This window comes from Pelodiscus sinensis, chromosome 3 (genome assembly GCF_052426305.1).
Source record: "Pelodiscus sinensis isolate ZL-2025 chromosome 3, ASM5242630v1, whole genome shotgun sequence".
In the NCBI taxonomy this organism is placed as follows: Eukaryota; Metazoa; Chordata; order Testudines; family Trionychidae; genus Pelodiscus; species Pelodiscus sinensis.
This window is the reverse complement of record NC_143054.1, coordinates 60567316-60639404: the sequence shown is the minus strand read 5'-3', so window position 1 is coordinate 60639404 and position 72089 is coordinate 60567316. Positions and strand designations below refer to the sequence as shown.

At 42.2% G+C, this 72089-nt stretch overlaps 1 long non-coding RNA gene across 1 annotated transcript; it reads right to left on the bottom strand.

The window, feature by feature from the left end:
* Nucleotides 1-29628: 29628 nt before the first annotated feature.
* On the bottom strand, nt 29629-45069 carry LOC142827595 (uncharacterized). The gene is made up of 4 exons (XR_012902279.2): nt 44722-45069; nt 32252-32396; nt 30793-30924; nt 29629-30142 (listed from the first exon to the last, which is right to left on the bottom strand). It is a non-coding gene; the product is annotated as an uncharacterized LOC142827595 (long non-coding RNA).
* Between the last annotated feature and the right edge of the window lie 27020 nt (nt 45070-72089).

Below are 72089 nucleotides of genomic sequence, written 5' to 3'. Positions count from 1 at the left end.
GCCACCAAGTTATTCACTGGCAACATTTCATATACAACAGTAGTACAATTCTTACATTAGCCAGGCTCTCTTCACTACCAGACAGTCTAAAAAATTATTTTGGGGTATAGATTTTACAAAAAGCTAATACTACAATACCATATTTTTTTTTCTGTAAAGGCAATGATTCATTGTGTAGCCCTCCCAAAGAAGGACCTGCGACACTTGATATGGATTTAATGAGGCAGTAACTTTATTAGTAGATGTCTGGGACTACCTGGCAGATAACATTGTGCAGTGCAGGTAAAAACCCTATTCATTCTGTAATTACCCTGGGGGTTCCCCCAGCTTCCTCTATTTTCCAACCAGATCCCTCCAGCAAATTCATTCCCTCCTAGGATGGTAGTATGGGCAATAGGAAAGGGAGGTTGGCTCCTGCTGCTACAACCTTTGAAGCCCCAAATCTCATACTCTTCTGTTCCTTTAACCAAAACATCCTTCTTTTTAAGTCCTTCTCCAGACCATTTATCTGGTCACTGGAAACCTTTCATGTGGAATACCTAAATTGGACATCTGCCACAAGGAGGCACCAGCAAAGAGCTTGCTTACCTGCCCCCCACACACATGGCAAAAAGGGTTTCCAATGATAGGGCTTCAAGTATCCGAGGGGTAGCTGTGTTAGTCTGAATCTGAAAAAGCGGCGAGGAGTCTTGTGGCACCTTATAGATTAACCAAAGTGTTGGAGCATAAGCTTTTGTGGACAAAGACCTACTTCGTCAGATGCATGTGATAGGGCTTGTAACTTTGAAGCCTTCCTCCCTTGCATTCCTAGCAGGTGAGTCAGTGCTGAAAAACTGACAACCACTCAACTTTTTGCAGAAGGTTCTGCCTCTGCTTCCCCTCCTTTCCTTCACCCCTACAAAACACCATTGCCTTCTTCGAGCAAGCCTGGACAATGCTTCCCCCTCCCCATTTTCAGTGAACTGCTGTCATTACCCCTGCCAAAGTTGGTGATGACAATTCATGTCAGGCTGACCCATTTGGCCATTTTGCACTATTTCTCCTGGAATGGGTCCATTGGTAGGTGAGCAAAAAAGATTAACAATACAAATGAATGTGCAACTTTTTTACTGATATATTTATTTTGTGCTTGTGTAATACAAAAATCCTCAAAACTGGTTGATCAAAACATTATTTTAGTAAATGTTTCGAACTTGAAGTACAGCATAAATCCCACCACTGAAATCAAGGCTAAAACATCTCATTGGTAAATCCTTTTAGTTTCCTCATAAAACTTCTTTTATCCTCTCTTTAAATCAGGATGTTTTTCACAAATTAATCTAAACTCAAAATGTTTAACTGTGTTAGAACTTGTGAAAAAAGGTGCTTCATACCTCACCATCTCAACAGCATAGAAATAACACACCAACAGGGTTTTTTTGCACCCTGTCCTACAGGTAAATAAAAATTATCATATTTTTATCTAGAATTCTGAATTATTACAAGGGGAAGCTAACATATTCTTCTAAAATAAATTCATGCAAATCAAGTGACAGGGTGCTCTGGAGCACCGACTTAGGGGTTAGGCACAGAGCTGATAAAAAAATAGAATTTATATGCCATGGGAAATTCCAATTTTCAGCAATAGTTTTCATCTTGAATTATTGAAAGTACAAAATATTGTCTCAGTGCAAATAAAATAATATTCCCAAAACATAACATTTCAATTTGAGTTTACATTAGTCTCTGCATATGCCTCAACATCTGTGTTGTCTCATGGTGACACATTTTATTTCTGATTTACAAATAAAATCAAGATATTTTGGTGTGTCTCACACAATATTTAGTATTAGCTTTTGATTTATCTAAATCCATATTTTAGTAACTAAATCAGTACTACAGTGCCTACATGTGAAAATAGGAGACCCCATAAATTATTATCTGGAAGCACAGTCAGATGAGTTGGAACTCTGATTTTTCTCAGCTGTGTAAACAAAAGAGATTTTAACATTTAAACTGTATTCTACTATACATTGAATCTCTCTAGTCCAGCACTTTCTGGTCCAGCATGATTTTAGGTAGCCTGATGTCCACTTATCGTGGGTGTGGCAGTTTCCTGCAGCCCCGTAAAGTTTGCATCCAGCCACCAGTCCTGACTCTCAGTGTTCTATGTTGTTATTCAGTTCTGATTTACCCCTAAATGTCTTTTAGGAGCCCATTAAGCAGTGGAAGTGCTGGCAATGCTGCTAGACAATGCTGACCTCCCAGAGTTCAGCAAATTCTCTGGTTTGGCACTGATCAGCTCCCAAGGGTGTGGGACTAGAAAGGTTCAACTTATATTTAATTTTAATGCTAACGGTATCAACACATCATGCAATTTAAAATAAAAACTTTTAAATGGAATCACTTTACTTATTTATTACTTCATCTTTTGCAGACTTTTACTTCCATTGCTGGTTAATCAAGTCAAGTTTTCCTTTAAGAAAGAATAAGCACTTGTTCATTTCTTCTTTCATGCTAATTTTAATGTCCTCTTTGACAATAATAAAAACTTTACAGGAGTTCAAAACCTCAATAATCTCTATCAGGTTTTCATGAGCCACTGAAACACACTGATGAATTTCATTCCCCCTCATTCAGAATAAGAGTGGTAACTGCAGCAGTAAAGCAAGGTATGGGACCAGAGGCAATCCAGCAATCAGGCACTGATATTATGATGCATACCAAATGCATCTAAGACCTCAGGTCATGAGCCAATGTTAATTTATTGTAATCTCATTATGGATGTTGGATAACCAGTGGTGTGGATCTGTGGGCACAATGTTGTCTTTTGGGTGCATAGGTATGTGTCCAGGTTGCCCAAGGGTTTGCAGCTGGGCTTTGGTGATGAAGAAGTATTCAGCTGGCATTCAAGAAGTGGCATGTTAGATGCTCAGCTAGTGCTGTATGCTGTGTGAGCCCATCAGTGCCCCCAGATATAACTGGGATTCTTCTTGAGGAAAATGATTTAGGGTTCAGGGAAAGGAGGGATTTGGGGCTGACCCTTGAACTTTTTTCCAGGATTTAACATTCTTTAGTTAGACATGCTTCAGTGGCTAGTTTGATGGAATACTGTGACCCCTCTCCCCTATATTGGACAAGGGAAGGAAGTATGTGAAGAAAAAGGTGGATAAATTCCTTGGGAGCATAGGAGGGGCAGTAGTTTCACACATGAGCATAACGTAAGAGTTGTTTTGAGTGGATGGGGTTCACCTATCCAACACAGATGCTGTCATGTTTTTAACCAATATAAAAAATGGGCATTAGAAGATGTCTGGGAACCCAGCTGGGTATGGGGAGGAGGCATTCAAACTTATTGGTGGTACCTCCTCGTGGCAGCTGTCCAGTGCATGTACTCCATGGAAAAGGGATACAGTGATCGGGTAAATGGCTTGGAAAAGGACGCAGAAAGAGGTGTTCGTTAAAGGAACAAATGGGAGTAGAGAGGGTTTGGGGACTCCTATGACTAGTAGGGCAGGGAGCCAACCCCCACATTCCTATAGCCCATCTTACCCCCTTCTACAAGGCATCAGTGTATGGTAAGGTCCTTACAACAGATTTGCTGGAGGGACCAGGTTGGAAAAAGAGGCAGAGTGGGTGGTAGCCCCTCACCCAGTTTCTGACAAGGTCCTAGCAATGGATTTTCTAGAGGGAGAGGGATGGAGAAAGCCCCTCACCCCCAGGTGATTACAGAATAAGCATGGGGATTACCTGCATGTACACTGTTATCTGCCAGCTAGTCCCAGACATCTAATAATAAAGTTGTGGCCTGATTAACACAAGTCAATGTCTCCTGTTCTTCTTTTAGCATAGCCATACAATGAAAAGGTGAGCTCAAGGACTAGCCACAGGTTTCAACAACATTTTTTTAAAAGGAGTGTCCTTTCCAATGTACTGGGATAATACTTCTACAACGAAGTGCAATGATGAATTCTAATAAAATATCTCTTTAGTTGTCAACCTCCCAGTGCTCAACATCCAACAGTCCAAAAGAGCAGAACCCAATAACACAACAAGAATGATAGGGGGTAATGAATTCATAAATCTCTCCACTTTGCTCCATTAGCTAGATTACTCCTGTACTATGCATCATTGGAACAAATTCTGTGCTGAGAAAATTAATATAGATGGGTGAGTCAGCATCACTAAAAATTATAATCTTAGGTCTCATCTATACAAGAGAAGTTGTACCAATTTAACTAAACTAATTTTAAACTGATCTCATTAAACCCATGCAAGCCTCCTATTCAGCAAACCTCCACTCATAATTTTTTACTGGCACAAGCAAAACTGATACAAGCAAAGGCTAAATTATCAAATTAAACTGACCTGATGCAGCAAAACAAAAATTAAGAAGGTTTAAATGATTTAGTTAAACTAGTGACACTTTTCTTGCATTGACGAGATTGCATCACCCAAACTGAATCTTTTTGAACATTAGAAAGTCCAAAAGTCTTCTGTTTTTGTTTGTTTGTTTGTTTTTGAGTGGGAGGTGTCAAGAGGTCATATGTACACAGGAAGACCCAGAAGCACTGAGCATTCGGAGAAAAACTACCAGTATTTCCAATCTATGCAGAACCAGAAAATGTCAAAACTCATGGGAAAGCTTTGAGTCTCAAGGATTTTCACAGCAATCTCTGAAGCACAGAGATTCAGGTAGAATGTTTCCTAAACATGCTGTGAGGTGGAAGTTACTGAGGTGAGATAATTCTTATTTAATTACCCTGCTTGTGTGGTATGAAACAAAATTTAAAAAAACAATAGCTAATTTTCTTTTTATAATCTGGAGGTTTACCACACCAAAATGAACATTGAAGCCCTTTGAAAAGAGACCCCAGCTAATAAAAAAAAGAGACTGGCATTATAAAGGAATGTTCTCTGGTGGTTTGATGCCATAACAGCCTTTCCAGTAGTTTCAGAAGGGGATCCGTGTTAGTCTGTAACTGGAAAAACTTAAAAAACAACAAATAGTCTTGCAGTACCTTAGGGTGCATCTAGACAGCACCCTTCTGTTGAAATAAGGTACGCAATATGCCTTACGCAAATTATATAGCTTACTCCGAGTCTAGTTTGAAAGAGCTTATTTTGACATTTGGCACTGTATAAACAATGCCAAATTTCAAAATAAGGCACTATTCCGACAAATCCCTCAACCCTTGTGTAACGAGGGTTACAGAGATGACAGAATAGCACGTTCACTATTTTGGGAAATAGCGGGAGCGTTTAAAGATGCAGTGTTACTATTTTGGATTCTTTTCATTTTGAAATGGTTTCATATTTGCATTTTGCCAAATTTATTTCAAGGAACAAAACAAAATAAAAAGATTTAAAATAGCCAAAGCCAAACAATAATAAAAATATTTTGGATGGAATAAAACATTTCATTCAACCTGAAATTATTTTTTCTGATTATTTTGGTAAAGTCACTAAACCGTTAGTTAACCAGCTATAAATAATGGTTCTGCACAGACCAGTAGGGGGCTCCAAATTAGAAGCAGCATTAAATAAAAAGTTCAGTGAAGGACAAAAGTAATGTCCAAAGTGCTCTTGAGCCATGTCTACACTAGGAAAGTATTCCAAAATTAATAAATTTGACTTAATAACTCCCGATTTAACAAATTCAAACTAGCATGTCCACACTATGGGTGTGTCTAGACTACTGAGTTTTGTCGACAAAAGTGGACTTTTGTCGACAAAACTATACCTGCGTCTACACTACCGCTGAGTTCTGTCAACATAACATCGACAGAACTCAGCAGTTTTGTCGACGCTGGTACACCTCATTTTACGAGGCATAACACCTTCTGTCGACTGAGTTCTGTCGACAGAAGGTGTTACTGCCTGTAGGGTTGCGTCTAGACTACAGGGTTTTGTCAACAAAGCAGCTTGCTTTGTTGACAGAAGTGAATATGTCTAGATGCTCTATGTCGACAGAAGTTTTGTCGACAGTATCTGTCGACAAAACTTCCATCGACAAAACCCTGTAGTCTAGACGTACCCTATGGGGAATCCTTGAAATTAGTCCAAGGCAAGCTCCTTACATGTGAATGCGCTACCTCAGACATAGAGCCCCAGGAAGCACTGCGGAGTATTTATTTCAAAATAGAAGCAGAAGAGTATCCACACTTCTGTTATTTCAAAATAACTATTTTGGAATTAGTGTAATTCCTGATGAAAAGCAGGAGTACAGATTTTGAATTCCACAGCTCCTTATTTAGAAATAATGGGCTTGGTAATATGGATGCTCCACTTATAAATTTGATCTGGAGAGGCTATTTTGAAATAAAGTCCTCGTGTAGACCAGGGCCACAAGAGCTCATGTGCAGCCAAGTTAAGGCACAGTTTCCCATCCAAAATGGTAATTTAGGGCCACCACTTCTTCAACGCTTCTTAAAAATCTAGAATCCTAGTGTCACCCTCTTCAAATCTTTGGCAAATACTAATCTCCCCAAGTGTTTTGCTTTCACCAACGGAACCAGCTGAAGTAAACAAAATCATACTTTTAAAAAAATAGTAACATTGTAAACATGTTATTAAAGTCACTCTCCAAAAAAGAAAAAAGAATCAGTTTAGACAATTTATGCCATAACCAACAGTGCTTCTTAGAAATAGAATTACTTTAAATTTCAGCAAATTACCCAAGTGCCACAGCTACTGAATGATAACTTATGAAAATTGTTGGAAGGAAGGAAGGAAGGAAGGAAGGAAGGAACTATATTTCTCTTTTTCCAAAATTAACATGTTAAGCTAATGACAGAGAAGTGGTTTGTTATTATGATTTGTTATTAGTCACAATAATTCTCATTACTTTTACATGACTGATACCAGAAATATCACTCTCCATTTCGGATTTATATAGAGTAGAGCCAGCCTGCTCATATAGGCAAACTAGGCCATAAGGCTTCAAGGGGTGCCAAATTAGATGGAAGTGGGTTTTTTTCTATTAAAAATACATTGATACTTTATCTCTTACAAACAAAAGTATCAAATATTGTACTTGTAAAACAGGGCAGTTATATTTCACATGGTGGAGCATGTGGAGCTGTGCATGTAAATATAGTTAAAATGTGTGACAGCCTCGCTTCAAAAGAGCGCCACCTGGGTTTGCTGCCTAGGACAGGGTTTGGCAGTTCATTCATTCTTAGCCCAGTGTTGGCCAGTCATACAGCTGAGTCAGTGTTACTCACTTCTTAGTGAAAGCTGGTTAGCAACTCACAACAGCTGTTCTGCCGTGTTATAAGCCATGATCCCGAAAACACTGTGCCCACAAAGAATTTGTACTATGCTGGACTTGAAAAATTTGGTAACAGGTTTTAACTAGATCATAAAAGGAAAGTTACAAGTACTTGTAAGATTAAGATTGTATATTTATTGTAGTCTGTTATTGTTGATATATTATTCATTTAGAATGCCATCTAAATAAAAATAAAACTTCATTCTAGACTTCTCATTTTTCTTTAAATGAATGTGTAGGGAGACAAGGAGGGGATGCCAAAAACCCAGGGGCCAGCCCTGATACAGAATTTGCTCGTTTTGGTTTATACTGTTTTATTGTAATTATATTTATTAATAGACTTCTTGAAACTATTAATTTATAGACTCAGTTAAAATAAATATTCACTATCTAGATAAATGAATTTTGTAGTTAGGGGAGAAAGATACCACAGTAACATCTGAGGAGAGTCAGTGATCTGCTCTAATCCCTCAGATAGAGACAAATAACTATAAGATTTTTACCAAGAATTCTTAAAGCTAAATTATCCATCTGGGGAAGTGAGGAAATATTTTGACCAAACTAGATGAGTACCCAGAAGTCACCTGCTTCAGGATAGGCCCAACATGGAAAACAACAGAACACCACTGGCTATCACCTACAGTCCCCAGATAAAACCCTCCAGTACACCATTGACAATCTACAACCAAGCCTGGAAAAAGATCATTCACTCTCACAGACATTCGGAAGCAGGTCAGTCCCGGCCTACAGACAGCTCCAACCTGAAGTAAATACCAGCAGCCACATACCACACCACAGAAACACTAACTCAGACATCTACCCCTGCAACAAACCCTTTTGCCAACTCTGTTCACATATCTATACAAGTGACACCATTACAGGATCTAATTACATCAGCCACAACATCAGGTGTTCATACTCCTAAACATCCACTAGTGTGATATATGCCATCAAGTGCCAGCAATGCCCCTCTGCCATGTATATTGGCCAAGCAGGACTGTCTCTGTCACAAGAGGATAAACGAACACCAATCAGATATCAAGAAAGGTAACGTACAAAAACCAGTGGGAGGACACTTTAACCTTCCTGGACACTCAGTAACAGATTTAAAAGTAGCCATCTTTCTACAAAAAAACTTCACAAAACAAGATTACAAAGAGAAACAGCACAGCTGAAATTTGTTTGCATATTTAATAAGATCCAATTAGGACTGAATATGGACTCAGAATGGTTATCTCATTACAAAGACAATTTTCCCTCTTGATATTCACAACTCAGCATCAACTGCTGGGAGCGAACCACATCCACTCTTACTGAATTGTCTTTATTAACACTGGGCCTAAACTTGATAAGTAACTCCCTTCTTTTGATATGATATGATATGATATGATATGATATGATATGATATGATATGATATGATATGATATGATATCCCAACCATGCATCTGATCAAGTGGCTTTTACCCATGAAAGTTTATACCCAAATCAATCTGTTAATCTTTATGGTGCCACAGAACTTCTTGTTATTTTTACATATGTACTATAATATTGATGAATTTCCCTACTTTTGTTTTCAGGTGTTCTGGCTCTCAATACTAAGACAGTATATACTGAATGAAGTACCCTCATTAACAATATCAAAAACTTTTCAGATCATAGTAGGACTATGCAGAGAGTGCACAAAATGCACCAGATCATATATCACCTGGAAACAGAATGCCCCACTCTTCATATCCCAGCATGCACATATAACAGAGACTTGAGCAGGTGGTGCATGTCTCTGCAGCTGGCTGACAACTCAAAATGTTGCCAGAGCAGAAGCCCTACCACCAATGTATTTTTCTGCAATAGCTTCATTTGATTAAAGTGTTTATCTTTGTCCTACCCCTTCTCCGAGGACCTGCCCTGCTCTCTCTAGCCCTGCTCCTGCCATTGCTTGTTCTCCCCCACCCTCACTCATTTGCTCATTTTCATCAGGCTAGGGAGGTTTGGGGATCTCTTTCCTTTTTTGAGTAGGTGTTTGGTTGAAGTCTGGACACCTGACAAGTGGCAACACTCTGGAAGGGTACGTCTACACTACAACGTTAATTCGAACTAACTTAGTTTGAATTAGTTAATTCGAACTAAGCTAATTCGAACTAACGGATACAGACTAAAAAACTAGTTCGAATTAGCGTTTTGCTAATTCGAACTAGCATGTCCACATTAAGTGGACCCTGAACCAGGCTTAAGGCCAGCCGGAAGCAGTGCCGGCAGGGCATCAGAGGAGGACTTAGAGCGTGGAGATGCTGTGTCAGGCTAGCCGAGGGCTGTGCTTAAAGGGACCCGACCCCCACCCCGGACAGACAGTTCTCAGGGGTGCCCCGCTTGCAAAGCAGTCCTGGCTTGGATTGCCCGGAGTACCCACTCTGGGCACATCACAGCACTCGGCCATCAGACCGGCTGCACTTGCCGCAGGCTACCATCTGGGGAGAGGGGGTAATTGGGGTGCTGCAGGAGAGCTTCCACCCCAAAAGCCCGCAGAGCAAGCCCAGTCCTCCCCATCAGGGGCGCGTACCCCATTCCTCCCTCACCTCCTTCCACTTACCCTTCCCTAGCCCCTCTTCTTGATGTACAAAATAAAGGACAATTGTGTTCAAAAATTGAATCTGTCTTTATTGAACAAAACTGGGGGAGACTGGGAACAGGAGGTGGGAGAGGGGAAGAGAGAGGCTGGGAGAGGGGAGGGCAACTAAAATAAACAGGGGTTGGGAACAGGTCCCATATGAAGAGAGGCTAAAGAGACTGGGACTTTTCAGTTTAGAAAAGAGGAGACGGAGAGGGGACAGGATAGAGGTCTCTAAAAGCAGGAGTTGGGTGGAGACGGTGCATTCAGAAGAGTTCTTCATTAGTTCCCATAAAGAAGGACTAGAGGACACCAAAGGAAAGGAATGGGTAGCAGGCTTCAGACTAATAACAGAAAGTTGTTCTTCACAAAACAGAGTCAACCTGTGGAACTCCTTGCTGCAGGAGGCTGTGAAGGCTAGAACAAGAACAGAGTTTAAAGGGAAGTGATATAAAGTCATGGAGGTTGGGTCCATGGAGTGCTATTAGCCAGGGGGTAGGAGTGGTGTCCCTGGCCAAAGTTTGTGGAAGGCTGGAGAGGGATGGCATGAGACAAATGGCTTGGTCACTGTCTTCGGTCCATCCCCTCCAGAGTCCCTAGGGTTGGTCACTGTCAGCAGACAGGCTACTGGGCTAGATGGACCTTTGATCTGACCCAGGACGGCCATTGTAAGCTCAGGGCTCAGGGTCGGGGGTCTCAGTGGACCACCTTGATTTTCATGCACACCTGCTCCTGGGTGGCCAGGCTGACAGCTCTCCTGCCCTAGACAGCCACTTTCCTGTGCCTAGTGCGGAGGTCGTGTACGAGGTCCACGATGTCCGCACTAGCCAAGGCGGGTGCCTGCCTCTTGCAGTCCCGGGCAAGCTCCCGGGAGCCGCCAGCCTGGTCCCGGGAAGATTGGGAGGGCTGGGGGGCATCGGGTGGGTGGCTCAATCTGTGCCAGGTGCAGGGTCTGCTGGCTGGGTGCTGGCAGGCTTGCACCTGGCACGGGCACCGTAGCCAGCCCGTGCCCCTTTAAGGGGTCCAGGGCTGGGAGGGGGGCAGTAGAGTGTCCCTGGTGTTGGCCAGAGTGGCCACCAGGGAAACCTGGGGAGGGCTAGCCTCCCACTAGTTCGAATTAAGGGTCTACACAGCCCTTAATTCGAACTAGTAAATTTGAACTATGCTTAATCCTCATGGAATGAGGATTACCTAGTTCGAACTAAGCACTCCGTTAGTTCGAATTAAATTCGAACTAACAGAGCGCTAGTGTAGCACCTATGAAAGTTAGTTCGAACTAACGTCTGTTAGTTCGAACTAACTTTGTAGTGTAGACATGCCCGAAGGGAAAAGAGGAAGTGACTGATGGGAAGTGAGAGGATATCAAGTAAAGCAGCCAAACCAGGCATGTTTTTATTGAATTAGTGGAGAAAATAACTCCAGCTCCATCTGTCATGGCCAAACACCTGCACTCACTATGAATATGTCTACACTGCAGTGTTTTTCCAGAATAACAGCTGTTATTCTGGGAAAACAATATTTGCATCCACACTAAGGATGTTAAAATAAAGTTAATAGACTAGTCAACTAGTTGATGAAATTTCCATTGACTTGTTGATAGACACTTCTGCATTCCTCCTTTGAAATGTACAAAAGCCCCAACAGGGGCTCTTGTACATTTCAAAGAAGGAAGGCGGAACTCCACATACAGCCCGGGGCCAGCAGGAAGTCCCGCTGACTCTGGGCTGCATGCAACTGCCTGCTTTGAAATGCACAAGAATCCCCAGCGGGCATGCCTACATGCATAACGCACCACCCACTCCCGCAGACAGCGCTGCCAGGTGCAAGTGTGTTTGCAGCCCCCATGGAAGGCCAGGCTGCTCCGAGTCCCTCTCCCACTCATGGGATCCCATTGTGGCCAGACACTTCCCTTACCTGCTTGACCATGCTCCTGCCCCCACACCCACTGCCATGCATATGCCCTTCCTCCTCCCCCTGACATGCTTGACCCCATTCCTGCCCCCTTCCTGCCTACTCCTCTGTTGTCCCAGACCCCACACCCTGAGGTAGCCGAGGTCCCCAGACCTGAAAAGGCAATTCCAGCTGCATCATGCACCACTCCCAATCCTGAACCCACTCTCCTCCCTTCCTCTATCGAGGTTCTGAGCCCCACTCCTCCCTCCCCTCTATCCAGGTTCTCAGTCTCCATCCTCCACAGTTACTGTTATTGAAAAATAAAATACAAAGTTATGTTTTGAAAACCAAACCACTGTTTTTATTGACTCTACAGGAAAGGGACAGGTTGTTGTGGGAAAGGCATAGGGGGGCAAGGCACAGGCCCCCAGTGGGGAGACCCTGAGGAGAGTTACTGAGGTCTTTCAGAGAAACTCTCCCTCAGGGCCTCCCAGGTGTGTACTTCCACCTGATGGGCCTGCCAGATGGCAACTATGCATGGCTGCTCGAAGGCTCTTCCCTCCCAGCCGGACTCTGCCCCTCCTCCCCTCCCCCACCTGATAGGAAGGCCTCCCTATCGAGAACACAGCGGGCCAAGGTCACCTCGGGGATGTTGTGTTCCCCTATGTTGAGGTGGGTCAGGAGGCATCTGAACTGCACCTTCAGATGCTCGAAGGTGCATTCCAACCCTGCTTAGACGGGCATTGAATCTGTCCCTGCTCAGGTTCAGGTGGCCTGAGTATGGCTTCATGAGCCACTGCATGAGGGGATAGGTCATGTCCCCCATGATGCACAATGTCATCTGCACATCTCCAACCCAAAAGTTATGCTGGGGGAAGAATGTGCCCTTCTCATAGAGCCTAGAATTCCTGAAAATGCAGGCATCATGCACCCTGCCCAACAACCCAACAAAAATGTCCAAAAACTCTCCGCAACGGTGGACCAGCACCTGCATCATCATCGAGAAATAGTCCTTTCAGTTGATGTATTGGGTGGCTCAATGTTGTGGTGCTTGGATAGGAATATGGGTTCTTTCTTTGGCCCATCCGCAGTTAGGGAAACCCAGGACATGAAATCCGGCCACAGTAGGATCCAGGTCTCCCAGGTAGATGACCCTGCACAGCAGGACGGAGTTTATGGCCCTGACCAAAGAAACACACAAAACAGAGAATGAGAGGGAGTGCCTGAGCCCTTGGGAAGTCCCTGAGTTCTCCTCCTTCCCTCCCTCAAGCACCCCAGGAGCCACTTTCAAGACTTTTACTTCTACTTTTCTGAACAGGAAAAAAATTGAAATCTGGAAAGTTTTCCTGGGACAGGAAAATAAATTCCCATCCAGCTGTAGCCTCCATGCCTAAGATTTTAGGGGTAACAAAGCCCCACAAGCCAGTTTAGCTCACTTTTATAAATGTGATCCTTCAGAATGTTCTGTTTTTGTTGTTTTTCCATCCATTGCATCTTAATTAGCTAAATTAGCTAAATGCTTAACATAAATGTTCAGTCTGCCGCAATATGTGACAGCTGGTGCATAGACTAGAACAACTTAACAAATTAGTGGAGTCCTCCACCTTGTGGCTGAACTCTCTGAACATACTTCCTGCACATTATTGCAACCAAGTCTTTAATTGAGATCCTTATTATTCATTAGCAGCATCTCTACCAATGGGATCTTCCTTGGCCCATTCATTGGGAGTTGCAATAAACTTATCTCAGCTGAAAGTCTCTCACTGCTTGAATATTTTGTGCTGTGGTCCTATCTCACATGCATTCAACACCAGTTCAACGAGTTAATTATTGTACTTATATTTGTATATTCCCTACCACAGATTGTTCTAAAGTCTCTCACTCACTCCACATTTACCTTATGCTAAGACAATATGGAGGACTCTGTGTTTAAGAAGAAACACATACAATAAAATTAAATCAAACAGTATTCAGACATTCTTGTGGGCCTGTAGCACCTTAGCCCTGCTCTACACAAGAGAGTTATTTTGAAATAATTCCCCATATTTTGAAATAACAATCAGAGAGTCCACACTATCAAGCCTGTTATTTAGAGATAAAGGGCTGGTTATTTTGAAATAATAACTCCTGCTTTCCAAGATGAATAATTCTAATTTCAAAAGTTATTTTGAAATAGCCGTAGTGTAGATGCTTCATTGTTGTTATTTCGAAATAACTACTTCCCAGAGTCACTCAGAGTAATTACACTCCCAGTGCTTCTAAGTCGAGGTGGCGTGTCCACATTAATGGAGCCTGTCTCAGACTAATTCTGAGGCTTCCCCATAGTATAGACATGCTATTTCAAAATAGTTATTTTGGGAGTCATTATTTCAAAATAAGTTATTTCAAAATAATTTCCTAGTGCAGACATGTCCTCAGAGACTAACAAATATATATATATATATATCAAATATAGAGAGACAGACAGAAAGATAGTATCATGAGCTTTTGTGGGCACAACCCACTTCTTCAGGTGAGTGGATGACTGTGCTTCTTGCTCCACTCATCTAAAGAAGTGGGCTATGCTTAACTAACCAGACAGCTATGAAGTTTTTTTCTAATGTCCAACCTAAACAACCCTTGAAGCAATTTAAACCCATTGCTTCTTGTCCTATTATCAGAGGCCAAGGAGAACAATTTTTCTCCTTCCTCCTTGTTATTCCCTTTTAGGTACTTAAAAACTGCTATCGTGTATTCTCTTCTCCAAACTGAACAAACCCAGTTCTTTCAGTCTTCCCTCATAGCTCATGTTCTCTAGACCTTTAATCATTTTTGTTTTTCTTCTCTGGACCTTCTCCAATTTCTCTACATCTTTCTTGAAATGCGGTGCCCAGAAGTGGACATGATACTCCAACTGAGGCCTAATGAGTGCTGAGTAGAGAGGAAGAATAACTTCTCATGTCCTGCTCACAACAGTCTTGTTAATGTATCCCAGAATTGTTTGCTTTTTTTTGCAACAGTGTCACACTGTTGACTCATACTTAACCTGTCATCCACTATGACCCCTAGAGTCCTTTCTGTAGTACTCTTTCCTATATAGCCACTTCAAAAGTTTATCAGTCTCACCAAAAAAGGAGTCCATTAAAAGTTATTTCCTCACCCACCTTGTCTCTCTACTATCCTGGGACCAATAAATATGTCAGTTACAGTTAATAAACAACCAAATCATGACATAAACTGTTTAAAAAACCAGTGTCCCTTTTAGGAGTTTTATTATTAATTTTTGGTGGATACACATTCAGTGCGTACTTTTGAAAAATGATTATTTACCAGTCACCATGCAGTGTAATCACAGCTTTCAGAATTATTTTCTGTTCCAGGTTAGGTGCCTCCAAATTATTATGATGGATGCACTAGATTTAACTAAACAGAATAATAAAGGGGTATTGTGAGTAGAAAGCAGAGACTCTGATATTTTAAGCTCTGTTCTGATATTGATTTGCTATGTGGCTTTGGTTAAGTAACATAACCTCTCTGCTAACTTCTTTATCTATTTCATAAGGGTTGTAAGAGAACTAATTAGGTAAAGAATCAGATCTGCTAATTCATCTCATATAGTATCTTACCCTGCCAGTAGTCCTGTTTAATTTGGGACTACATGGAGCAAGGTGTTAGTGTAAGTACATGTAACACAATTTGTTCCTTATTTTTTTTGAAAAAAAGTAAAGGTTAAGCATTGTTATATTATTTGCATAGCTAGCTATCATTACCTATTACCATACATTGGTGCATAACATGAATGACCTTGTTAATGCAATGATAGCCAAGGTGACTGTCACTCCGTCTTTGTCTCAACTTTATGGTCCCTTTTCAACACAGAGGGTTTTAAAAAAACAAGTTATCATAACAAGTACAACCCTATTGTTCAGTATCATCTATTGCAACACCTAGACAAAACAATTTGCTTCTGGAAGAGAACAGAACATTGCCAGATAATTATCTGTGGTATAATAAAAGCTACCCTTTCTTACAAGTCTAAACACAATATTGATGTGTGACCTGGAAAGAGTGAATATTGAACACTTTCATTGGATGTAACTCTTTTAGAAAAAATGATTGATCTATGGCTTCTGTTTCGGCAACAATTTAAAGCTGCAATGAAAAAAATATAGATAGATACTTTAAATGCTTTGTTTTAATTGCCTGAGTTGTAATGAGCTTGGTAAACTTTTGCAATCGCTAAAAAACCATGAGCCAACGTAATTTAATTTGTTAGGGCTTTAGTCATCAGAATTTTTTTAATTCCAGTTTTGATAACAGAGTCAGGTTTCAGGTATACACATTTACAAAATACTTATATTGGATTAAAGAGTCATCTGCTGCCATATTAAATATATGGAAAAGCAGCTCCAAGCAGCAATGACATCAAGATCTTTCTATTCCCTATGTTCAAGTATCTATTACTCTGAACAGGTAAACATTGAGCAGAATTACTTGAAGATACAGCTACTTCAAACCAAAGCAGTCAACAAACAGCTGGCTAACAGGCAAACTCTGAGGATATGGCTACACTGTAGCCTTCTTTTGGAAAAGTTTGTGCAAATAAAGCAAGGCATGGAATATTGCCACGCTTCATTTGCATAATTAATTAGCAGCCACTTTTATACAAGAGGCTTTTGTGCAAAAAGGAACTGTGTAGACAGCTCCTTTTTGCACAAAACCCCCCTCTTGCACAAGAGCCGTTCTTCCTGAAAAAAATGAGTATGAATGGCTCTTGCACAAGAAGGGGGTTTTGTGCAAATAGAAGCCATCCTCACAGCTCCTTTTTGTGAAAAAGCCTGTTGCGCAAAAGCGGCTGCTAATTAATTATGCAAATGAAATGCAGCAATATTCCACTCCGTGCTTCATTTGCATAAGCTTTTCCGGAAGAAGGCTACAGTGTAGCTGTAGCCTGAGTGGCAGATCAAATTGAAAAGCCCTGTGGCCCTACGAAATAAGGATCTGTCCTACCCCTACTAATGCTCTATCACGGACAAGCCACTTTTCTCTGGATACCCTTTGTCACTCTTATCAATGTAGAACTTTTTGGGTTAGGGACTGTCTTTTGCTATATATTTGAACATGGCCTAGTATAATGAGGCCCTGGTCTCAGATGAGTTCAGTAGGTGCTACAGCAATACAAATAATAATCTGGTCCCCTCTTTTACTACATGCATTGCCTTTATTCCCTGAGACTTTAGTGGTGATAAATTGGATCCTTCCCTGTCTTTCAATCCAGAAATGTTTTATATTTGAAATACTGAGTCCATTACCCTGCAAAGTTCTTAGCAGTTAATACTGTCTCTTTTCTTTTCTCCTTTTCCAACCTCTTGATATTAGAAAAAGCCTGGTGAAAAGACAAAAGGAGAAATGTCCCCTCTGCTCCAAGGACACTTGGAAGCTTGCTTTCTATAGCAGGTTAGGGCAGGAAAGGCAGCAGAAGTTTCACAAGGAATCTTTAATATTAGAGGAGGGACTCCCCAAGCAAAATACTTGGTCAGTATTTGGAGATTTTCTTGAACTAGCCCTTGTTTGTGAGCTTCCAAGTGTCATTGACCCTACAGAAATATTTCTTTCCTAAATATCTGACACAGAATTTAATTCTGCCTTCTAAGAGTGCTGCCTCCATGTTTACTTTTTTGAAGGTTTTACTAATAGAGATGAATACCCTCCTTTTGTGTTGTATTTCTGGGCTCATGTCCAGGAAGAATACAACTTGATAGGATTTGTACATCATATCATTTGTTTTGCCAGTTCTGGCTAGCGTTCTCTTTTTATCACCCTTATCTCTTCTTATCTTATCACACACAAGCACAGACACAGACATACACACATACCAGTTGAAAATAAAAATTGTATATATGGTCTTCTCTTGTATCCACTTACAAAGCATTTGTGTTCTACTGAAAGCAATGAATTCATTGTTCCATCTTTCTCAGGGAGACCAATTGATGTAATATTATTGGCTCTAATTTGATTTAGTATTATTCACTTTACTGTTTAACAATTCATCTCTTTTGAAGAACACTTACCACCCATGTCAAAGACAAAATTCAGAGAAAACATGTAAACTGGAGTTTAGTGCAAAATAACATAGTACACGTCTACACTGTCAGCCTTTATTTCAAGATAAGGTCAAGCTGGAGGACTTACTCTGATTCCAGTAACTCTTATTTCATGAGGAGTAAAAGAAGTCGAAGGAAGAGTTCTTCCTTCAACTTCCTGCTGTATAGACAGCACCAAAAGCCAAATTAAGCTATTTTGACTTCAGCTACACAAATGACTTAGCTCAAGTTGAATAGCTTAATTTGACTTTAGCCCCACTGTGTAGACATGCCTTAGGAGTGAATCTACACTGCAGCTGTAGAGTGAAATGAGATATGCAATTTGAGCTTCACAAATTTCATATCTTATTTTGAAATTTGGCGCTGTCTACACAGTGCAAATTTTGAAATAAAATGCTATTCCAAAATGTCCCTTAAACCTCATGGAACAAGGGTTACAGGAATAGCGCACCCATTATTTCAAAATCAATTTTGAAATAACAGGTGTGTTTAAAGATGCAGAATAGCTATTTTGGGCTACTTCCAGTATCCCGGAATAGCGCTGCTGTCTAGACATAGCCTAATAGAACTATGCCTGAGGGTTTAGTATGGCTGAGGCAACTTAATTCATCTGCTGATATGTCCCCCTTGAGCAATATCTTCAGCAGTAATCAGGAATAAACTACAAATTACATCTTGAATATAGCTGAAGGTGCCAATATCAGCCTGCCATAAGAACGTGTCTATATAGGAAATAGGTTGTATAAAATATCACCTTGTTTTACTTCACAGAAAAAGGGTTAAAGTTTATACACATTTGGGGGGGGGTTAGTCTATGTCTACACAGCAGTGTTATTTCAGAATAGAATAATAGAATCATAAAATACTAGAACTGTAAGGGACCTCGAGAGATTATTAAGTGAAGTCTCCTGCTCTCACGGCAGAACCAAGCACGAGCTAGATCATCTCTGATAGATGGCCATCTAACCTGCTCTTAAATATGTCCAGTGATGGAGATTCCACAACCTCCCTAGGCAATTTATTCAAGTGTTTAACCACCCTGACAGTTAGGAAGTTTTTCCTAATGTCCAACCTAAACCTCCCTTGCTGCAGTTTAAGGCCATTGCTTCTTGTTCTATCCTCAGAGGCCAGGAAGAACAATTTTTCTTCTTCCTCCTTGTGACACCATTTTAGATACTTGAAAACCACTATCATGTCCCCTCTCAATCTTCCCTTTTCCAAACTAAACAAGCCCAATTCTTTCAGTCTTGCTTCATGGGTCATGTTCTCAAGACCTTTAAACCATTCTTGTTGCTCTTCTCTGGACCTTCTCCCATTTCTCCACTTCTTTCTTGAAATGTGGTACCCAGAACTGGACACAATACTCCAACTGAGGCCTAATCACTGAGGAGTAGAGCGGAAGAATGATTTCTTGTGTCTTGCTCACAATACTCCTGTTAATGCATCCCAGAATTGTTTGCTTTGCAGAATCATGTTTCCTTTTTTTGCAACAGTATCACACTGTTGACTCATATTTAGCTTGTGTTTTACTATGACCCTTAGATCCCTTTCCGCAATACTCCTTCCTAGACAGTCATGTCCATTCTGTATGTGTGAAAATGATTGATCCTTCATGAATGGAGGACTTTACATTTGTCCTTATTAAACTTCATCTTATTTACCTCAGACCAGTTCTCCAGTTTGTCCAGATCATTTTGAATTATGACCCTATCCTCCAAAGCACTTGCAACCCCTCCCAGCTTTGTATCATCTGCAAACTTAATGGCTACGTCTAGACTGGCCACAAATTCTGGAAAAGGGATGCAAATCAGGTAAGTCAGCATAGGGAAATCCGCGGGGGATTTAAATATCCCCCACGGATTTAAATAAACATGTCCGCCGCTTTTTTTCCGGCTTGGAAGTAGGAATAAGAGATCCTCCGGAAAAGGGCTTTATTCCGGAGGATCGCGCCAGTTTAGACGCTTTTTTTCCGGCTTTTCCCCAAGCCGGAAAAAAAGCGGCAGACATGTTTATTTAAATCCGCGGGGGATATTTAAATCCCCCGCGGATTTCCCTATGCTGATTTACCTGATTTGCATCCCTTTTCCAGAATTTGTGGCCAGTCTAGACGTAGCCAACAAATATACTCTCTATGCCATTGTCTAAATTGCTGATGAAGATATTGAACAGAACTGGTCCCAGAACAGACCCCTACAAAGCCCCACTTCTTATGCCCTTCCAGCATGACTGTGAACCATTAATAACTATCTCTGAGAACAGTTATTCAGTCAGTTATGCACCCACCTTATAGTAGCCCTATGTAAGTTGTATTTGGCTAGTCTACTGATAAGAAGACCATGTCAAACTCCTTACTAAAATCTAGGTATACCATGTCCACTGTTTCTCCCTTATCCTCAAGATTTGTTATCCTATCAAAGAAAGCTATCAGATATTCCAAAATAATGTAGTGCATGTCTACACAGCAAGCCTATTGTTTCAAAATAAATTTGAAATGTTGCACTTCTTACTCTGACTCCTGTAACCCTCGTTGTACGAGGAGTAAGCGAAGTCAGGGGAAGAGTGCTTTATTTCGAAATAACTGCTGTGTAGACAGTGCTAAAAGTCAACATAAGTTAATTCAACTTAAGCTACACAATTAGTATAGCTCAAGCTGAGTAGCTTATTTCTAATTTAACCCTGCTGCGCAGAAGTGCTCTTACAGAATAACTAAGGTCCTGATCCAATATTACTGAAGCCAATGGCAAGTTCCTGTTGACTTCAGTTTGCTTTAGGTCTGTTCCCGAGCCTCTAATTTGGGAGAGTATTTAGTAACCGTTACACTTTTGTGATATCTGCACACATTACTCCTATAAGAGGTATTTTTAAAAAAAGAGTACATCTATAATAAGAGCCAAGCAACTATATTAGTACTCCATATTAGAGGGGGAATGCTCAAACTACCATCCCAAATTGTTTTAAGAAAGACCATTCCTCAGTTTTCTATGGAAATATTTATGAGCCAATCTGTCAATGTTGGCAGTACTTTACATGCTCCTCTTCCGTATATTTCAAGGACTTTTATGGAATTAGCGATCCCATGGGAAAATATTTGTTCATAAATGATTAATGTCAGTTTAACAACACAAGCCTGGTTTTCACTGACACAATATAATCCATAGGAATTCAGTGCACACTGGGGCTTAAGATATAAAATTCTGCAAATATGGCCATATTTCTGCACTGCAGTTGCTAGCCCAAATGTTAAAGAGCAGAGATGTACAACTTATTTATTAAATTGCACAGTATAAAAAGATTTTAAAATCTGAAAAATTGTATTTGGTTTGATAGATAGGAAGTGATTTGAGTCAGACAAAGAAGGCTGACCAGTTATATCTTAAACTTCCAATTTTAAAAAGAAAAATCCCAATGGTGTTTTCCATCAACTATGTTTCACAGCTGTTTTAAAGACAGGCGACATCTGGAGCATTATCTATGTACAGTGCAATATATAATCATAAAATGTTTTGCTCAAGACAAAAACCTAGGAAATGTAAAAGAGTTTAATTGCTTTTGGGAGCTTCTATTCCTGAAAAGAAAGGACCAATTTACTAAGAATTGTGCCAAGAATCTCATTTAATCATAGAAATCCCTAAATAAACCTTATATGTGCCTATTTGGGGTTAACAAAATATAATCTCTCTTTGATAACTGTTATTGATTCAAGTTCATATTAAAACACAATATATGATGATTTTACTTCACTCCAAAAGAAAAAACAGCATTCTTCAGCGGTAACTTGTTCATTAAGAAATAAAACATGTTCTGGACTGGAAGCAATTATCCAAAAACACTGTCTATAATTTTTTTTAATTGTTAGATCACAAGTTGAGAAACAATTGTCTCAAAAAATTTAAAAAATAACATGTAAAATAAGATGGGAATAATGTCAGGCTTGTCTCAAAGCCAGGCACAGTTATACAATTAAACACCTGAACTACTACTGAACTTCTCTGTGGTTGACTACTACCTGAAATTTTTATATATCACATTTGCATTAAACACAATTTTGTGATTATTTTCTCTTCATCTCTCCCTTTCATATTACTAGACATGTGTTATATCTTCTTTCTGCATATGCTTTCAGAGCCAAGGAATTCCCATGTTTTGAGAAAAGGCATATTGTGCAAGATAAGTTCATATGAGGTTTGAGGAACTATTTGATTCCACGTGCACTTTTAGCGGAGAGCTTTATTGCAAATGCATTTCATACAGTGGCATGATTACCAGTGCACTTCACAATCATTTATAAACCTGTATTGATTTTCTTATCAGCCCTGAACAAATTAAGAGGGGAGGAATGGCGTATTTCTCCAATAATGAAATTCAATTATATTAAAGTGAATTGTGAAGGAAGAAAAAGTTGATAACTTTTGAGAAGTATTCTGTTATTCATAATGCATGTCAGAAGAATGGCACAGAAGCACTGGTATAATGCTGTAGCTGAAACCCTCTCTCCAAGGAATGATCTTTTTTTCCAGTGAAGACAATGGGAACTGGCCACTTACTTTAATGGGAGGAGGATGAGATTCTATAAAATAATGTTGTTTTTTTCTCGGCTGAGTTTACTTTATTGCACTGGAAGGAGAATAGCCAGTGATGCAGTCAGGGGCTCTGGAAATTGGAGGATGAGATGAAAATGTGGTACTATGCAGGGATCTGGTAGTGCAGACTTAAAGCAAAGACATCCATGCTTGTCATAGACTGCTTTGAAAAAGAAGTATTTGTTGCAGTATGTCCTACCTCCAGTGCCACAAGCAGGTCTACACACTATGGTAGATTTTCAGAGATTCCTTGTATTCACTGCAGAAATTCTCAGGTGGCTCCTGGGAAATTGCCAACATTTCCCAGTGGCTCCTAGGCCAAGGCATGACCCTGAGTTGTTGCGCTGAAAACAGAGTAATTTGAATGTTGCTCTGGACTGTTATATTTACCTTTGAAACAGTGGCAGAGTGTTTAAAAATATTTGCTGTAAAATATTTCAAAGTTAAAAACATACAAACATCTTATTTTAAATGTGACCAGAGTGGAGAATTTAAAATTGTAGGTAAGGTTCTCCTGAGGAGTTTGTAAAAAACATCTTGACCTTGTATGCTTGTCTTATACTAGTGATCTGTCAGAGTTCATTAATCCATTTAAAGAAAAAAATAATTAAGAACATTTCCAAAGCAAAAATATTTGGTTTTAGGCCTGATGGTTAAATGTCAGGACTGTACTTTGACACCTGACAAAAAAGGAACAGTTTTCATAACACTTAACAAAACCGGAAGGTGTATGAGGTTGCTCAGAGGTTTGAAAAGTCAGAAGCCATTCCAGGGCAGGAGAGACTGTGAAAGTACCAAGTAAAATTTTTCAAATAGCTTATGCCATTTTGCAAAATAACTCATTTTTATTCTTATTTTCTCTATTAGGTAGTTATCTGATATTTTTCAATGTCTTTGGGAGAGGAAGAGGGAGATTCTCCTCTACCGTGTAAACTATAACATATTGTATTTTCTCCTGATTTTTCTCAGAATGCTGCCTCAGAATGCACTCCGTGCCCAGCAGATCTGACTCCCCAAAAAGTGTCTCTGGCAGATCCCGCTGCCTCTTAGACTTTCTGCAAGAAATAGACAAACAGGCTATCTTTGGGATATTTCTTCACATTAAAATCTCACTTCATTTGGACCACTGGTCCACTGCTGAAGATCCTGAATAGGTGTAAGGCAGCAAACTCAGCAAACTCAGGTGCTAATTTGTTCATGGCAATATCAGTGCGAGTGGTAATTGGTGACAGAATCTGCAACCAGTAAGTGGACTTGCTAGTTATCAGAAGCATTGCTCTACCAGCATCACAAGTGTTATGTGTCTAGAAATATAGCCAAAGTATGAATACAGTTAAACGAGAAGGAAAAGGGTCCATGATCATACCCTTTGCAGCTAGAGTCTGCACAATGTCAGTGGCAATTAGATAAACCAGATATGGATTTGGCAACAACCCACACAGCTGGATCACTCACATAATATGCAGTTTCCTTGGGTGAATATGATGAGAAAAAATCAGTTGTACTTTGGTACCAGTCAACAATATTAAACACCCTACTCTTTCTAGCACAAAAGTCTCAGGAAACAGCCTGAGTTGAGTGGCACAGAATATTATGTTATATTTTCCTAATTATTCATAAATCCTAGAAGCCCAGTTTCTCCCAGCTCCATAAGTTATCTCCATCTGCCCACTGAGACCCTAATAAGACCTTCTGCTTCTTAGTTGTAGTTATACTCATCATGATTAAGCTGACAAAGCAGAGGCCAAAATAGCTAAATTTACTGAATAAACTAAATCATTATAAATAATTCTGCTAGATCTATACAATAGCTTCCATCCAATGAACTGAAGGTTCTTTATTAAATTTTAGCTCTGCAATGTCTGTGAGATGCGTATTATTTTTTCCATTTTACAGAAGTGGGAATTGAGGAACAAAGAGGTTGAATAATTTGACCAGGGTATTATAATAAGGTTATGAAAACCCAAAATAAAATCCAGGTCTCCAGCTACCCAGGCCTGATCTTTAACCAGAAGGTCAAGCTTCCTTTCTTTAAAAATCCCTTTAAAGTTATATGTAATTTATAACCACCAGGAAAGATTTAACTCTTCTGAGATGTACAATATATGGACCATCCTTAAAGTATGGGACACAAACCATCCGTGATGACTCAAAGGTCTGGATCAAAAAAGAGAAAAACATGAGCCTGAAAGTGAACAGCAGGTGTAAATGTGAAACTTGGCTTTTGTTGGAGAAGGTAAAATCAAACTTGGATGAGCTCAGCATGATCTTTATGATTCTCCAGGTGAGAGAATGAATTTAAGTTATGGGAAAAGCTTCAGAATAAAGAAAACTCTTCAGTAGTTAAATGCTAATGTGTGTCAGTATAAACCAAGAAACAATAAAATATTGTCCATGGCCAAAGAATAAAGTGTATCTTTTGGATCATTGTAGTAAATAAATCAGTTAGAACAAATTATATCAGTAAAAGATGTCTCCTAGAAAAGGGCCTTAAACCAAGCTGATTTAACTTCTTGCCCTTTTCCAGTGAAGCCGACATGACAATTTTAAATAGTATTGCAAGAATTATTGAGTTATATGAGTGTATGTGTGTGTGGCTATGTGTGTGTGTGTGTACATGAGTCTGTGTTTATGAAAACCCATAATGAACTGTGTTTTATAGTCTGCCTAATTACTGAGAAAACTAATTGCACTTTTTTCTAGAAGTATCTCCTTTATTGTAAACTAGCTGGACTTACCCAGCGTTGCCCGGGAAACCGAAGGAACAAAATTTAGAAAACCAGAAGCTGGTCCTAACAGCCTTCAACCACACCGCAGCTGCCAATGCCTGACATCTGGCCATTATGGCAGACCCCCATGCTTTTCTACTGCTGCATAAAGCAAAATCTCTGACTCAAAAAAGAGGCATTGCAATGTAGAGAATCAGAGCTATTTGACTTGGCAAACTTAGATACAAAAGTCACAATAGAAACTATGTCTCTGTTTTCTTCCCATGTCATGAGTCATTAAAAGCATTTGGGGGCTCTCCCTTCCACATTAAAAGCACAGTGGAAGGGAGAGTCCCCAAATCACCATGGCTTGTTTCCTCACCATTTCCTCAGTAGTGCTCTTTTGCTTCCTATCAGATGGTATTTTTGCTAATTATCCTTGTAGAAGCTAATGGTTTTTTGGTAGGAAAGTAGGGGATAGGCATGCTGGGTCTGCAAATTCTCATCCAAGAGTATAGGGATACTTCAGTCAATGGGGCTGGCCCTGCTGAATCTGAGAGATTTCAAGGTGACACGCAGGCCCAGACCAAGCCATTCCGGTGCCCCGGGCAGACAGTTTAATTGCACCCCAGGTTGGGGGAGGGTGCATGCGCGGCCCCGCCCCCGCACTGGTGCATGGGGGAGGGAGCATGCGCAGCCCCGCCTCCACCTGACAGGTGGGGGAGGGCATGTGGAGCTGGCAGTGGCAGGTCGCATGTGCCTGGCCCAGCCCAGTGCAGCTACCGCCGCTGGCGCACAGCCCATCACACTGCTTGGCATGGCTACAGTCTATTTTTAATATGCTAACTCAAAGGCAGCTAAGTGAAAATGTGTCTCAGACCCATCTCATTGACACCAGTACTAGAACTTTAGAAACTAGCATTAGTAGACTAATGCTACTAATTAGTAGACTAATTGCATGCTCTAGTTGAGATAAGAATCCAGCCTTCATGCTTTGTAATTGATGAAATAAGATTCTCAAAAAGAAAAAAATGACAAAACTTAATACTTCATCCACAGTAACTAAGCTTCCTAAACCCCATGCTGTTTCAGTCTTGTTACTTTCTGAAAAATCGTAGCTGTGCAAACAACCACAGCTGCACCTTGAGAATAGACTTGCATTGAAGTGTCCACAATGACACTTACATCCCTTCTCTATAATTTGAAACTGTATAAGCTGAGTAATTTATTTTTTCCCTCCAATATGTATTATTTCGCAGTTGTCAACCCTGACTGTTATTAGCAATCATGATGCTCATTCACTTTGCTTGGTCAGTCATCTCTGATCTTGACTACCTAGATAACTTTGTGCCACCTGCAAATATGTCTACCTCATTAATTAACCTCTTTTCCCAACTCATTAATAAATATATTAAATTATACTTGACCTATTATAGAATCTTGAAGTACCTTGACAATTAAAACTGCCCTACCGTTTTCTATCTTCTAGCCACATTTTCATCAATGACAATACTTTCCCTCCCACCTCATGACTTCTTTGCATCTTTATTAGCACATTCTGAGGGGCCTTGATAAAGTCTTTTTTGTAATCGATTAGCACTTCATGTACCCATTAAAATGTAATACTTGACAAATTCTGACTAGCTCAGGTTCAAGATGACATGATTATTGTTTTAGTGGGAATGATTTTTGCAGCTGTATAAAAGTATCATTGAGCATTCTCAAATTATTAAAAACCTAAGCATCGAAATTGGGGGAGGGAAAGATCTGGAGAGAATGTAGGTTAGTATTTTGATTATCTCACACATGATTTCTTTTTGAGAGCCAGGAATGAAGAGCTAGGAACATTCACCTCAAAAGCAGAACAGTCCCCTGTCTCTGTCTAATAAGACAGAAAGTCACAGAGTAAATATTGGTTTCAAAGACAATACACTAAAGGGTGGGGGGAAAGAGGGCTGGTTAGAGTAATAATTACCAATTATGTAGTTATTCAGATTTTAGCCATTTACATAAGCCAGCAGCTAATGAGGTGGCATTTTTCTTCTTTGTGTAGCATCTCTTGCTTTTTTTAATTAAGTGACCAATGGCAACAATGGGTAGAAATAAAATGCCTCCTCATTATTCTGCAATGACTAATACCTTTTATCTCCGGATAGTAAAGTGCATGATCTTGTTTATTAGTGGAATATATTACCGGTGTTTGCCATCAGATGTCTGCTAATATAATTATGAATCAGTCATTACACAGGTTTTTTTGTTTGATTGTGTACATACAAAAATATTTTGGTTGCCAGAATCTGCCAGCTGCCAGAATCCTTCTCCACACAATCTAAGGGAGAAAGTGTCTGATCTAATCATACCATGCAAAAACACTTGTTAATAGCCCCCTGTTTCTAAGTTTGGAGATATGCTTCCTAGACAAGCTACCAAACTGTCCTGAGTGGTATATCATGAAAAGTAAAATAGATGGTGCTCCACAATGGAAGATTAAGTACTCTTTAGAAGTCAATTGCATTTAACCAGATTAAGGTATACTCTGCATTAACTACTCTGTGTGAACATCCTACTGTACATTAAGGGCATGTCTGCACTGCACACACATTTCAGAATAAGCTATTTTGGAAGAAATACTCCAAAATAGCTTATTTAAAAATAGTGCGTCTACCCAGCAAATGCCAATAGAAGTAGTGCTGAGATATTTTGAAATAGAGTGTCCGTACTCATTGGATGCTGAATCACATTTAAGGCTACCTGGAAGCCCTCCAGGCAGGACATCAGGATAGCAGTTACTTCCAGGAGCTGCTGCCTGAGGCTATCTGAGGCTCAAGCTTAAAGGGACCCCCTGTACAGCTAGGTCCCAAGCTCCTCTCTTTTGTCTACCTGCTTAAGGGTCAGCAAACTCATTCCACTGCCTCCTCTGGTTGCCCTTGCAGACACCTCAGCTCTCTAGCCATGGAGCCAGAGCTGCCTCCAAGCCCTTACAATAGTTCTTATTTGTCATGCTGCAGCTCCCGCAGCAGTTTCTGTAGGCTGCCTTCCTGGCCCTGCAGGAACGCAACCGTGAGCTCATCACAAAGAACCTCATAATCTCTCTGTGGGTGCAGTTCATACAGCTGTACCCCACCATGCCCTGCCACTTCTGGAGTCTGTGCACCAGCTCCAAATGGTGGGACCAGATCATTATGGAGCTGTGAGGTGACCAGCAGTGGCTCCAGAATTTCTGTGAGCAAGAGGACATCTTTCTGAAGCTGTGTGAGTGGCTCACCCCTGCTACCAGGTGACAGGACAGCCATGTGCGACCCATCATCCCACTTGTGAAGCAGGTCTTCATTGATATCTGGAAACTCACCACGACTGACAGCTACCGATCTGGGGGGGGAAACCAGTTTGGTGTGGGGAGATCAACTGTTTAGGCACTAGTCATGCAGGTATGGCACTCTCAGCTATTGTTATATTGTCAGAAGGTTGGTGAAGTGCTAGAAAGGTATTCCCTGGGGGGGAGGGGTTGTTGCTGGTGGTGGAAGCCCCCTCCCCAAGAGATTTATCAGTCTCATATTCACAAATCCCTGCTGGGGAATGGGGTTCGTAGGGGTTTCCTCCTGGTGTGTGGGGTGGAGGGGTGGGGAGTGGAAGGTGGCTCGGGGACCTCCCAGGGGCTCTGGCAACCCTGTGATCTCTGTTTGTCTCCTTCTACAGGTGATGAAGGCCATCAACACCATCCGCCTGTACAGTGTCATCAGCTTAAGCAACACGGACCCTATCGTCGCTGGCTTGGCCGACACGGGCTTCCCCAACTGCAGGGGGCTATTGATGGCACCCACATCCCACCACCAGGCATCTGTCTAGATCAACTGGAAAGGGTACTTTTTTATGGTCCTGCAGGCTGTTGTGGACCACCATGGCCGGTTCATGGATATCTATGTTGGGTGGCCAGGGAAGGTGCATGATGTCCTCTTCTTCTGCAACCTCCAGCATCTTCCAGAAGATGTATGCTATCACTTTTCCCCCCAACAGCACTATCATACACGGGGATGTGGACATGCCAATGTGCATTGTAGGGGATGTGGCCTACTCTCTGTTGCTCTCACTAATGAAATCCTACACTGGATCACACCAAGGAACACTTCAAATGCCAGGCTCAGCAGGGCCTGCATTGTGGTGGAGGGTGCCTTTGGGCATCTGAAGGTGCGGTTCTGTTGCCTCCTCACCTGGCTGGACGTCACGGAGTGGAACATCCCTCGAGTGGTGTGCTGTGTCCTTCACTATTTTTGTCTAGGGTGGGTAGTGGGGTGGAAACTGACAGGATCAGCAGGGCCTTCAAACAGCCATGAATGGCTGCCATCTGGCAGGCCCATCATGGAGCTTTGTGTATCTGGGAGGCCCTCAGGGAGAGTTTCTGAAAAGGACCCCAGTGACACTCTCCCCCGGGCATCCCCACTAGGGGCCTGTGCATTGCCCCTCTTTGCCTTTGCTCTCACACTCCTCCCTTGTCCTCCTCCCTTCTCTCCTGCAGAGACAGTAAACCATACTTTTTGTTTTGGAAAAAATACATTTTTTTTATTTGGAGTAGAAGTAAGTGGGGAGGGACTGGGGAAATAACCTTGGAGATGGGAGGAGACGGCGGAAGGAGGAGAAGAGGCTCACAGGGCTGAGGGTGAGACTGGAGCCTGGCTATGGTAGTCGTACTGCCTCAGGTGCGAGGATCTTTGTAGCCATGGAAGGCAGGTAGAGGGAGAATCAGGAGGGGCAGGAGCACAGGCAGGTGTGGCAGCAGGAGCAGAAGCAGGCACCATGCTGGTGATGAGTGCTTGTACAGCAGTACAGATGGGGTAGCCCTGATCCAGCATCTTCCACCAGGTCTCTCACTGCAACTAGTTGTCCTCAGTCTCTGGTCCATGGTGTGCTGCAGAATTTACAGTGCAGAGATGTGCTCCCACTGGAATTCCTCCTGGGTTCTCTGGCACCAGAGGGTCACTCGGAGTTGGGAGGCTTCCACAGGTGGTGTCAACAGCTGGTCCAGCTGTGGAGAACAGAGAAGAGAGTCAATCATCCCTAGAGACACTGTGCCTGAAGCCTCACCCTCATCTGTGAGCCAAGACCAACAGTTCTTGGGTCAGACAAAGGTGACGTGCTTGGAGAAAGACCATCTGTGGCCTAGACAGTGGTCTTTTTCCTACAGGGACCCAGATGTGCAGAGGAGAGCTTCACTACCCCACATCCTGGGGAGAAGCAGGAATGGGAAGGTGCCAGCCAGACTGGGATCCTGCGGGCAGCAGGGAGGTAATGGGGAGGCTGGGCTTCTGGCAGTGGCAGCATCCCACAGAGAGAGGACTTGTATCTCTGCCTGTGGATGAGAGGGGGCAAGGTGTTGGTGTGGAGGTCTGAATGAGTGGCAGATGCTCCTGCACCTCGCTGCCCCATGCTGTGTGCAGCACGGCTGAGTGTGTGTGTGTGTCCATAACACCAGCCTCCTTCTAATGGTGGCTTGTGGTGGAAGCAATAGAACAAAGGTCCTCTTGTACAATGTCCTGGGGGGGGAGGGTGCCCCAGACTGGCATTCCACATGCACCCATGTGCACAGGCTGCTGGGTGATCCCCAGGAAGTGTGCTCCAGCCCCTCAATGCCCGCCACCTCCACCCTGTGTGCGTAGGGAAAGTAATGGCACTTACCTGATGTGCCTTCCCCAGCCTCGGACGATGCCTGGGAGACATCAAGGGCATGGGGTACCAGCTCCAGAGTGAGCATGGTGATGGCGCTGGTATCATCCACCTCTTCCTCTTCCTCCTCCACATCTCTGTCCCCTGGAAGGGCAACAACAGGTGTCTCCAGCCCTGAGCCCACTATAGCAAAGGGAGGGACTGACCCACCCCACAGGATGTAGTACAGGTCTGAATAGTAGAGGAAGATGTGGGATTCAGCCTTGGAGTAGGAGCTGGACTCCCTGGCCTTAGCATGGGCCTGGCAGAGCTCTTTAACCTTCATCTGCACTTGCTCCTGGGTGTGGACATGGTCCTTGGTGCCCAGGCTCTCAGCCATGTGGCCATAGACTTCAGTGTTCCTGCATCTGGTGTGGAGAGCTTGGAGGTTTGCCTCCTTGTCCCAGACCTCAATGAGGGCCATAATGTCTGCACCAGACACAGAAGGTGTGCATCTCTTCCGTGCTCTGGCAGGGTCCTCAGAGCCTGCTACCTGCTTTGCTAGAGCTGTGGAGGGCTTGGGTGGAGCACAGGAGTGGCCCATGGCAGCAGTGACAGCCAGGTAGGTTGCTTCAGTGTGGCAGAGGAAAAACAGGGCCTGCTGTCTGCCACAAGCCCTTTCCCCTGTGGCTGCAGATTTAAGAGCTGCAGGGGAAGGGGGACTACAATGTTTTGATGAGTGTGAATTAATGGGCTTCTGAGTAGATGCTCACAAAATTATTTTGGAATAATATCAGAGAGTTGAAAGAATGCAGAGGTTTTTCTGACAGTGGTAAACCTCTTTCTATGAGGAAGAAGCCTTTTTCCAAAAGAGATCTTTTGGAAAAAGGCATGTGTGGCTGGGGAAGAGGGTTTGTTTGGTTTTTTTTTTTTTGAAAGAAGAGATCCCCAGGAAAAACCACAAGTGTCCTAGTGGCCACTCCATCCATAATAATCACAACTTAAATGCGAGATAGCGTCAAATCAATGTGGACACTATCTTTCGAAAATGAAGATCGCTTTTTCGGTGTGCTTTTGCTGTATGGACGCTCTCTTTCAAAAGAATTTTTTCCTGAAGTTCTCTTCTGGAAAAGCATCTTCCAAAAGAAGCTTGCAATCTAGATGTAGCCCTAGATAATATCCACAGTGAATCTTGCTATTTGGTCAGCATTCTCATCTTTGCTAAAACTCTACCTGAGCATTATACTGCTCTGGTTAAGGTACTAACCCAGCTCCAACAAGCTGAAAAAATCTGAATGAAGCTAGAAAACGTTTTACAAAATATGCTGTAGAGTTTCAAGGGACTAATACTGTAGGTTACAGCTAGAACTGTGGCTTGGATGGAGAGGCAGATGGAAAGTTTTTGGAGAATGCCGAACAATGCTCTTAGCCACTATTCCTCCTGAAAACCAGTCTGCCACAATATTGAAAAAGCTGGAGTATTTGAACTGACCTTAACTGATAGTAATAGATAAGGAGATATACAGTAATCCATCCTTGAGGTGAATCATGGTTGCAATGTCCTTGTCCTTGGGTTTATGGATGCAGCTTCCTAGCAACATTAAGGTGGTAGAAGGCATTTCTTGCTACTCTGTTACCTGGTTGTCAAAGAGCAGAATTAAATCTATTTAATCTTAAGGTTCTAATTAAACTCTATTTTGACAGCGTGAAGGACTCAGTAATGGATAGTTCATCAAAGTTTTCCTTCTTATAATTAGTATCTATTTTAAAGTCTTTGTTATCTTCGGCTTTGACATTTCTTTCTTTCTGTGGCATGCTCTCTCTTACTACATTTCTCCATTTTCCAAAAAAGGACATCATATATTAAAAAAGGACCAATAGCTTACAGGTTGATGTAAGAGTTTAATGGACAATTTTCCAAAATTTCTTTGAAGATGAAGTATCACATAAATGCTACATATTACTATAATTTTTCAGTTGTGGGGGTAAAATATTCAAAAACACCTAAGGCACTAAACAATCTACATCCGATTTTCAAAATTGTGCCTGAGCTACCAAGAGATTTAGGCATCTTACTCCCACTGTTTTCAATGGAAGGAGCCACCTTATTACTCTTGGAGGATTTGAGCTGATGTAACCTTCAAAAATGGGATGTGGGCTCTTAAGTGAATTGAGCCTTTTAATGGACGATGTATTCCAATACCCTCCACAACTGTAGCATTGCTATCTTAAGTCTCAGGCCAAAAAATATTTTTATGAAAGAATGATTATGTAAATAAGCTTGTTTCACTTGTTTCCAGTGAAAGCTTTGTTATCTGGCACCTGAATATCTGAAAACTTGTTTAACCGGCATTGCTCCCAGCCACAACACCACTGCGTCTTCAGGTGTGCACCTGACTCCCACCATCCAGCCAGCACTGGGTGCGTCTAGACTGCCTCCTCGTTCTGTCGACAATAAATCGACAGAATGAGGCGGTTTTGTTGACAGCGGTAAACCTTGTTTTACGAGGAAGAATGCTTTTGTCAAAAGAGATCTGTCAAAAAAAAAGGTGTGTGTGGACGCAGGGAGCCAGTTTGTAAAAAAAAAAAAAAAAAAAAGGCCGCCAGGAAGAAGCCCTGGTAGACAGTCTAGCCTTTACATGTAGAGCACCTCTGTGGTTCCTGGCCACAGCCTCTTAAAGGCACAGGCACCCAGACAGGCCTTGCTGTCCGGCAGCTAGCCAGAGCACCCATGCCAGCTGTGCTAGCCATGTCCCAGCCTCAAGGTTCCCCTGGCCCTTCTCGGGACAGAGAGGAGGATCCACCCAGGGGCACAAAAAGACACCTGATCAGGGCCAGAAATAAAAAACTTTCTGGAGCTCTGGTCCCAGGAAGAAGCCCTGCAGACACGCCACATGAATGCGGACATCTATGAACACCTGGCCCAGGGACTGACCACCAAAGGGCATCACCCCTGCACCATGGCACAATTAAGGGCCAAGGTCAAAGAGCTGCGGCAGGGATATGCCAAGGCCCAGGACCAGAACTCCTGCTCCAGGGCAACCCCACAGAGCTGCCCTTACTACCAGGAGTTGGAGCAGATCCTGGGAGGTGGGGAAGCCCAGACTCCACTGCATGTGGTGGAGTCCGGGTTACCCCACCACATCGTGGACTGACCCCTGAGGGAGGAAGACGAGGCAGGAAAGATGGGAGAACTGCACCAGGAGGAGGAGGATAAGGAAGAGGAGGCAGCAGGGACCCTCTCCCAGAAGCCAGTCCTCCAGACCCCAGAGGCCTCCCAGGCATCAGTGGACACCGGGGAGGAATCATAAGGTGAGTGCTTTGAGGAGTCAGCACACATGGGCGGGTTGGCAGTGTGGGGGGCCAACTAGTCCCATTGACACTGTGGGGCCCCTGTGAGGCTTTCAGGCCACTGCCCAACTCACACACAGTGTCACATGTAACACCCTGAGTCTCCTGTCCAAAGGAGAGCCCCTGACAGCCACGGCATGCCCTCGGGGACAGCTGGGGTGCACACAGACATTGATTGTCTCCTCCTCTTTTCCTCCACAGCCGGACCCTCTACCCAACAGGGGAGCACCACACCTGCCCCACCACCATCCCAGACCCGTGACATCCGCAGGCACTGGCATGTCTATACGGACCTGCTGAGGGAGCACGTAGTGGCCCTGCAGGACCTCAATAGGACCCTCCAGCAGAGAACAGAGGCAGAGGCTAAGTGGCACACCAGGCTGCTGGATGAGCTGGTCCAGATTTACTTTGTTTAGAAACAGTTGAACAGTAAAAAGAGAACGTTTGTTTAACAGTTCACACATTTTCTTTACTGCTTGGCTGTGTCTACATTGGCATCCCTTTCCGGAAAAGGGATGCTAATGAGACACTTCGGAATTGCAAATCCGCAGGGGATTTAAATATCCCCCGCGGCATTTGCATTTACATGGCTGCCGCTTTTTTCCGGCTCGGGGTTTTGCCAGAGAAAAGCGCCAGTGTAGACGCGATTTTCCAGAAAATAAGCCCTTTTCCGGAAGATCCCTTATTCCTTCATTTGCATAAACGATGACATTTGCCAACTCCCTCAGTACCCTCAGATGCATTAAGTCCGGACCCATGGATTTGTGTACGTTTAGCTTTTCTAAATAGTTCCTAACCTGTTCTTTACCTGCCATGGGCTGTCCATCTTCATCCCATCTTGCGTCACTTAGCGCAGAAGTCCAGGAGCCGAGCTTGTCCATGAATACAGAGGCAAAGAAAGCATTGAGTACTTTAGCTTTCCCCACATCATCTGTCACTAGGTTACCTCCTTCGCCCACACCCTCTCTGATCACCTTCTTCTTGTTAACATGCCTGTAGAAACCTTTCACCTTCCTGATAACCCCCTGGCATTCTCGAGCTATACATTTAAACCCCTCCCTGGTCATTTGTCCAAGTTTCCACTTTTTGTAAGCTTCCTTTTTGTGCTTAAGTTCACCAAGGATTTCCCCTGTAAGTCAATCCGGTCTCCTACCATGTTTGCCTCTCTTGCTACGCGTTGAGATGGTTTCTTTCTGTGCCTTCAATAAGGCTTCTTTATAATACTGCCAGCTGTCCTGGACTCCTTTCCCCTTCATGTTAGCATCCCAGGGGATTCTGCCCATCAGATCTCTGAGGGAGTCAAAATCTGCTTTTTTGAAGTCCAAGGTGTATATTTTACTACTCTCTTTTCTTCCTTTGGTCAAGATCCTGAAATCTACCATCTCATGATCACTGCTTCCCAGGTTGTCACCCACCTCTGCTTCCCCTATTTTCTAACCTGTCTTTTTTAAACCTCTTAACAAACAGTGAGGGTAAATTAAATACTTACGAACTCAGCAACAACTACAGCACAAAGACATACAACGAATCGGAGCATGCTTGAGATTCGTACACCCCTTTTTAGATTCGGTGGGGGGGGGCGGCCTTTGGGTGATCAGTCCTAAGCCAGACTCAGATTCTGTCTTCCAATATTGCGGTGTGATGCCCATATATGGTGTTGAGTGCTGGACTCTGACAAGCTCCTTTTTATTGGTAGATAAGCCTTGTTGCTATCCATGTGATGTGGTGAGGTTTCTGATCTCGTGGTAGATCTCGGCTATGTGCACGAGGCCTGGCCAAGAGAACCCATACTTGACATCCACCAGGTTATGGAGGGCGCCACTTGTGGCCACCACCTCTGGGATGTTGCATTCGCCCATCTTCAGACGTGTGAGGAGGCAACGGAACCTCCCTTTCAGCCGGCTGAAGGTGCATTCCTCCTGGATGCGAGCCTGGCTAAGATGCGTGTTGAAAAGCCAGTCCCACCAGTCCGAACTTGTCTCGTGCCTCCAAATCTGCCTGTCCCCAAAAAAGTTTTGGGGCAAGGACAGAGCTCCTGCATCCTGGAGGAGGGTCTCTGGTGCAGTGTGGGTCCATATGGGGCAGGAGCTTTGACAGAGTCATGAAGATGCAGCAGAAGCTACATCATGGCAGGATGGGGCCATCCCCTGCCCAGGGGCAGCTCAGGCTCCATGGCCAAAAAGAGTGAAAAGCAGAAAAAAAACCCAGAAAATAAACTGCTCTGGTGTCCGAGAAAGCAAGGCAACCAGAGAAAGCACTCAGCAGCTTTGTTTTTCCTCTAGGAAGTAGGCAAGCCAGAAGCAGGAGCAGAGCAACAGCTGTCCACGGTGCCCCTTTAAGCACACGTCTCTGTAAAGGGCATTCAGCAGCACCTGGAAATAAAGGCTGCCCCCATACCCTGCCAGAAGCACTTCCGGGTGCCTTCTTTTTTCAAAAAGCGGATTGGTTTTTCAATTCACATAATGTAATCTAGACGATCTTTTCCTACACTGTCTTTTTCGAAAGATACTGCCGACAAAGCCACTGTCGAAAAAGGTGTGCAGTCTAGACATAGCATTGTGGGGCTTCTAACAGCCAGGACTACCAATTGCCATCATTCATCAGGCACCTCCTACCCCGTCTGCATGCCTCGAGCTGCCTAAACAACTGGCCTGCTTATCAACTTGCTCAGGATGGCTCTGTGGCTCGGGGGAAAGGGGAAGGGTCATGAGGAATTCCCAAGGTGATGGGGGTTGGTTGCTGCAGTTTCCTCCAAGTAGGGGACAATGACAGAGTAATAATCTAGAATATCCAGCACATTCAATTAACCGGCAACGCCCATTCCCCATGGGAGCCGGATAAGAAAGGTTTCACTGTATCAAGATACATATCAGTCTGGTGATTAGGGTTCTGTGTAACAATACATGGAGGCCAGGTTCAGTACTGATTTTGATCATGTAGTGTTTAACATCTGCTATTTCTTTATTTTTTTCCACAGCCTGAAGGAAGTATTCAGGTTCTCCCCATAACCCAGCACCAATGAAACTTCTATTTGTTCATAATATTTATGAATAGCGACTGAACTGTTTAATTTTTCTTTGAACACATTATTTGCCATCATTTTTCTTTTATTGTTGTATAAATATGCGTATGCTTTAGGATTTCTGCATCTTATGTACTTTGTCAACTCAATATGTTAGTAATTATATCATGAGGAGAGAAACTTCTGTGACCAAACAGCCAACATCCTGTTTGGAAAGTGAAATCTTACATAGGTATGACTTAACTAGGCAAATGAGGACATATTTTTATGTGTTTCTAAAAATGCACCCAAAATTTTTCCATATGCCCTAGTTTGTGCGCCAAAACCAAATCCAAAATCTCCTTTTCTGGATTATATATAGAATATATTTGCTTGTATCAATGGGAAGACCATGCACTATGGGATTTTTGCTGCATGCAAATACTATAAATGACACCAAAAATTTCCCAGGTATTGATTATAGTTTATTTGCTACAAAAGTCATACGTTACTATTGTCAGAGAGAGCCAAAAGGTCCTTTTGAGCAGTCACCAGACAGCTGGGAGGGAACTCAGCTGCTGATGCTGTACCTTGGGGTATGTCTACTCTACCCTCCTAATTCGAAATAGGAGGGTAATGTAGTCATACCGCAATTGCAAATGAAGCCCGGGATTTGAATTTCCCGGGCTTCATTTACATAAAGCCAGCCGGCGCCATTTGCATAAAGCCGGCCGGCGCCTCGTGGAATGAGGAGTACAGTTAGTTCGGATTAGGAAGCCTAATCCGAACTAGCTACTCCGTGCTGCGTGTAGGCACGCGGCACGGGGTTCGAACTGCCGGCATTTAAAAATGGCGCCGGCCGGCTTTATGCAAATGAAGCCCGGGAAATTCAAATCCCGGGCTTCATTTGCAATTGCGGTATGACTACATTACCCTCCTATTTCAAATTAGGAGGGTAGTGTAGACATACCCTTGGTGTTTATAGAATCATAGAATACTAGGACTGGAAGGCACCTCAAGAGGTCATAGAGTCCAGTCCCCTACCCCTATGGCAGGACCCAGTACTGTCTAGACCATCCTTGATAGACATTTCTAACCTGCTCTTAAATATCTCCATTGATGGAGATTCCACAACCTCCCTAGGCAATTTATTCCAGTGTTTAACCACCCTGACAGTTAGGAAGTTTTTCCTAATGTCCAACCTAAACCTCCCTTGCTGCAGTTTAAGCCAATTGCTTCTTGTTCTTTCCTCAGAGGCCAAGTTGAACAAGTTTTCTCCCACCTCCTTGTGACACCCTTTTACATACTAGAAAACTGCTATCATGTCTCCCCTCAATCTTCTCTTTTCCAAATTAAAAAAGCCCAGTTCTTTCAGTCTTCCTTCATAGGTCATGTTCTCAAGACCTTTAATCATTTTTGTTGTTCTTCTCTGGACCTTCTCCAATTTCTCCACATCTTTCTTGAAATGTGGTGCCCAGAACTGGACACAATACTCCAACTGAGGCCTAATAAGTGCAGAGTATTGAGGAAGAATAACTTCTCATGTTTTACTCACAACACACCTGTTAATGCATCCTAGAATCATGTTTGCTTTTTTTGCAAAAGTGTCACACTGTTAACTCATATTTAGCTTGTGGTCCACTATAACCCTTAAATCCCTTTCAGTCATACTCCTTCCTAGACAATCATTTCCCATTCTGTATGTGTGAAACTGATTGTTCCTTCCTAAGTGGAGCACTTTGCATTTGTCCTTATTAAACTTCATCCTGTTTACCTCAGACCATTTCTCCAATTTGTCCAGATTATTTTGAATGATGACCCTGTCCTCCAAAGCAGTTGCAACCCCTCTCAGCTTGATATCATCTGCAAACTTACTAAGCGTACTCTATGCCGATATTTAAATTGTTGATGAAGATATTGAACAGAACCGGTCCCAAAACAGACCCCTGCGGAACCACACTTGTTATACCTTTCCAGACGGATTGTGAACCATTGATAACTACTCTCTGAGAACAGTTATCCAGCCAGTTATGCACCCACCTTATAGTAGCCCCATCTAAGTTGTATTTCCCTAATTTATGATAAGAATATCATGCATGACCGTATCAAATGCCTCACTAAAGTCTAGGTATACTACGTCCACCGCTTCTCCCTTATCCAAGACTCATTATCCTTTCAAAGAAAGCTATCAGATTGGTTTGATATGATTTGTTCTTTACAGATCAATACTGGCTGTTACCTATCACCTTATTATCTTCCAAGTGTTTGCAGATTATTTCCTTAATTACTCCATTATCTTTCCTGGCACAGAAGTTAAACTGACTGGTCTCTAGTTTCCTGGGTTGTTCTTATTTCCCTTGTTATAGTCTTTTGGACTCTCTCCTGTCTTCCTTGATTTTTCAAAAGTGATAGCTAAAGTCTCAGGTACCTCTCTATCAGCTCCTTAAGTATTCTAGGATGCATTTCATCAGGCCCTGGTGACTTGCAGACATCTAACTTTTCTAAGTGATTTTTAACTTGTTCTTTTTTTATTTTATCTTCTAAACCTACCCCCTTTCTACTTGCATTCACTATGTTAGGCATTACTTCATCAGACTTCTCGGTGAAAACCGAAACAAAGAAGTCATTAAGCACCTCTGCCATTTCCAAGTTTCCTGTTACTGTTTCTCCCTCCTCACTGAGCAATGGGCCTATCCTGTCCATGGTCTTCCTCTTGCTTCTAATATATTTATAGAATATCTCCTTTTTGCCTTTATGCCTGGAGCTAGTTTGAGCTCATTTTGTGCCTTTGTCTTTCTAATATTCCTGTACTGTTTGCCTATATTCATCCATTGCAATTTGTCCTACTTTCCATTTTTTGTGTGACTTTTTTTATTTTGAGATCATGCAAGATCTCCTGGTTAAGCCAAGATGTTTTTTGCCATATTTTCTATCTTTCCTATGCAATGAAATAGCTTGTTTTTGAGCCCTTAATTATGTCCCTTTAAAAACTGCCAACTCTTTTCAGTTGTTTTACCCCTCAGTCTTGCCTTCCATGGGACCTTACCTACCAGCTCTCTGAGCTTACCAAAATCTGCCTTCCTGAAATCCATAGTCTCTAATTTGCTGTTCTCCCTTCTACCATGCCTTAGAATCATGAACTCCATGATTTCATGATCACTTTCACCCAAGCTACCTTCCACTTTCAAATTCTCAACCAGTTCCTCCCTATTTGTTAAAATCAAATCTAGAACAGCTTCTCCCCTCCCCCCCGTAGCTTTTTCAACCTTCTGAAATAAAAAGTTGTCTTCAATGAAGTCCAAGAACTTATTGGATAGTTTGTGCCCTGCTGTGTTAATTTCCCAACATATATCTGGATAGTTGGAGTCTCCCATCACCACCAAATCCTGTGCTTTGGATGATTTTGTTAGTTGTTTAAAAAAAGCCTCATCCACCTCTTCTGCCTGGGTAGGTGGCCTAGCATGACATCACCCTTGTTTTTTACCCCTTTTAACCTAACCCAGGGTATGTCTACACTACCCTCCTAGTTCGAACTAGGAGGGTAATGTAGGCATACCACACTTGCAAATGAAGCCCGGGATTTGAATTTCCCGGGCTTCATTTGCATAAGCGGGGAGCCGCCATTTTTAAAACCCCGCTGGTTCGAACCCCGTGCAGCGCGGCTACACGGGGCTCGAACTAGGTAGTTCGGACTAGGCTTCCTATTCCGAACTACCGGTACATCTCATGGAAGCCTAGTCTGAACTACCTAGTTCGAGCCCCGTCTAGCCGCGCTGCACGGGGTTCGAACCAGCGGGGTTTTAAAAATGGCGGCTCCCCACTTATGCAAATGAAGCCCGGGAAATTCAAATCCTGGGCTTCATTTGCAAGTGCGGTATGCCTACATTACCCCCCTAGTTCGAACTAGCGGGGTAGTGTAGACATACCCCCAGAGACTCTCAACATGTCTGTCTCCACCTCAGCCAAAGTGTGTACATTTTTAATATATAAGGCAACACCTCCTCCCTTTTTTCCCACCTGTCCTTTGAGTAAACTGTACCCTTCTATACCAATATTCCAATCATGTGTATTATCCCACCAAGTCTTGGTGATGCCAGCGATGTCATAGTTCTATTTATTTATTAGCACTTCCAGTTCTTCCTGCTTATTACCCATACTTCTTGCATTTGTATATAAGCATCTACGATACTGATTTGATCTTGCCTCCCATCCCTCCTTTCTCTTTGCTATTATAGCCCACACTCCCTCCCATTTCCGACCCATCTCCCAAGACTCCATGTTCTTCACTTATCCGTGGGCTTTGGTTACCTGTCCCCGTCAAACCTAGTTTAAAACCCTCCTCATTAGGTTAGCCAGTCTGTATCCAAATATGGTCTTTCCCTTCCTTGAAAGGTGAAGGTCATCCCTGCTTAGCAGTCCTTCCAGGAATAGCATCCCGTGGTCGAGGAAGCCAAAGCCCTCCTGGAGACACCATCATCACAGCCAGGCATTCACCTGCAGGATGCGCCTGTCTCTGCCTGTGCCCCTATCTTTGCTATGTCTCTGGGCAGCTATTATCTGGCTGCTTCCCCAACCCATGGTATATTTTAGTGAAGAAACACACAACACATTTCCTGTAATTACATATGCACTGATGATATACATATACAAATAGAGAAATAACTTTTGGCAGATTGTAACCTTTCCCCTGATACCTCACGTGACATTGCTTCATAAGAAATATCACAATATATGCAGATGAATAATATGGGAATTGCTGGGTGTTCTCCCAAAGAATAGAATGTTACACATACTGCAGAATGATAAAAAAACACTATAATAAACAGTTAATAATAATAAACGGCAATTACTTTTTTAAAATCTAGACTGAATTTCTGACATTATCATAGAATCATAGGACTGGAAGGGACCTCGAGAGGTCATCGAGTCCAGCCCCCCGCCTTCAAGGCAGGACCAAGCTCCGTCTACACCATCCCTGACAGATGTCTATCTAACCTGTTCTTAAATATCTCCAGAGAGGGAACAAAATACAGGACTATGTAGCACTTTAAAGACTAACAAGATGGTTTATTAGATGATGAACTTTCGTGGGCCAGACCCACTTCCTCAGATCAAATAATGGAAGAAAATAGTCACAACCATATATACCAAAGGATACAATTTTAAAAAATGAACACACATGAGAAGGACAAATCACATTTCAGAACAGAAGGGGGATGTGGGGGGGGAAGGAAGGTGAATGCCAGTGAGTTAATGATATTAGAGGTGGGGAAGGGGAAATGTCTGTGAGTTAATAGTATTAGAGGTGATAATTGGGGAAGCTATCTTTGTAATGTGTAAGACAGCCGGGGTCTTTGTTAAGTCCGGTGCGGAGAGTGTCGAATTTTAGCATGAATGCCAGTTCAGAGGATTCCCTTTCAAGTGCAGATTTGAATGTCTTCTGAAGTAGGATGCAGGTTAGCAGGTCATTAAGACTGTGTCCTTTCTGGTTGAAATGACAAGCAACTGTTTTTTCTTTGTGATCCTCCCTCTCCAGAGAGGGAGATTCCACCACCTCCCTTGGCAATTTATTCCAATATTTGACCACCCTGACAGTTAGGAATTTTTTCCTAATGTCCAATCTAAACCTCCCCTGCTGCACTTTAAGCCCATTACTCCTTGTCCTGTCCTCAGTAACCAAGAGGAACAAATTTTCTCCTTCCTCCTTGTGACACCCTTTTAGATATTTGAAAACCGCTATCATGTCCCCCCTTAATCTTCTTTTTTCCAAACTAAAGTCAAGAGCAAAACTCTCAGGCCTGGTTTATGCTAAAAGGAAATGTCAAATCAGGATAAGTATCTGGAGTCATTGTATCTTGTTTTGAGTTTCCCTGTGGTACCCACAGCAGGAGGCCATAGGAGCAAATGCTCCCATCAGCTTTCCTTACCCCTCACAGAAGCAAGAGTAACAGATGCTAATGGGGATGCCATCTGAGTTCAATTTAACAAATCTTACCTAACAAATATTTCTCCAACAGGTTCTTTAAAACCTCCAATGATGGGGATTCCATAACCTCCATGGGAAGTCTATTCAGGAGCTTAACTACCCATATAGTTAGAAAGTTATTCCTAACTGTCAATCCCTTGCTGTCAATCCCTTGCTGTCAACTAAACTGATTACATCTAGTCATGCCTTCAGTGAACATTGGGAACAATCCTCTTTAAAATGGACCCTAAATTCATTTGACGATTGTTAATTGTGTTAGAGTAGCATTTCAATGCATTTTCTCCCCATATCCATTATAACTCATATTTTTAGAAGGGAAGGGATGAGGAATTTATTAGTCATGATATTTCATTTGGACTTAATTTTAACAGACAGGAGCTGATACTCCACATTGTTCTTTTGGTTTTATGTTGCTTTAATGCCTCCAAAAGGAAACCCACATCTTAAAAAATATTTGTATGTAATCCTTCCAAAAACTAATGTGTTTGAGCATTAATAATAGGTTAAATATTAGACTGATTAATTTTGCTACACAACTTTGATCCTCTGAAAACACCATCTAATCTCAAGACACCTGATTTTTCTTAATTCATTCTTTAGATACAAATTTTGAAAATAGAGCCTCATCAGGATCATCGATGGTATGTTTACACAGCAGCATTATTTCCAAGTAATTCACGTTCTTTTGAAATAATGGGCATCTACACAGCAAGCCTGATATTTTGAAATAATGGGTTTCTTACTCCAATTTCTGTAACCCTCATTTCACGAGGAGTAAGGGATGTCAAAGGATGAGTTTTCTTCCTTCAACTTCCTGCAGTGAAGACAGCGCCAAATGATGAGTTAAGGTACTTCGACTTCAGCTACGCAATTAACATAGCTGAAGTTGCATATCTTAATTTGACTTTAGCCCACAGTATAGACATACTGTGACAGTTTATCACTGATTTTTCCTAGGTTTTTTTTTGTTTTACTTTATTGGCAATACTCCCTTTCTCCCTGTACTCAGCAACAGCATACAGATATCAAAACTCCTGTTTCTTAGCTACTGATATCTTCGTACACATTCCCCCACATGCATATCTCTCCATCAAGGACTCACAAGTTGTGGTGGAGTATTCATTGCTCATGGGCTCTCCCCTAAGTTATCTTTTCTTCAATTCAATGCCCACCTAGGAGAGATTAAAATGTTACTCAGCTGATTAGGAGCGTGCTCACAAATGCTCACAGTCAGCAGCATGTGTTTCTACTGGTGGTCCACATCTGGACATGCCCCTTGTCAGGGGGTTCACACCCCAGTGTGCCTCAGTGCCCCCTGACTGTCCTCATATAGCCCCTCTCAGGGAAAGTTACAGTCTGTACGGGTTACTCATCATCGGCAACAATGTTGTATATAGCTGGCCCTTTAAGCAAGACCAAGTCCACAAAGCAGTTTATAACTGCTGTAGCGGGGCGCACCCCAGGTAGGGAGACCCGGGCCCACCCTACTCCACCGGGTCCCAGCCCAGGGCCCTGTGAGTGACTTGGTACCGGGTCACTCCCTCGGCGGCCGTCCAGCCGAAACGCACTGAGGTTCTCGGGCCGGGAGGGGCGACTCCCGCTCCTGCCCTGGGCAACTTCCTACCTGGATCCCCGGGGTTTCCTTCCCTGGACTTGCCCGGCTGGCTGCGATCTCCAGGCCAGCGTCCCCTCAACAGGCAGTCTCCAGTTGCCACCAACTTGCTTCCGCCTTCCTCCGGCCTCTCCTGGGGTCCCTGGCAACCGCTGAGGGAGAGCTCCCAGCTCCCGTCCCTCTCCTTCGGCTGTCTCCCTCCAAGGAGCTCCTGCTTCCCCTGCCGTCAGCCCTCCACTGGCCTTCCTAAGCAACCTGTGCTTCTCTATTTATACAGGCCAACTGGGCTCTCACTCCCCTAATGGGTTCAGCTGGTTTCCACAAGCCAACTGGGCTGCCCTAGATAGTTGCCAGCTGGGCTCTCACTGGCCCTAAACCACTCCAGCTGGCCTCTTTCTGTCTAGCCCAGGCTCCGGGCCTGAGTCCTGGTCTTAAAGGGCCAGTGCAGGGCAGGCGCCCTGTCACACCCCTGTACATATAGCAAAATGTATTCCATACACAGAGGCTACGTCTAGACTGGCATGATTTTCCGGAAATGCTTTTAATGGAAAAGTTTTCCATTAAAAGCATTTTCAGAAAAGAGCTTCTAGATTGACACAGACACTTTTCCGCAAAAGCACTTTTTGCAGAAAAGCGTCTGTGGCCAATCTACACATGCTTTGTGCAAAAAAGCCCCAATCGCCATTTTCGCGATCGGGGCTTTTTTGCACAAAACAAATCTCAGCTGTCTACACTGGCCCTTTTGCACAAAAGTTTTGCGCAAAAGGGACTTTTGCCTGAATGGGAGCAGCATAGATTTTCCGCAAAAAGCACTGATTTCTTACAGTAGGAAGTCAGGGAATGTCTACACTACAAAGTTAATTCGAACTAACATCTAACATCTGTTAGTTCGAATTAACTTTGATAGGCGCTACACATACAAACCGCTAGTTCGAACTTAATTCGAACTAAGGGAGCGCTTAGTTCGAACTAGGTAATCCTCATTCCATGAGGATTAAGCATAGTTCAAATTTACTAGTTCGAATTAAGGGCTGTGTAGACCCTTAATTTGAACTAGTGGGAGGCTAGCCCTCCCCAGGTTTCCCTGGTGGCCACTCTGGCCAACACCAGGGACACTCTACTGCCCCCCTCCCAGCCCCGGAGCCCTGAAAGGGGCACGGGCTGGCTACGGTGCCCGTTCCAGGTGCAAGCCTGCCAGCACCCAGCCAGCACACCCTGCACCTGGCACGGCTTAAGCCAGCCACCCGCTGCCACCCAGCCCTCCCCCTCTTCCTGGGACCAAACTGGCACCTCCCGGGAGCCTGCCCAGGTCCGCAAGAGGCGGGCGCCCACCTGGTCTAGTGCAGACATCGTGGACCTCATCCATGACCTCTGCACTAGGCACAGGAAAGTGGCCGTCTAGGGCAGGAGAGCTGCCAGCCTGGCCATCCAGGAGCAGGTGTGCATGAAAATCAAGGTGGTCCACTGAGACCCCCGACCCTGAGCCCTGAGCTTAGAATGGCCATACTGGGTCAGACCAAAGGTCCATCTAGCCCAGTAGCCTGTCTGCCGACAGTGGCCAATACTAGAGACCCTGGAGGGGATGGACCGAAGACAATGACCAAGCCATTTGTCTCGTGCCATCCATCTCCAGCCTTCCACAAACAGAGGCCAGGGACACCATTTCTACCCCCTGGCTAATACCACTCCATGGACCCAACCTCCATGACTTTATCTCACTTCTCTTTAAACTCTGTTATAGTTCTAGCCTTCACAGCCTCCTGCAGCAAGGAGATCCACAGGTTGACTATTTGCTTTATGAAGAAGAACTTTCTGTTTTTAGTTTGAAGCCTGCTACCCATTCATTTCATTTGGTGTCCTTTAGTCCTTCTATTATGGGAACTAATGAAGAACTTTTCTTTATGCACCCTCTCTACACCACTCATGCTTTTATAGACCTCTATCATATCTACCCTTGGTCTCCTCTTTTCTAAGCTGAGAAGTCCCAGTCTCTTTAGACTCTCTTCATATGGGACCTGTTCCAAACTCCTGACCATTTTAGTTTCCCTCCCCTCTCCCACCCTCTCTCTTCCCCTCTCCCACCTCCTTTTCCCAGTCTCCCCAAGTTTTGTTCAATAAAGAGACTTTCTATATTTGAACACGTGTCCTTTATTTTGTACATCAGGAAGGGGGGCTAGGAAGGGATAAGTGGAAGGAGGTGAGAGATGAATGGTGTACGAGCCCCAGATGGGGAGGACTGGGCTGGCTCTGTGGGCTCCTCAGGGTGGAAACTGTCCTGAAGCCCCTTGATTGACACCCCCCTGCTCCGGTTGGCAGCCTGCGGCAAGTGCAGCCGGTCTGATGGCCGAGTGCTGTGATGTGCCGAGTATGGGCACTCAGGGCACTCCAAGCCAGGACTGCTTTGCTATCCCTCATCGAGTTAGACAAGCGAGCATGGAACCCCTGATAACTGTCTGTCCGGGGTGGGGGTCGGGTCCCTTTAAGCACAGCCCTCGGCTAGCCTGAGAGAGCAGCTCCACGCTCTATGTCCTAATCTGATGCCCTGCCGGCATTGCTTCCGGCCATCCTTAACCTCGGTTCAGGGTCCACTCAGTGTGGACATGCTAGTTCGAATTAGGAAAATGCTAATTCGAACTAGTTTTTAAGTCTAGATGCGCTAATTCAAATTAGCTTAGTTCGAATTAACTAATTCGAACTAATTTGTTGAAATTAGTGCTGTAGTGTAGACATATCCTCAGTGATTTTGAGGAAATTCAAGTGGCCAGTGTAGACAGCTGGCAAGTTTTTCCGGAAAAGCGGCTGATTTTCCAGAAACACTGGCCAGTCTAGACTCAGCCAGATGGAAAAAATTAGAGGCAACATTTCACAATAGTATATGCAGGCCTCCGAGTTTCTCAGTGTCCAGAAAAACCTGAATCTTTCCAAACTTATTTAGCACAGGTCAATTTCTACTGTGTTAAAAATTTGCCAAAGAAAGGTCAGAAATCGGGCAGGACATTTCAGGGTCCTCATTCACCTGCGATTTACCTCTAATGACATAGACGTATGGGGACCTGTATTGTATAAACTGACAGAGAAGAGGAAAACCACATTTTACCTTGTACTTTCCAAAGGGCTATTGTTAAAATGGAGATCTTCCAATGGCTTTATCATCATTTATTTCTTCCTTCCCTATCTTGCCAAAGTTCAGTGCTTTTTCTTGTAAAATAAGAAGTAGGCCTAATCATGCTTGAAATCTTTGAAAGCTTTGGATTGGAAATGTAGAAACAGTATTTTTGAGCACATGGGGTTTTTCTCGTCTCAAATTGGGGTTGTTGATTGCTCAGAACTATACTGTTGCACATTGACTTGTTATCAGGAGCAGCTTGACATTATTCCTAAAGCACAGAACTCTTTCTAGTTTAATTCACTGAGGCATGTTCTACTCATGGCAGATGGTGATTTTTTTTTTGTCAGACACATTTATGATTTCATTTTTTAGCCGTATATCAAACATTGCATCAACTTCACGCACAGAAACATGAAAATTGGAAGTATAAGCCTAGAAGAAAAGTAAGAGAGTGACTTATACATATATTATCCTAGAGTGGACTGTGACAGCATAGATAAGGTTATGTGTCAGATTTTCATTTAACAGGAATGTATATTTACAAAATAAAGATTTATCTTAAAACAACTTGCAAAAATTCAAAAATATGCCTTCTCCTTATTGTTAGTCTCAAAGTAAAAAATCAGGAACAGAGCTGGAGAGAGTTCTTGTCTGGAAATTCAGTTACTGGAAAAATAAGCTCACAAGCTCCAGCTCAAAAGCTGTCAGTCAGGGCAACATTCAGCTCACATCCAACAAAGGCAAATACACTGGACATTATTAGTAAGTGGTCTGATCTGGTCCACTGCTAAAGCACTCTGTCAAACTCTGAGTGAAGGAGTAGCTTTAAGCTTGCAAGCAGCAGTGGCAGAAGGGTGCCTCTTGGTTCATTTTTCAAGTTTTCTGTAACATTTTCAGGAAACAGAAAAAAACAAACAAACAAAAAACACACCAGGATCTAGAGACTGAAAACTGCAAAGAGATCATTTTTAGGTAATACATTAATTAGACTAGTAATCAAGGACGGATAGTTCCTGTACTTAAAAGAGACCATGCAAAGTATACATTACTTGATCCATTTTGGCAGTGTGGTGCTGCTGGAAAAACGACAGCATAAAAATGGATTGATTTAGTCCTGTCATTTGAATATACCCACTGCAACTCATTAGGATGCTATGCCATTTATAATCGGTTTCCATTTGCTGAATACAAACACTGAAAATCTGCCATGAAAATTTCCCAGAATATCTGTTTCTTATTTAAAGAAACAGATAGTCTGTTCTCTTTCAAATGGGATGTGTTCTGTTTTAGCAGATCTGACAGCAAAGAAAAACAGCTTTATTCCCTAACATGTGGTAGATACCTTGCTCAGTATATGAACACCAATCCCAGGGCAGAAAGGGAAAACACAATGTAGACATGCAGTGTCTTACAGGTACATAACTATACTCTTCTTTATATAGCATTTACAATTCCAAGGAGACTGCAGAGGGAATTAATTAAAAACTGCCAATGTGCTAAGGAGATTTAATAAAAAGAAAATGTTCCATTTTAATATTGTTCCAGCTTACTGGAATAAATAGCACTGGAACCTGGAAAAAGTCTTAACATTGCCCAAGTAATTAAAATACCACAATGAAAATATAACCACTGCACTTTCAATGAGAAAAAATATTTTTAAAAATGATTTACTGATCTTTTGTTTGGCTATAATGTGAACTTCAAATTGTCATAAAAATCAAGTCTGACCAAACATTTTCCCTTGATTTCCATGTGCAGGATACTGAAAGCAACTTTAAAAACAATAACTACTTCTATAGCACCATAGAGACTAACAAAAAACATAGATGGTATTATGATCTTTCGTGGGCACAAGCCACTTCTTCAGATGAATGGAGTTAAGGGGTCCAGGGTACAAATAAATAGCAGAGAAAGAGAGGGCACGGGGAGGGAAAGAGAAGGAAAAAATTGGGGGAAAATATTGTCAATTAGAGTGTCCATGATAAATTAGACTAATAGAGTGGGCCCTAAATACTCGATGTTTAACTTTTCATGTCACTAGGTTGTGAAATGTAGCAGCCCATCCAGTTCAGGTCTTTGTTCAGACCTTGATTCCAGGTTTCAAACTTGTAAATGAAACCAAGTTCTGGAGTTTCTCTCTCAAGTTGGCTTTTTAAATTGCTTTGTAATAAAAAAGTCACTTTTAGATCCATCAGAGTACCCTGGCATATGAAATGTTCCCCAACAGGTTTATGAGTGTTACCATTTTGAAAATCTGATTTGTGTCATAGAGGCTGTCCAGTTTGACCAGTATACATGGCAGAGGGGCATTGCTGGCACTTGATGGAGAAGATCACTTTGGTAGATATGCAGTTATAAGAGCCTCTGATGTGGTGGCTAACATGGTTAAGTCCTGGGATGATGTTGCGCACAGATGTGTGGACAGAGTTGGCACCAAAGTTGATTGCAGGGATGGGTTCCTGGGTGAGTATGATGGAGGTGTGCTGCCTGGCTGCTAGAAATAATTTGTTTCAGGTTAGGGGGGTGTCTGTAGGCAAGGATTGGCCTATACCCCCAAGGCCTGTGAGAGTGAGGGGTCATTTTCCAGGACAGGTTGTAGATTGTTAATAATGAGCTGGAGGGGTTTAAGTTTATTAGTTTGTCTCTCTTGATAAGACATTGGTCCCGTAAAATATCACCATCCACATCTTGTCTTCCTAGTATAATTCCTGAGGCAGATTATTCCCTCCCTCCCCACTGGGTGGAAGGAGATTGACAAGATCTTACCCATAATTCTTCCTCGCCCCTTTGCACTGGCTTTCTTCTGGAGACAGCAAACAAGAGAACTCCCTGTGCTCTCTCTCTATATATGCCTATGGCATTACTTTGTAATGGATAAGTGATGTTCCCGCCATCCCCATCAGGGGTGCTGGAACAATTATTATAGTGGGTGGGGTGCTCTTGAACTAAATTGGAAATCCTGTATATAGTGGAAACCACTTAATGGCAGGGATTGTTGCAGCACCCCCACCATCCCAACACTTCTAGATCCAGCACCTGTGATCTCCATGTTATAACAGTAGACTCCAGAAATAGTCTTGTAGGTCTGTCTGCAGTACATGCTTCCCAAGTTCCTTTAAAACAGTGGTGACCAGCCCACCATAGCATTTCATAAGATTTGAAGCCTGCTTCAATACCATATACCAACCTATAATTCATTAGCATTTTGACAAAATGAATCTTACATATTTTAATAAGATTCAAAGTCACCTGCATTCATTTATGAGTGTGTAAATAGACAATACTGTACATCGGTTGTGTGGAAGAAAACATCCTTGCTTCCACAGTTGTTTCTATCTTCTGCCTTGCTCTGGAAATGTCAACTGAGTATTTCTGAATCTCAAAAAAGCTTCAGTTCTTCAGAGTTTTACAAATTAAATATAAAGTCAAGATTATCGCAAAATGAAAATAAGTGACCACTGGCAATCATTCTAGCAGCATGAACTTAGTCAGGTGATAAAAAAATGACTATCAATTGATCCTTAGGACTGACTAATGGTCATATCACCTCTTGATTTATGGTTGTATTCCTCAGTGACAGATAATAGGCACACATGTTCCACTGACCATCAGCTTTCCTCATATTTGGAAAGCTGATGGTCAGATACAACGTTCTGCAAAATTTCAGGTACCGTGGTAAAAGTGGTGATACTTTGGCATCAGTATATGCCTTGTTACTCAGCAAACAGCTAAAACTCTCTGCCTCAAATGTTGATCCTACAGCCTAAAAACATAGTATAACAAGGGGCATCATTACACAGTGCAGTATGTCAAAAACCCAACATGGACTCTTGTTAAAAGCCCTTGGTCATGGAAATCCCTTGGGAGAGAGGCTGAGGTGAAAGGCAGTTATCATTTTTATTTGGATCAGGAGTGAATACAAACAGCTAGCACGGGCTAGTATGGCCAGAAATACAGCCCACTTTTTCTGTCAGTAAGATTTAAAAGGGCCTTTCTTGCCCTCATGGAAATCTCAACATTCCTCCCACATTTTAAAATTGCTTGGGGCTCTGGGGAATTAACTATAGCAAAGAAGTACAAAGTACCTATCTCTAATCTAACTTAGGTGAAAAAAATCTGCAGCCAAATCCCTCAAAAGAATAACACTAAGAAAAGTAAATGCCGCTTGTAGTCTGTCACAAAGGTGAATAGACTCAGTTGCCAAGAGGAGTCAATTCCAAAGGTGAGTGTGATGCTTCCTGGAGGTACTCAAGGGTTAAAAGACAGCTCATTTACGTCTGTTCTTTGCATCAGCAAGCCTTGTCTTTGTCTCCTGGAGGTTAGCTCCCTGATGCCACTGACAACACAAGCATTCCACTCTAGACCTTGCAGGCCCTATGGTCATGCTACAGATTGCCTTTACTCATAAACTGGATCCCCTTGCTAGTTTTTCTCCACGTGTTCTCCTTTTTGGCCAACTTTAGCCCCTAGCACTCAGCTCACTCAGGCCACCATTGTGAAGTGGACAAAGCCAGATATGGGTCTCTCTCCTCCTACCTGACGGGACCATGTTTATTATCTTTGGTGACCTGTCTTGTCTTAACTTTACATCCGTAAAGACATAATTTTCAAGACAGAGGTATAACTTCTCAAATATCCAAACCTACATTTCACAATAATTAGGATGACCTGAAAAATTCTGACTCTTGGTAGAGATCTTTGGTGAACTACCACGTAAATACCTGGCCATGGTAATCAGCATCAACAAATCAGCAAATTTCTATGTATCTCTTATACCCTCTGCTATTTGGCATCCAAGGGTCCCCAGATCACATTGAGAGTCTAGGAAGCATATTTAGTATCTCTTCTGTAAGACACTGCAGAAACAAGATGCAATCTTTTCTCAAGGAGCTGATTTACAATCTATTTATGATGGAGATAAAACAGGTCAGAGGTAGGGTAGCATGCTGTCATTCAAGAAGCAGATTTTAAAATATGTAAGAGGAGTGTACAAGAAGAGGAGACACTCTTTCAAATGACTGGAACATGTGAAAACACTGTAAGGAGAGGTAACAGGAGACACATTTGGGCTCAATAAAAGAACCAGAAGTGAGTATAGGAGGGAAGAAACGTAGATACTTTCCAGGAGCTGAGTTTTGCTTTGAAGGTAAAGAATAAGATTGGCAGAAGACGAAAGAAAGCCGGTGAAGGGTTTGAAAAAGAGCCGTTGTGCAGCCTCAGTAATTGAAGAGAAAAATTATTTCATCTGCAGAATTTTGGATGATTTGGAAAAGAATGAAATGAGAGGCATAAAAGCCAAAGAGGAAGAGCTTATAATAATTGATGATTACAGTAACTGACAACAAAGCCATGGGAGGGTTTGTAGTCAAAACAACATTCAATCTTCACTAACCTACTTATTCACATCACAGTTAAAAATGAAATACTGTCCTTTTTCTGAAATGATTTAAACCAATGTCCTTTTCAGACATACATGATGTTTATAAAACTTTCCTAAAATGCTAAATTCACAAATTACTGATCTGGAATCAACATTTGTCAGAGAAATGCAACCTCTTCACTAGAACTAAATGAATATGGTAACAAATTTTTGGAGTCAGATTTTTAAAGAAATTGAGCTGTAATTGTATCTGTTCCCTTTTTAAATGCATACTCTGTGAATCCTGTAACAATTTTACTGGCAGAAAACAGCACAATTTAAGCAGGTAGTGGAGATTAGTTGCTGAAAGGAATTTTAAATTAGTAATTGTGAGTATTTACACCTGGAACCAGATTCCTAGGATTGTACTCATTTAGTCAAGGGACAGAAGCATACTACAACTAGAACCCTGCAAATCTACCAATATTTACTTTATATTTGTGGTTTATGTAATATGGTTGTATTGTTACCATCTTTTCAGATCATGGATCGAATACACATCCACATTTTTGTGTCTGAACAGAGCTCTAACTAAACCCTCCCGTAATCCCTCTTCCCCAAACAACACTATGTAGCCAGTTAAAACTTCTTGAATTGTGAAATGTAAGCAATTCTTACAAAGTATGTGTTTTCAGTCTTTGTGGTGAAATACATTCCCACAAAATAGATGATTAATTTCAGTAACATTTAAAGAAATCATTGTTTCTTCAAGAACAATTTACAACCAGAAAAAGTGTTAATTACAACAAATATTTTCCCTTGTAGAAAGTTTACCCATCTCTAGTAACTAAAGAGAATATGCTGAATGAGCTAAACAGTCTCCTCTCATTTAAAAAGCATACACTCAACCTTAAAGTGTAGGATTACAGCACTCAGCCTTAAAAATCTGCCAGTTTTAATTTAGATAAATAGAAGAGGTTGTCTCCATACCCCTTTGAGTATTATATATTCAGTATAACTTGCATACCACAAACATTGAGTTACTGAGCCAGATTCCCATTGATGCAAATAGCCACAGATTCATTAACATTAATAGAACTACATCAGTTGTCACAATATGAGAATCTGACCTGGAGTATTTTATTACGTAAGCCATTATCTAAGGCAACTGATACATTTTTTTAAAATGTTGGCCCCCTTTTCAAGCACATCCCATTTCTGCTTCTTTAATTCAGCTTTTCAAATTCAGCAGAATCAATTGCTGTTCCATTAACACTCACTTCTAAAATGGTCTAGAGATGAGAGCTGAACTAAAAAAGTTGAACTAGAACTGTCTGACCACTTTTTCACCTAATTAGTATGAGCTTCTTTCAATAAACAAAAAATAGCCTACCGATAACCATCTGTCTCCTTTAATTGACTCCTTTTCCTTTCTGAGTCCCTTTAACTGTAGTCCATTCAGTAATTAGCATTCTGTGGCAGCGACAATATAGTCAAGTCACAGAGTGACAATGACAATTATTCAGTGACTTACAGTACACAGTATTGAAAGTGCTTTAAAAAACAGAAAAGGCCACTGAAATAACAGGACACATCTCATTACCACAGAGTGCCAGGCACCAACAACAAAACAATAAATTATCCAGCACTATCGATAACCAATGCTATAATATTGCAGAGGGAATCTGTATACGACATAGATCTATTTTCCGTAAACTTGCTTCCAACTAGCCCTTGCTCCATGTACAAGGGATAATTATATGAAACTAGAAGAAGGATGTTTGAGAACAAAGAATATGGCTTATCCCACTGGCCAGGTAATGAAAAACTGTATTTGATTAAGGAAAGAAGTGCTCCTGTTTTGTTGACTAAAAATAACCACCCAATAAGATAGTAACCTGTTAGAATAACTTTGTTGAAACTATGAAGTGGGTGGAAGGTTAGAATTTATTTGGAAGATCATGAACATATAGTTTAAGGCCTGAAAACTCACGGGTTTTTGTTTTCAGTTTAGTCTGAAAACCCACACCGCCTTAGAGAAATTATTATTTGTTTCTGCTACATTATTCATGTGTTCCTACTTCTCCATCCTTTTCAGTATTGTCTACCATTGAAGACAGTGCACTATTCTTTTCTAACACATCTATGCTCCTTGGGCAATAACTTCTTACTCCTATTTATCAACTGTATCAAGTAACTCACTTCAGTGTATGTGTTTGAAGTGATCCAAGAGGTATCTCTTAAAAATTACCACAGTGATTGAAAACAGATTGCTTTTCTGATGCGCTTTTGTGTTTGGATGCTCTCTTTCGGAAGAATTTTTTTTGGAAGATCTCTTCTGAAAAATGTTCTTCCAAAAGAAGCCTGCAGTCTAGACATAGCCTAAGCTTCCCCTGGTGCAGATGCCACCAACTTTGCCATTGGATGTCTGGGCTGTTCACCTCTTCCCCGCCCTGCTGGGAGTGGTGTTCCACAGAAAGTTTTCACTTCTTTATGATGCAGCATGCTGGCTCCCAGGCAACTGAGAAGGTGGTATCTGCTACTCAGCTTCCCAGGTCCCTTAGACTCCCCTGGGAGATTACTAAAGAATCCAGGAAGTGAAGTAGTAGATGCCGCTTCCTCTACTACCATGGTTCATATACAAGCTCAGTCTCCCTCTCCCTCCTTCCCCCATTCATTATCTGTTTGAAGCTAATTGGCTGCTTTCCTTTATGGGCAAGTGGTCTGGCAGGAAATGCCCGAATTCCTCTCTGAGAATGGAACCTCAAGAATAGAAACTCAAGGGGAGGGAGAAGAGTCTGTAATCAGAAGGTGAGAGAACTAGACTGTAAAACTCCAAGGTGCATATGGACCATAAGAATCTGCTGTAAAGATTGTGTTCCAAGACATTTCCAGTTTGTTGGATTTTGATTTCAAACTCATTCTTCCCAATAGAGAAGAAGATCAGAATTTGCTGCAGGCAGTAGAATTTGCAGACTGTCCTTACAGAGACTCAAGGGGTGTGTCTACACAGCAAAGTTATTTTGGACAACAGCAGTTATTCCAAAATAACTATGGGACCGTCTACACGGCAATTCCGTTATTTTGAAATAACGGACGGCTTATTCTGGCTTCTGTAAACCTCATTCTATGAAGAAGAATGCCTATTCTGAAATAGCCATTTCGAAATAAGGTGTGTGTAGATGCTCCACTGCTGCTATTTTGAAATAGCCCCTCACCAGGGCCATTCTAACTTATTCCTCCTGGAGCTCTAAATTGAGACAGCACATCTACACTAGGGAAGCCTGCCTCAGACTAATTTTGAGGCTTCCCTGCAGTGTAGATGTGCTATTTCGAAATAAACTATTTCAGAATAACTATTCTGGAATAGATTATTCTAAAATAACTGTGCAGTGTAGACATAGCCAAGGTAAGTATGAAGGAGATTGTGAGGCTACTACTTGTTTCTCAGCCTTGGAGCTTGCAAGCCTTATAGAATCTGGACACCATACAGCAGAGACTGAAACTGAAGAGCCCTGAGGAAGAAACCCCTGAATGTGTGGTCTTTGAAAATGTTATTCCCAATCTTCATAGTTGTTTCATGAATTGTAGGTTCATGATTGTAGATATGTACATATGTTATGTGTACAAATGCACACACATTGATTCAGTTCATAGTTTTCCTTTACATATTTTGTGTCACTTTTGTTCATGGGGTATGTCTACACAGCAGGGCAAAAGTCAAATTAAGCTACACAACTTCAGCTATGTCAATTACGTAGCTGAAGTCAAAATAGCTTAACTCAGCTTTTGACACCATCTATGCAACAGGAAATCAAAGAAAGAACACTCTTCCTTCGACTTTTCTTACTCCTTGTGAAATGAAGGTAACAGAAGTTGGAGTAAGATGTCCTCCAGCTCGCCATTATTTCATAGTAATGGCTTGCTATGTAGACGTGCTCTTTGTTATTCTGAAATAACAGTTATTCCAAAATAATGCTGCTGTGTAGACATACCCTTGGAGATTTCTCTCTCTATACAGAAATACATAAAAGTCTCTCCCCAAAAGGTTAAACTCTGGTCTGTACCCAGCAGAGAAATAAGCTGAGGTACAGGAAAGGGGAAAGAAATATTGTACCTAACAATAGCATAGTGGTTTTCCCAAGCATTTTTCCAGTTGCAGATGTTTGTGAAGTAGTCCTAATGGAGCACTCTGAAGAGGGGAATATTTTTTACCAAGGATCTGCAAATGGTGGTGCGACACAGCATCACAAGGCATTTTTCATAGTCCATGAGAAATGCTATATGAGTGTTAGGTGTCGTTTAGTTTTATTAGATTCTTTTAGGGTGCTGTTGAAAATAGCAGGAGAGTTTGCTTTCTCCCTCATTCTCTCAGAGGGTATGTCTACACTACCCCCCAGTTCGAACTAGGGGGGTAATGTATGCATACCGAACTTGCTAATGAAGCCCGGGATTTGAATTTCCCGGGCTTCATTAGCATAAAGCCGGCGCCGCCATTTTTAAAAGCCGGCTAGTGCGAACCCCGTGCCGCGCGGCTACACGCGGCACGGACTAGATAGTTCGGATTAGGCTTCTTAATCCGAACTATCTGTACACCTCGTTCCACGAGGCGTACAGATAGTTCGGATTAGAAGCCTAATTCCACGAGGAATTAGAAGCCTACGTTCCACGAGGCGTACAGATAGTTCGGATTAGAAGCCTAATCCGAACTATCTAGTCCGTGCCGCGTGTAGCCGCGCGGCACGGGGTTCGCACTAGCCGGCTTTTAAAAATGGCGGCGCCGGCTTTATGCTAATGAAGCCCGGGAAATTCAAATCCCGGGCTTCATTAGCAAGTTCGGTATGCATAGGGAGGTAGTGTAGACATACCCATAAGTAGTCAATTTTTGAGGCTGCAATTCCTTAACAAGAGGATTGCTTGCCTGTGTTTGTGACTACCATTCTCCAAAGCCTGGTCTTTAGAGTATAAATAAACTAGTCACAGAAATCAGTTAAATTTGATTCTGACTCTTCATCTTTGATTTCTTCTTTAATGAAAAACTGACCAGCTGTGCTCCAAAATCTGCTACTGATCTAAACAGAGGCAAACACAAGATATTAGATATTTTGAGGCACATGTTTCTTCAATTCTCTTCTCCTCTTGCCCATTTCAGTGAGCTCCTGCCCGCTCCTCCTCCCCCTTCTCTTACTGGTCTCCCACTGCTGTTATTCCTTCTATTTTATTCCTATTTTAAAAAGAAAAAAAATACTTTGTCACATGTCCTAACGACAGCCAAGAAGCACTATGGGCAAGGGAACACCTATGTGCAGTCACACTGTTTGCAAATCCTGGAACTGCCTCTCTGGGATGTTTCTGAAGTTGTGTGTGGCAACTTCCCCTTAAGGAAAGTGTCATTTTTTTCAACAGTTTCCTTAATTTCCTCCAAAAGAAACCAATTCTCCTAATATTACACATGCCACATTTCATCCTTGGGTGAAATTTCTTCTGGGAAGATCACAAAAAGAAAATCAGAAAAGAGATTTAAAATTACTAGGCAAGATTCTCAGTTGGTATGAGTCAGCCAGCTCCGTTAACATCAGTGGGGTGATGCTGGATTATAGCAGCTGGCCTCATTTTATTTAAAAACTTGCTTTGTTACCTTTTTTTTTAAATGGTCCACATCTTTTATGACTCATCTTATCTACCCAATGGCCTGCCCAGCACACTTTTCAGGAGTGTTGGACTGTGTCTAGGCTACAAGCGAGGGGTGTGATCCCCTGGATTGTGTACACAGGTTCATGCTAACTCCCTTGGAGCTAGGGCATGTATAAAAAGCAGTGTAGCTGTAGCAGCATTGGTAGCTGCAGAGGCGGGAGATTTTGCCAGGTCATCCGAAACTGGTCGTTTTCGCTGCTGCTTGAAGAGCTACTGCAGCTTCCCTTCTGTATACACTCACACTAGCTTAATGAGAACCAATGTGAGTATATGTACACACAGAGGGGCTGATATTCCTAGCTCAAATTGCAGACATAGCCTTAGTTTGAGAATTACATTGACATATAGAAGGCACAGGACATGTGTATGCTAGAACTGCTACTGCACCACAGCTACATCACTTCCTATACTGATTAATGTAGTTTTCCATTGAGGGAAGCAATCCACCTTGATGGAAGAACATGCCCATTCTCACCTAGCTGCATCTACATGGGTGTTAGATTGCCCTAACTATGGGTATCAGGATACAAAACTTTTCATGGTCCTGGGTGATGTAGTTAGATAGATCTACATTTCAGATGTAGATCAAGCCTCCTTAGTGAAAGCATTCTTGGGCATTGCAGTATGGGGTAAGATTAGTACAGCCCAGATAACCTGAAACCAATTGTACATAGTGCACATGCATGATGTTGTTTCACCCTTTTCAGCACAATTTAAGAGATGAGTTAGTAGCCAAGCCCCTTGTCTGATTGAGGCATAAATTGGTAGCAAATAAGGTAGATACCATCTGGCTGATATTCAGCAGCCTGTATGAAATGAATTGTACATTGTCACAATGTTAAAGGTGTGAAGTGACTGTATTATTTCCAGCTGGCACTTCTTCCAGATTAACTGGAGAAATGTATTTTGAAATAGTGACTTCACTTTAAGTTTCAGGAAAAAAACCTCCATGGCCAAAATATACATCTTATATTTGTATCTAATAACTATGCAGTCTCTAGAAGTGAGCTTCATAGCCAGCTCACAGACATGGCTAGCAGGGCTAGTGTCAGTGCTCTAAAACAGCTACATAGACTGTGATTTTATGACATGGTTTGGGATGGAGAACAAGTTCTCAAGCCCAGCCCTCTCCCTTGGCTTAGAGCCTAAGCTCCAGCCTATGTCACATCCCAAAGAGACCATCTGCATAGCTATTTTAGCCTAGGTCTACACTAGACCAAGCAGATCAGCTAAAGGTGAGGCATCCAGCTATGCAAAATATGTAGCTGGACTCAGCTTACTTTAAGATGAGCCACCACAGAGTCTTCACTGTGGGAGGCCGGCAGGAGCATATGCTACTTTTGGCTTCCTTTATTCCTCACAGGATGAGGAGTAACAGATGCTGGCAGGGGCTGCCCTCAGCATTCAATTTGGGGGTCTACACTAGACCCGCTAAATCAAACACTAGAAGATCAACTTCCAGAGGGTCAGTCTTCTCTGCAGTGTAGACATGCCCTTAGAGATTAGCATAAGACCTACTAGCTCAAGTCTGTGACCCCAGCTGGGAGGCTTGCTTCCAGATGCTGTGTAGACATACCTTCAAATTAGAACAGGTGTTTGTGTGGGGGGAAGGAGGATTAGAAGGCATTTTAGTAAATTTTTTCTGACTTTCTTTTGGTACGTATGGACTTCTGCTATTGTTCTGGATTTGAGTCACATCTCTGACATTAGAGATGTTTGGCTTACAGTATAATTTTTCTATTTTCTAGATGTTTTTATTAAACAGAGGTATTTTATTTTCCAGTCATTCTTTCTATGATCACACCTGCTTCTACTACACCTAAGGCTTTGTAGGTATAACTACGTTGCTCAGCAACATAGTTATACCAATTAAACTCCTGGTATAGATAGCACTATGTTGATGGGAGGGCTTCACTAGGGAAGAATTCTTTTAATTTATCTTGGGAAATCATCCTACAACAGTGTCTATTGTTTCAGTCCTTTCTCATCAGGCAAACATTTTTCAGATGCCCTTGAGTTTCCTAGGATGATAGAAGTACATCTCATAACATCCATAAGCTTATTGCATGTAAATGATGTATGCCGTGTTGCTATACCTGGGCTATTAGAGAGCAAGGTGGGTGAGGTAATTTTTTTTTTTTTGGTTGGGCCAACTTCTGTGGGTGAAAGAGACCAGCTTTTGAGTGTATGCAGAGATCTTGTTCAAGTTATCCAAAGGAGGCATTTTAAAAGTTGCATCAATCAGCAGCCCTTGACACTTGGGTTCTAGGGAGCTATAATTACAGAAAGGACTGTATTTTCCATTCCCTTTATCTCCTTGTTGGCGTACAGAATGTAAAACTCATATTGATACAGTCATAGACAACTACAGTTACATGAGAAAAAAGATATTGCTTCCATGAAAAAGAACCACTCACCTACAGCTTCGCTGCTTTGGACTTTCAGAATGTTATTTACAACAAAACTGACTTGAGCACTTTTGCCTAATATGTGCTCTCTGCATAGACATTTTAGGGTCTTACTCAGATCATATGGCATTAGTTTGGCAAGAAAATACAAAAGATGTTCATTTATTTTTGTATTCAGTTTTGTAATTTTGTAATTTCAGTTTAAGTTAATTATTGTTGCAAAGATCTGGCAAACTGAACCAATGCACAGATTTTTACTTCAAGCCTCTCTCTTTCTGGACATTACTTCAATGTAAATTTGAAATAGGTGTCACAGTTATTTTTAAAACTTCCTGATGTTATAAGGAGATCACAAGCACTAAGAACGCTGACCCAGGTTATAGATCATCAAGTGTTTTCAAATTAACTCCCAAAGTATCAACACTTAGTTTTAGGCACAATTTATTCCTTTATGGTGACCATTAGATTGGACAGACCATCCAGATAATGTACTCTTTATTGAAAAAATAGAGAACTCTGTATTAATTAGTCCAAAACCTGCCACATTGCTGTGAGCACTTGTACTGTTTTAGTCCTTTTCCCGCAGAATAATATGTGTGGTGATTTATTCTTTGGCTTTTAAAGGGATAACCTTGGAGCAAAAACAAGCATAATTTTAAAGAAAAGCAGAAAGTACTTTTATTTACGCTCTTTTTTTTAGCATTCTCAATATAAAAAGTTTGTGGTGCATGTAGAACCTGAGTAATAACTGTCATTTAGACAAAATTTATCTACATTGTCTATCTATCTGTCTAAAGCAGTTGACAACAAATAATTTCTGCCTGTGGTATTATGAGAAATCCAGGGCCAGTAATGTCATAATTAACTTTTTGCCATAGATAAGAGGACAACTTGATCATCATTGTCTATTAAAATCAAGCTTTTGATAGATAGCCCATTACTGGATTGCATGGGTTTAATTAATTACGTGTTTGGATTGGAAGAATCATGTCCAAAATGTCAACTTTTCCCTTTTCCATTCTCAGATTTTTAATGCTCTGCTGATACTGCCAAGAAAATTTGACAAAAATTATTATATGGTAACTTGAAATGTCCAAGTTCATTAGCCTTTCCCAATGTGAAGTATTCTTTTCCACATGAAAACTTTAAGTCCATAGACACAGCATATGGAAATATCTGGAAATATCAATTAGAAATATACTAAACAGATCTCAACGTTACTAATAAAATACCATATTTTTTCTATTGGCAATGATGATAGCCTCTGTTCCAAATGACCATATTCAATCAATGCAGAGTCCCAGAATTTGCTATTAAATAGACTGAGTGATTTAGTTCTATGTAGATATATGGCTAGGCCCTTTCCTTAAATTCTTTGCAGATACTTGGAGATCAATAGGAAAGACTAAGAAGTTTGGCAACACTTCAGAGACTCTCTGGATGCCTTAGTAAAACAGTCATCTCCTGTTCTGTAGATTAAAAGTGAACCATGCAGTAATTCTCACTTTCGCTTCTTATAATATTGAGCATTTACTGACACTGCTGTAGCAAGGTAACATTTTTATGAAGCTGCACACTCTAGTGAAACTCAGATTATTCATGGTGATGGACCATAAGCAAAAAGGGGTTTTGCTACAAATGTTTTCCTTGTGTATTCAAAAATGTTCCCCTCTGATGCTGAAAAAGTTGGGAGAACATTTCAAAGTAAAATCGCCACATGGACTGTACGGTCCACCATGAAGCTTGGCATTAGGAAAGAACTTGAGGGCCAGGTGATGAGCTGGTGTAAATCAGTATAGTTATTTTGATATCACAGTGTTGCACTGATGCAATCAGTTGAAGATTTGACTCCTAATGTATGTAACACATTTAAGATAAGAGAGTATGTCAACCTAATACTATATCTACACTATGGGCTAGGCTAGGAGGTGTGACTACCCTGCTCAAGTACACTCACTTGTGCTAACCACCCTTGAGCAAGTGTAAATAAAAATATTAGTGTAGCTGCTGTCACACTGGTTATGGTATGGAGGCACAGCTGAGCCATACTGAGTACAAAAGTGCCTGGAACCTCAGCTGCTCCCATTACCAACACTACCACTGCCACACTGTTATTTGCCTTGTCACTAGCTAGATGAGAGCAAAGGAATCAAACTCCTATCTCATAGCACAAACTCAGTCTTATATACATAGTCCTAATACTGCCAATTGCTTTCCAGGTGGAGTTTCAAATGTTGGTCATGATCTTAAAAATGGTCATAGGTATCCTATCTAAGGGTATGTCTACACTACAGTGTTATTTCGAAATATCTTATTTCAAAATAGTTATTTTGAAATAGCGTATTCCAAAATAACACATCTACACACAAAAGGTATTTCGAAATAGCATTTTGCTATTTCAAAATAGCACATCCACACTGAGTGGACTCTCAATTGCATTTAAGGCTGGCCACAATCAGTTCTAGCAGGGCACCAGGTCAGGATTTACTGTGTGGGGCTGCTGCCTGACGCTATCAGAGGTCTGTGCTTCAATGGACGCCCTCGGACAGCCAGTTCTCAGGTTTCCCTGCTTGCTTGCCTACCTCGATGAGGGACAGCAAAGCATTTTTCTCTGTGTGCTCTGGTTGCCCTCCCTCGGGACACCAGAGCACTCTATAACATGGAGCTAGAGCTGCCCCTGGGCACTCTGGCGCTTCTCTTGGATGCATTGCTGAAAGCCTGGCTGCACTTTCTGCAGGCTGCCATCCGGGAGGTCCATCAGGGGGCTGTCAGTATCCAGGAGGCCCTGCATGAGAGCTTCCACCCTGAGGAGCACTAAGAGCCTCTCTGGTCTGCCCCACTGGGGTCTTGTGCCTCATTCCTCCATCACATCCTTCCACTTACCCCTCCCTACCCCCTTCCTGATGTCAAATAAAATACATGTATTTTCATGAACACAAACTCTTTATTTAACAAAACTGGGGGGGGGGGGAGAAATGAAACTCTGGTGAGACTGGGGAAATGAGGCAGGAGAGAGGAGAAGAGAGGGTGGCAGAGGGGAGGGGGAAACCTGGGAGGAGGAAGCTGGAAGGGAGAAGCAAGGGGAAGAAGTGGGAGGGGAAGCTCAGGTCTGGGGGTCTCGCCGGACCAACTTGATTGTCATGTAAACCTGCTCCTGAGTGCATGTGGCCTTTGGGGGCCAGGCTGGCAGCTATCCTGCCATAGATGGCCGCATTCCTCTGTCTAGTGTGGAGATCATGGATGTTGGCAGCATCCCCCCCAAACCTGAGTAAGGTCCGTGATCTCTGCCTTGGACCAGGAAGGTGCCTGCTTTCTCTGGGCCCTGGCAGGCTCCTGGGAGCTGGAAGATTGATCCTGGGGAGCAATGGAGGGCTGGCTGCCAGTGGCTTCCTGGCTCATGTTTTGGGGCCACTGGGTCGGAGTAGTGACTGCTGGCTCTGGGCTGGCAGGCTTGGAGCTGGTACAAGCACTGTGGCCAGAGTCTACCCCTTTAAGGACTCTGGGGAGGAGGGGGAGAGAGTGAAGTGTTCTTGGTTGAGGCCGGAGTAGCCACCAGGGAACCCTCGGAAGGCTGGAGGCTCTCTATTTCGAAATAAGTGTCTACACAGCACTTATTTTGAAATAGCTATTTCGAATTTGGCGTTATTCCTCGTAGAATGAGGTTTACCAAATTTGAAATAAGCATTCCACTATTTCGAAATAATATTGAAATAGCGGTTTGGCTGTGTAGACGCTAGTAAAGTTATTTCGAAATAAGGGTAGTCTCACACCATTCTTCCACAGAGCCACTTAATTGGGGCACGTGAGTTGGGAGCACTCTTACCATAAATGAGAAGGGGCAGCTAGCAGGGCATCTCTGTGAGTGCACTAGGACACTTGAACTTGTTTGCTCACTTGGTCCAAAATATTCTGAATCTGGTGACCTTCCAGGCACACTGCAAAAGACATCTGTTTCATCAGAGTTTTGGAGAAGGCTGAAAGTATGCTTCCTATAATAATGAACAGCTGAAAGGAATATTTGTAGGTGGCTGGGTTCCTTCTGGATCATTTTAACATTTCTGGGGTTTAATTTTATTGTCAGTGTTATTGTGTTAAGGCATGTACAGCCATAAATGGAGTATTTTTAATTATTATTTCAACCAAAATATATACATTTGTAATATTCTGGGTGTACAATAGTGAATAATATTTTATGACAAAAGTAACAACATTGTTACTTGTGATTTTATTTCAGCAAATTTTATTATATAAAATATTAACTTTGAGTGTAATTATTATTAATTATTATTATTATACCCATTAGATCAACAATAACAAAATATTTCCTGGAAACTGCCTTCCCTCATTTTAGGATTATATCATTTAATTCTCCTGTTTGGCTTTATTGTCATTGGATCCATCTAAAACAAAAGACCAATTATTCTATCATATTTCTACATCAAGGCCAGTTTCCATTACACCACTTCTTGCTATTATAGGAATGGAAGACTGGTTTTCCAAAAGAGATCTGCTAGAACTAATTAGTATGGAAAACATGTTAACTGCATTTCTGCTACATATGCTAAAAAGTAACCAAAGAACAGATGACCCTCATTTCTTATTTTGAAACTAGATTCTTAAGATCATCATCAAAATAGCAGCATTATAAAGAATATCTATACATAATGCTTTTAACTTTATTTCTATTGGACTAATTTATTATAGACTCACCAATAATCTGACCAGAAGATATTCATGTTCATGTCCCAAATCAGGCTACTGAATTAGAGAACACAGAGTTCATACTTAAAAGAACATGCCTCCACATGATTCTTTATCCTCTTATAAAGTCCTAGCATTCTCCTGAATATTCATATCCGTGACCAAACTTATATGCTCAATTCTTATTTCTCCACCCACATAAATCTTAGTGTACACTTACTTCATAGACTAGTATCTTCTTGCATATTATAACATATCCATACAAGTTAATGCTGATTATCAAATTGACATCATTTGTCAAAAACATCAGTGAAGTCAGGGAATTTGAGAGATCTTGACTAAGCCAGGCTGAATTGCAGGGTATTCAGAGGGTCCTGGCAGTCTTGCTTCCTGAGGGTGAAGATCTATTCCAATGAGTGACATAAATCATAAACATACCAGTTGGGTCCTCAGATCCTCAGAAGCTGTGGCAGTGCCAGGAGCTATAGTGGAGGATCCCCATCTGAATGTGAGGATCATGAGTAGTAAACTAGGGCAAAGCTAGGATGATGGGATAATGAAGGTTTTCAATTAATCCAAATTGTAAGGTGTTCTGTTATGCCTAGAAAATGATAACTATTCCTAGCAAGGTGTGGTAGGTTATAAGTCTTGAGGAGACAAGAGATCCATCCATAGTCTAAAACAAATCTGATGACTCCTTGTATCTGGTGGGAACCACATGAGCCTTAGCAAAGTTCAATCCATAAAGTTACCTGAGGCCCTTGAGTTAACTAGGGCCCTTAGGTAAATCTTGGTGCTTACTGGTAGTTAAATCAATAAAGTTATTCAGTTATATTAGTGCTTACTCGGATTCCTGCTGTGCTGACTGTGGCTTATGGGTTCTGGGAACTAGTGAAGCAGGGAGAAGATGAGTTCTACCTGGACCTGCTCCTTGGGTCTAGAAACCTGGCATTTCTTGGCCCCAGTTCTACCTGAGTTTCCACCAGTCACATCAAGGCAAAATGTCTGGGTACTCCATAATATAAGCACAAGCCTAACCCTGCATCAATGCTTTTCTGAGTCAGACAGTGCAGATAACTTTGGCAGGCTTGCAATCATTCTGATGCCAAAGAAGACCTACACAGTAAGGGTGTCATGTGGTGGGATGACTGATGACCTCTGGAGAATTGAGGTATATTCACAATGCCACTCTGTGATGTCTTTGTCAGTTCTAATGTATGTATCAATCAATTGTTAAAACTAGATGGAGGATACACACACAGAAGCTCATCTTTTATACCCTCATTTAACTCTATGTGGAAAAAAAATCATAGAATTATAATAATAAAACTGGAAGGGACCTCTAAAAATCATTGAATCCAGTCTCCTGTACTCATGGCAGGACCACACACTAGCCACACCATTCCTGACAGGTATTTGTCTAATCTTCTCTTTAAAATCTCCAATGATGGAGATTCCACAATCTCCCTACGCAATTTATTTGTAACCACCCTGACAGTGAGGAAGTTTTTCTTAATGTCCAACCTAAACCTACCTTGCTGCAATTTAAGCCCATTGCTTCTTATCCTATCTTCAGAGGGTAAAGAGAACAATTTTTTCCCTTCCTCTTTGTAACAGCTTTTTAGATACTTGAAAGCTTTTATCATGTCTCCCGCTCAGTCTTCTCTTTTCCAGACTAAACAAATCCAATTATTTCAATCTTCTCATATAGGTCATGTTTTCATCAATCATTTTTATTGCTTTTCTCTGGACTTTCTCCAATTTGTCCACATGTTTTCTGAACTGTGACTCCGAGAACTGCACACAATATTGCAGTTGAAACCTAATCAGTGCGGAGTACAGTGGAAGAATTACTTCTCAGGTCTTACTTCTAAGATTCTTGATAATTCATCTCACAATCTTATTTGCCTTTTTTACAAGAGAGATACACTGTTGACTCATATTTAGTTTGTGGTCCAATATGATCTCCAAATTCCCTTTCCACATTACTCCTTCCCAGGCAGTAATTTATGAGTGTGTATAATGGATTGTTTCTTTCTCAGTTAATTACTTTATATTTGTCCTGATTGAATTTCATCCTATTCATTTTGAACATTCATCCTATCCTTGAAAGCACTTCTGAGCTTGGTATCACCTACAAACTACTTAAGTGTACTTTCTATACCATTATCTGAATCACTGATGAAGATGTGGAACAGAAATAGTCTTAGAACTCATCCCTGTGGAACCCCACTCTTCTGCCCTTCCAGCATGACTGTGAACCATTGATGACTGCTCTTTGGGAAAGATTATCCAGGCTATGTCTACACTACAGAGGGGTTTTTTTTCCAGAAAATGGCTGTTTTTCTGACAAACCTTGAGTTACATCCACACTGCAACCTCATTCTTTCGAAAAAAAAAAACCCTAAAGAACAGAACGGTTTTTCTGACATTGGTAAACCTCTTTCTACGAGGAAGAAGCCTTTTTCCAAAAGACCTCTTTCAGAAAAAGACGTGTGTGGACGGGCACCAGGTCTGCCAGCATTACTGGGTCATCAAGGATAAGGGACATGGCTAGAATGAATTCCTCTAATAGTCTGTGGGGGTATGTCTACACTACAGCACTAATTCAAACTAACTTAATTCGAATTAGTTAATTCGAACTAAGCTAATTCGAACTAGTGCATCTAGACCTAAAAACTAGTTCGAATTAGAGTTTTGCAAATTCGAACTAGCATGTCCACATTGAATGGACCCTGAACCGGGGTTAAAGATGGCCGGAAGCAGTGCCGGAAGGGCATCAGATTAGGACTTAGAGCGTGGAGCTGCTGTCTCAGGCTAGCTGAGAGCTGTGCTTAAAGGGACCCGACCCCCACCCCGGACAGACAGTTCTCAGGGGTTCCCTGCTCGCTTGTCTAACTCGATGAGGGACAGCAAAGCAGTCCTGTCTTGGAGTGCCCTGAATGCACACACTTGGCACATCACAGCACTCGGCCATCAGACCGGCTGCACTTGCCGCAGGCTGCCATCCGGAGGGCAGGGGGTCAATCAAGGGGCTTCAGGAGAGTTTCCCCTCTGAGGAGCCCACAGAGCCAGCCCAGTCTTCTCCATCGGGGGCTGGTGCCCCATTCCTCCCTCACCTCCTTCCACTTATCCCTCCCTAGCCCCCCTTCCTGATGTTCAAAATAAAGGACACGTGTGTTCAAAAATAGAAACTCTCTTTATTGAACAAAACTGGGGGAGACTGGGAAAAGAAGGTGGGAGAGGGGAAGAGAGAGGTTGGGAGAGGGGAGGGCAACTAAAATGGTCAGGGGTTTGGAACAGGTCCCATATGAAGAGAGACTAAAGAGACCGGGACTTCTCAGCTTAGAAAAGAGGAGACCAAGGGTAGATATGATAGAGGTCTATAAAAGCATGAGTGGTATGGAGAGGGTGCATAAAGAAAAGTTCTTCATTAGTTCCCATAATAGAAGGACTAAAGGACACCAAATGAAATGAATGGGTAGCAGGCTTCAAACTAACAACAGAAAGTTCTTCTTCACAAATCAAATACTCAACCTGTGGAACTCTTTGCTGCAGGAGGCTGTGAAGGCTAGAACTACAACAGAGTTTAAAGAGAAGTGAGAAAGTCATGGAGGTTGGGTCCATGGAGTGGTATTAGCCAGGGGGTAGGAATGGTGCCTCTGGCCTCTGTTTGTGGAAGGCTGGAGATGGATGGCATGAGACAAATGGCTTGGTCATTGTCTTCGGTCCATTCCCTCCAGGGTACCTAGTGTTGGCTGCTGTCGGCAGACAGGCTACTGGGCTAGATGGACCTTTGGTCTGACCCAGGACGGCCATTCTGAGCTCAGCGCTCCGGGTCGGGGGTCTCAGTGGACCACCTTGATTTTCATGCCAACCTGCTCCTGGCTGGCCATGTTGGCAGCTATCCTGCCCCAGATGGCCACTTTCCTGTGCCTAGTGCAGAGGTCGTGGATGAGGTCCACGATGTCTGCACTAGACCAGGTGGGCGCCCGCCTCTTGCAGACCTGGGCAGGCTCCTGGGAGCTGCCAGCCTGGTCCCAGGAAGAGGTGGAGGGCTGGGTGGCAGCGGGTGGCTGGCTCGAGCCGTGCCAGGTGCAGGGTCTGCTGGCTGGGTGCTGGCAGGCTTGCACCTGGCACGGGCACCGTAGCCAGACCATGCCCCTTTAAGGGCTCCGGGGCCGTGAGGGGGGCAGAAGAGTTTCCCTGGTGGTGCCCAGAGTGGCCACCAGGGAAAACTGGGGAGGGCTAGCCTCCCAGTAGTTCGAATCAAGTGGCTACACAGCCCTTAATTCGAACCAGTTAATTCGAACTAGGTGTTAGTCCTCGTAGAATGAGGTTTACCTAGTTCGAATTAAGCGCTCCGCTAGTTCGAATTAAGTTCAAACTAGCGGTTTGTATGTGTAGCATCTATCAAAGTTAATTCGAACTAACGTCTGTTAGTTCGAATTAACTTTGTAGTGTAGACATACCCTAACTGCCCATCCAGCTAATGTCTCTCCTCAGTCCCTGTGTGGAGGTACCTAATTAGCATATGAACCAGTTCCACAGTTTCTCTCTCTAGTTGGTTCCTGAAATTACTTTGCGATAGAATGACTACTTTTAAATCTGTTAATGAGCGTCTGAGCAAGTTAAAACTCTGCACAACTTGTTTTTGTGTGTTATTGCGAATATCTGATTTGTGTCCATTAATCCTTTGCTGTAGACATTGTCCAGTTTGACAATATATGGTAGAAGGGCACTGCAGGCACTTGACGGCATACATCACATTAGAGGACGTGCAGTTGTATAAGCCTCTACTAAGTTCCATGTAGCTTCATTCACAAGACCCCTCTTAGGGTATGTCTAGACTACTGAGTTTTGTTGACAAAAGTAGACTTTTGTCGACAAAACTATACCAGCGTCTACACTACTGCTGAGTTCTGTCGACATAACGTCAACAGAACTCAGCAGTTTTGTCGACGCTGGTATACCTCATTTTACGAGGCATAACACCTTCTGTCAACAGAGTTCTGTCGACAGAAGGTGTTATTGCCTGTAGGGTTGCGTCTAGACTACAGGGTTCTGTCGACAAAGCAACTTGCTTTGTCGACAGAACTCAATGTGTCTGGACGCTCTTTGTCGACAGAACCCGGTAGTCTAGACGTACCCTTACTGTTTTCAACAAGGAGTGAGTAGGATATGCTGGTTCTGGGGATCCCTATTTCTGTGGAGCATATTGGAATCCAGAATGTGAGGCAAAACAGAAATCAGCTCTAGGCAGTTGAATCAGGCAGGTTCCTATGATGAAGCTTTGGGAATCACGCTGCCTTTAGCTCAGAAATTTCCTGAGGCTTTGAAGCATGGGGAACAGATCTGCCTTTCCAGCTAACATCTTAGGTTCTGATGATACAGAAAGGACAGCTCTTCACTCAAAGAAGAGCCCAACTGCACATTCTCCAAAACCATCAGAATGAGACAGGGTAAAGGTTCCCAATCATCCAGTATAACCTAGCACAAAGGTAGGAAGAGAAACTAGGGCTCTTGTAGAACATAGACTTGTGATAGGATCTTGCAGTATTATAATAGTTGGTAGTAATTTTGCCATTAATTTCGAAACAAGCAAGATGAGGGCTTGTGTCCGGAGGTAACAGGTGGGATTATATTCCTTCAACTCTGAGAGCCTGGGCCAAGTTTCAATCTCATCTGCTTACGTGATTTTTCCCTTATGGAAGTGTTGCACCATTCTGTCTACAGTATTAACTCCAGAGGTGAGTGCTTTATAATATAGGATGCTTAACTTGGTATTTGCCAGGCATAAGACAGGATAAATTTCCCATCAGGGTACCAACTGTAACCTCAGTGTCTGCACACCCCAAGAATTGCCTTTGGTGTCAAGAGACAATGGGCATTGTGTCCACATGCATAAAGAATCAATATTGCTTTTCAATGGTATTTCTTGAAATCCCTTGGACTTCTTTGACTAGCTCTGGACAAATACCACATATTTTCTGCCAACATTTTTAAGGCTCTTTAATTTAATTAGCTTGGGCCATGTGCACATCCCTTTCTGTATTTCCTTTCTAAGCATATTCAGGTGATTGCATTTCATGTTCATGGAAAATAAATT